Source organism: Acomys russatus, chromosome 4 (assembly GCF_903995435.1).
Source record: "Acomys russatus chromosome 4, mAcoRus1.1, whole genome shotgun sequence".
NCBI lineage: Eukaryota > Metazoa > Chordata > Mammalia > Rodentia > Muridae > Acomys > Acomys russatus.
In genome coordinates this window covers 59,234,636-59,306,724 of record NC_067140.1, presented here as the reverse complement: position 1 = coordinate 59,306,724, position 72,089 = coordinate 59,234,636, and the positions used below count along the sequence as shown (strand labels likewise).

The 72,089-nt window shown below is 43.1% G+C and overlaps 1 protein-coding gene and 1 pseudogene across 1 annotated transcript; one reads left to right on the top strand and one right to left on the bottom strand.

Annotated features, from left to right (window-relative positions):
- Nucleotides 1–19,123: 19,123 nt before the first annotated feature.
- LOC127188454 (40S ribosomal protein S2-like) lies at nucleotides 19,124–22,037 on the bottom strand (annotated as a pseudogene).
- A 2,202-nt stretch (nucleotides 22,038–24,239) lies between these two features.
- Nucleotides 24,240–62,380, top strand: LOC127188620 (cytosolic carboxypeptidase 2-like). Its single transcript, XM_051145046.1, has 16 exons — nucleotides 24,240–24,275; nucleotides 24,848–24,911; nucleotides 28,000–28,134; nucleotides 29,327–29,380; nucleotides 32,065–32,250; nucleotides 35,065–35,172; nucleotides 38,858–39,011; nucleotides 42,004–42,786; nucleotides 44,285–44,441; nucleotides 48,660–48,786; nucleotides 50,940–51,040; nucleotides 53,248–53,369; nucleotides 58,434–58,500; nucleotides 59,322–59,448; nucleotides 59,924–60,033; nucleotides 62,378–62,380. Exons 1-16 carry the CDS (start codon nucleotides 24,240–24,242, stop codon nucleotides 62,378–62,380), a joined length of 2,334 nt encoding a protein of 777 aa, XP_051001003.1.
- Nucleotides 62,381–72,089: the final 9,709 nt, after the last annotated feature.

Here is a 72,089-nt window from a genome sequence, read left to right as displayed (position 1 = left end):
ATCATCTTGCTCTCTTATGAAATCATCAGAATAGTCACACCTATGACAATCTTATTCCCCAAACAGTACATTCATAGGCAATATATAACCTTGGAGGACACAATTCTACTGATATCCTAACATTTAGAATAAAGCTCAAGGCAGCTCTTTGTTATTATAATTTTTGAAATGCTTTAATAGAGATAACACATACTCATTTATGAGGTACCTAATTATCATTCAATTCAGGCATTGAGTCTCTCTAGATGAACACAACCAATAGAATGAATATATAGTAAAATATGATTTATTAGATTAGCTTACACAATGCAGTCTTGGTAGTCCAAACATGGCTGTCTTCACACTAGAGAGGCTGGGTGGCTAAGCAGTTTTGATCTTCAGCTGAAGGATTTATGGAGATTCGGTGGTGTTTAGTCCACATTATAAGCCTGAAGACACTGGTTCTGATGTCATAAAAGGGTGGCAGCCGAGATGGCAGCTGGAGCAGCAGCAGAACAGATGGACTTACCGGTGAGACTAAAATGCAAATAGGCAAAAAAGCAAATACTTTTCACTCTGACCTCCTTCTGTCTAGGCTGCTGGCAGAAGGTGTTACACACCTTTAGGGTGAGTTTTCCTGTTTCAGTTAGCCTATTCAGGAAAATCTCTCACAGCTCTATCCAGTGGACTGTCTCATAATTGATTTCAGATCCAATCAAGTTGACAACCAAGATTAGTCATCAAGTTGTTATACGGTGCATATTGACCAGATCAATATATCAGGATCTCTATGCCTTCATACATTTCTATGATTAAGAAAGTGTCAAATTTCTATCAAATGTATCAAAAGTATCAAGTGATATTAGAAGGTATCAAGTGCTTCTCCTATATCTACTTTGAAATGTATAATAAATTGTAGCCATTGCTGCCTGTTTTTGCTGTAAAATATTAGAACTACTTTAGGTGTGTTAACTACTTTGCTGCTCTCCTCTCCCTCCCTCTCCCTGCCCCAACTCAGGTCCTAACTAGCCTCTACACTAGTCTCCATTCCATGAGAACATCATGTTTAGTTTCTAATAGTAAGTGTTACCATTAAAAATTATCACCTTAAACAGATTGATAATATAATTCAAGTCTCAAAATCCTTGGTTTTAAAACTGTCTTGTCGGTTTTTATGAAATGTTTGTAAGTTGGAGGCTTTGGAGCTAAACATAATAAGAGATGCACGAGGTGGCAGAGCCTTGGCAAAAATGTGAATCTTCCAGCTTCATTGTCCGAGCAAGAAATTAAAATAAACATTGAACGTGTATATATGCACATGTGTGCAAGTTCTCATTTAGTGCATATATAGCTGCAAATTTCTTTATTAATTACATGGAATTCTATGGAATAAACATCATGTGATCTACTTAAATATTGATCTATTTGTGGGCATTTAGATTGATTTCATTTTCTACCATATCTATAATGGCTTAGACACTTATGTATCCTTACATATATGCATGAATTTCCTTTAGCTTCTATGGAGACTTGGTTTCAAAACTGCCTGAGGATACCAAAAATCCATTAAATAAACAGCCCCCTCCCAATTCCCCATGTGGAGAATGAGTTATCCATTGGCTATACCTGAACAGAGGGTCCAGGAACTCTGTTTTAACTGCCCTTGGTTGGTTTATCAGTACATGCAGATGACCTCAGGTCTAGATCCATCAGCACTGATAGTCTCCTTGTGAAGCTCCTAACAACATCCCCTCTCCTCCTATCTGCCATTTCTTCCATGCAACTTATAGCTCTTTGCTCAGAGTCCTGCTGAAAGTACCAGGATCTTTCCCCATGCCCCACTGGTTGGAGTCTCTCAGAGGACATCTATGTTGGCCTAATAGCCACTTTAAGTGAGTATATGCCATGCGTGTCTTTCTGGGTCTGGGTTACCTCATTCAGGATGATCATTTCTAGTTCCATCCACTTGCCTGCAAATTTCAAGATTTCCATGTTTTTGATAGCTGAGTAGTATTCCATTGTCTAAAGGTACCAGCTTCTTTATCCGTTCTTTGGTTGAGGGACATCTAGGTTGTTTCCAGATTCTGGCTATTACGGATAAAACCTCTATGAACATAGTTGAGCAAATGCCCTTGTTGTATGGTGGAGCATCTTTTGGATGTATGCCCAGAAGTAGTATAGCTGGGTCTTGAGGTAAAGCTATTCACAGTTTTCTGGGAAAGAGCCAGATTAATTTCCTAAGCGGTTGTACAAGTTTGCACTCCCACCAGCAGTGGAGGAGTGTTCCCCTTTCTCCACATCCTCACCAGCATGTGCTGTCACTTGAGTTTTTTATCTTACTCATTCTGATGAGTCTACGATGGAATCTCAGAGTCATTTCCATTTGCATTTCCCTGATGACTTAAGATGTTGAGCATTGCTTTAAGTGTTTCTCAGCCATTTGATATCACTCTGTTGAGAATTCTCTATTTAGCTCTGTACCCCATTTTTAATTGGGTTATTTGATTTGGTAGGGTTTCATTTTTTGATTTCTTTATATATTTTGAATATTAGCCCTTTGTTGGACGTAGGATTGGTGGAGATCTTTTCCCAGTCTGTGGGCATCATTTTGTTCTGTTGACAGTGTGCTTTGCCTTACAGAAGCTTTTCAGTTTCATGAGTTCCAATTAATTGTTGACCTTAGAGCCTAAGCTGTTTGTTGGTTCGGGAAGTTTTCTCCTGTGCAAATGAGTTCAAGGCTCTTCCCCACCATTTCTTCTAACAGACTTAGTGTGTCTGGTTTTATGTTGAGGTCTTTAATCCACTTAGACCTTAGTTTTGTACAGGTTAATAAATATGGATCTATTTGCATTTTTCTACATGTAGCCATCCAGTTAGACCAGCACCATTTGTTGAAGATGCTATCTTTTTTCTATTGAATGGATTTAGCTTCTTTGTCAAAAATCAAGTGTCCATAGGTGTATGGTATTATTTCTGGGACTTCGATTCAATTCTATTGATCAACCATCCTATTTCTGTGCCAGTACCATGCTGTTTTTATTACTGTGCATTCTTTCTAAATAAGAAATGGAGTTCCATGTGCCTCCCTTCTTCAAACTGTTTTTTAAACATGTCCTGAAAATATATTTTCATGTTGTTAATTTCTGAATTAATTTAAGAAAAAAATTAAGCAAACAGAAAGGCTAGACTGTTTTTTAAGTAATTTATTTCTAGGAACTTTTTTATTACTCTTTTAACTAATAATGCATTGCAATGTATGCAGACTGTGACACTGTATTTCTATATTTGAAAGTTGTTTGTGCAATCAACTTTTATATGGATGTATGCTTGTTAATTTCTCTAATCATTTCTAACCTTCTTTGAGTTTACTTGTACATCCAATTTCTGAAAGAAAGCACGCTAAAAATCACAGTATGGTTGGCTTTGCATATTTTTCATAAAGGTTTAGCTTCTATTGGTAAGAAATTCCTACTGTCAATGTCCTTTCTCAGTGCTCTATAATGTGGACATGCTGTGACAGTGTGCATATCAAAAAAGAAAATGTCTCCTTGTCATTTGTCTGATGTGGTTTTTGTGTTACTGTATCCTTTTGCTTTGGTTTCTTTCTTTGTAATTTAATTGAAAGCGTCTCATTGTCTTGTTCTTCTTTACATTTGAGTCTACTATGTCAGAATTGGTTAAATTATTTAACCAATACTATGTTAACTTTTATAATCATATTATCCACAAGCACTTGGGCATTAAGTTTAAAATTTCCTTTTACTACTGTTCCTGGAGCCTGAGAAATAATAATATGCATGCACATCCTTCAGGATGTAGGAAGCATGGAACAAACCTGTCCTGTATCCAAATGATCTATGCTACCTTCACACTTAAATAATTCTGATATACAGTTATATACTCAATCACTTTCCCTTCAGCATTTTTCTAAGAACTGTTTGTGAGTGTTTGTGATTGCCTCCAAGGAAATAATCAATCAATACTTTAATTTGCATCTCTAGAAAGCAAAATTTAGCCATATAAGATATGATATATTATTTAAAGCACAAGGCCATGGCAATAAAAGCAAAGAGAAACAGGTCAGGATCTGATAGCCCATGGGTCTCGGTGCTTCCACAGTGAGTGAGTCATGAAGAATGAACAAGTGCATTGACACACATTATCAGGAAGGTTTGCATGGAGAACGTGCACATTTGAACACTGATTGCATAGGTTCACTATAAGGCAAATTTATCCTACATGGAGCTAACCCTCTTACACTACTAAAGGCTCTGTCATCTTGCCTCTTTGTAGCCACTGAGGGAGCTAGTCCTAGGCAACCCTCTATGACATTTCTAAACCCAGAAGATAAGGCTGACAAAAAGAAACAGAGATTGCATAACTTCCATGTCCCCCTTAGACTTAGAACATTCCCAGGTTAAGGTTGCATTTTTAAAGAGCACCTAAATTGCATGTCCTCAGATGTAGTCCAGTATTAGATTTCACTGAACAGATCTCGGGCGTTACTATTTTATATCTCAGGTGTAGCATTTTTATGGTAATGCCTTTTATTATCAGTTTATGGAATCAAAACACACACAGGTATTTATTATGCTTTCAAGTGAAATATTCTTTTTACTTGCTTTGCAGTCATTGGTCCTGATTTTAACATCACTGACAGGTGATCTATTGAATTATAAAAAAATTTAAATTTCTATTTGTAATTTCTTCCTGTAGTACACAAGACTTTTCCCAACATCTTTAGGTTGTGTGTCCCAGAAGCAGACTCTGAAACAGGAATGCATATGCACACAATTTATTAAGAAAATGTTCCTAGGAGAAATGAGTAAAGAAGTGGAATAAACAAATTGGGGAAAAAGAAGAAGCCAATTCAGGAAGCACTGAAGACTGCAAGAAAATGAAAGTGTATGTTCCACGCCTCACATTGGCCAAACCTTGAGGGGTAACTTATATTCTACTCACTAAGCAGAACACTGAACAGAAGCCAGGGAGTAAACTCCCAGGCGTTTCTAGCTTTCTGTGCCTGCATTTGAGCATTAAAAAAAATGACAGCTCTGTGAACAAGAGCTGCAGGCACAGGCTTTGTGTTACATCTCATCACATCTAAAAAAGGCTCACAAAAAACAGCAAAATGAATCCAAGGGGACCTGGATGGAGTGCTGCTGGTTTCCACTGTAGACATCTTCTTTGCTGTCTGTAGCAACAAGATGTCTCCCAAGTGAAAAAATATATAACACCTGGGAGAAATAACTGAATTTGTATCTTGGGCAGGAGCTGTGTGTGTGTGTGTGTGTGTGTGTGTGTGTGTGTGTGTGTGTGTGTGTGTGTGTGTGTTGTGTAAGACAATAGTGATTCTCATTAATGTCAACTTTACCTGTGTATAGCTAATTCATTTTAATCAACAGGGCTAAGAAACCAATACATGTAGGAAACAATATATTCTATTTCCAATGTTCATTTTTATTAGTTAATTGTTTTAAGTAATATATAATAGATATATAAACTCTTACATAGATAATAGAGTATAGGTGATACATAAATGATTGATTGATTGATAGATGATAGATAGATAGATAGATAGATAGACAGAAAGATGCAATACATTTTGATTACTCTTGACTCCTCACTCTTTTTTTAACTTTTTTTATTAATTTATTCAGATTACATCTCAATTGTTATGCCTTCACTTGTATCCTCCCATTCCTCCCTTCCTCCCTCTTTCACCCTATTACCCTCCCCTAGGTCTGTAACTGAAGGGGACATCCTTCCCCACTGTATGGTCACAGCCTATCAAGTCTCATCCTGGTAGCCTGTTTATCCTTTCTCTGAGTGCCACCCGGCCTCCCCACCAAGGGGAAGTGGTCAAATATGGGGCACCAGAGTTCATGTCAGTGTCAGTCCCCGCTCTCCACACAACTGTGGAGAATGTCTTGTCCATTGGCTAGATCTGAATAGGGGTTCAATGCTTACTGCATGTATTGTCCTTGGTACAGTAGTTTAAGTAGACACCCCTGGGTCCACATCCATCCATCAGGATGTTCTTCTTTTAGGTTTCTAGGACCCTCTGGGTCCTTCTGTTTCCCCATTCTTCCATACTTCTCTCACCTGGAGTTCCAATAGGAGGCCCTTGCTTCTATCCCAATTTCCTGCTGAGTGAAGACTTTCCTGGGACATGCCTTTTTGGCTAGTGTCCAATTATAAGTGAGTATACACCATGTGAGTCTTTCTGGGTCTGGGTTAACTCACTCAGTATGATCATTTCTAGTTCTATCCATTGGTCTGCAATTTTCAGGATTAACTCCTCACTCTTTTATCTCCCTTCTTTCCTTGTCAACCACTCCCTTCCTTTCTACAGATCCCTTTTCTCATATTTCTATCATGCTTGTTTTGTGTCCCAGTGAGCTTGTCCAGGGTCATTTGTGTGACCATGGTTTTTGAACTGTCCAGTGGAGCTTGGTCGACTTACCCATGGAAGAGCCTATAACAATGACTCCACCTCCCCCCAGAATGTATTAGTAGCCACTTGTTCCTCATGAAGTGACTGGGCTCTGTGAGTCCCTCCCCTGCTGACTGACTCTTGATAGGTCCAGTGCAGGCAAGCGGAGCTGCAATGAGGCCATGATTACATAGCCATGTCAGGCCTAAAAATGGGATACAGTAGTAACACTTCTCTCTATCCTCCATCTCTTACTGTCTCTCTGCCTCCTCTTCTGCAATATTATCTGAACTGAGCCTTAGAGAGTGCAGCATAAACATCCAGTTTAGAGTAAAATAGTCAGGGGTCTGTTTTATTGCAGTACCTAAGAACCAAAAGTCTGCATTCTCCACCATCCATTGGAATAGAAAGCTTCTCTAGTTACTTTTCAGAATAGTATGTGTTAGTAGGTACGCACATAAATGTGCATTGTCTAACCTGTTTAAAAGGCAGTTTGGTACCATATCAATTTGGCTAGCCAAAAGTTGTATCTCCACTAGGGCATATAGCTTGCCCATCAGGGGCTTTTGAATATGTTTATAGAACCAAGCATAAATTACCTCCTGTGAAATAGGCCTCACATCCAAGCAAAGAGCAGTTGGCTGTACCCTTAACAACCCTGTTTCCAGTCCAGCTGTGAGGCCGTCTTGCCTAGAAAGCTGATGTTACATAGTTCGTATGTGTAGCACATTTTAATTGGGCAGTTTGCTTTATTAGTATTATCCAGGGGGTGATTTTAATATTCTAGACACAATAATCCTATCTCATATATAGCTGTCAAATATTTTTTTCTCGTTCTGTAGGAAACACTTCACCTAAACTATGGCTCCAGAATCTGTTGTAAAATGTGAAGTAAAACATACCACCATCTCCAAAACGATAGGAGGCGTATAGCCTTTCATCCCAACACCAAGGCCTACCCATTGGTCTTAGTGGAAATGCTCTTCTACTTCTTGTATTCTCCAGCCCCTTTCTGTCCCCCATTCCCTTTCACCATCATATTATGACTCCTATTTACATGCAATTAATCAGATAAATAAGTGAAGATGTACCAAATGGAAAGGGAGAGATAAGCTGTCTTTGTTTATACCTAACATGATTATTCATGTAAGAACAATTCTGAAAGCAAGTCACCATAGACACAAGTATACATGAGATAAACAATAAAACCTACGTTTTTAAAAAGTACAAAAGGATGAAAGAAATGAGAAGATATTCTGTGCTAAATGTCACTGAGACTCAATGCTGTCACAATGTCAGTTCTTTCAAACTTCTTCTACAAATTTGATACATTCTCAATCAAAATATCAGCCATTAATGTATTAGTGACAACTGATTTTAACATTCATATATAAGGGATGTTACCCAGAATAATTGATACAATATTAAAGAATAATGAAGTCAGAAGGTCTATACTATGCAACTTCTGACTTAATATAAAGCTTCAGTAATAGTGACAATATGGCATTTGTGATGGAACAGACAAACCAATCAATGGAACAGAAGGTACAAAGGCAACACACTAGAGCGAAGAAAGTTTTGCAGCAGGTGGCGCTACAACAGCTAGACATGCAGAACCGTCCCTCTCACCACATCCCGTGTACATTTTACAAAACTTTGCACGGAATGAAAAAAAAAATGTAACGTTCGAAGACATAAAACTCCTAGAGGATAACGATGGAGAAGAGCTAGATGACCTTAGGTTTAGTAACATCTTTTTCTATACAATACCAAGGGCACAAGCCATGAAAAGAAGAATTAATAAGATGGACTTCATCTGAGTGTAAAATTTCTGTACCATGAAAGACACTTTCAAGAAACTAAAAGACAGGGCATTGCATGGAAGACAGTATTTGCAGAAAGAATTTCCAATAAAGTATTGTCACTTAAAACATATAAAGAATTATCAAAAATTCAACAATTATAAAACTGATTTATCTGGGCAATACCACAGAAGATAGAAATGTGGCAAAAAAAAAAAAAAAAAAAAAAAAAAGCACAAGAAAAGAATTTCTATACCAAAAGCTATCAGGGAACACAAATTAGAGCTGCAAGGAGCCACCACTACACTGCTTAAACACTAGCAAAGATGTGGACCAACAAAATATCTGTCCACTACTGATGAGAACATATCACCATTTTGAAAGACAGTTTGGTGATTGGCTACGAATTTAAAGAAAATCTTACCAGATACCAAGCAATCAGGTATCTTAATATTTAATACAAACCAAAATCTTTCACGCAAAAAAAAAAAAAATCTGCCTGTGGTGATAGATGCAAGCTTTATTTCTACTTGACAAAACATGGAAGTGTTCTTGGGTATATACACACCTTGCACACATAGACATATTACAGTATGATTCATAGCTAAAAGAAATAGTCTATGAAGCTATGAAAAACTGCAACAGAAATAAAGATGAACATTACTACCTTAGTTTTCTTTTCCTGTTATGATAAAAAAAAAATACCTTGACAAAATCAATCTAAGGGGGAAAGGGTTTGTTTCAGCTCACAGCTAAGCAGGATAATTCACCCTGGCAGGGCAGTCAAGACAGGCGGGGCTTGAAGATGCTGCTTCCATCACAACCACACTCAGGAAGCAGGGAGTGGTTGTGTTCACGCTACTTTTTTCCTTCCTTTATAGTCCAGAGCACAAGTCCATTCAAATGAGAAATATTTCTCAAATAATTCAGATTATTTGAGAAAACATCTGTAAATGGATGACCAGTTTGAAACCAGCACCACCTCCACTATGCCATGACACTTGCTTTTTCTTGTCTGAAAGCCACATAAGTTGGTTACAGAGGTTAGTACTCAAACTCAGAGTAGAAATTACTTCTTTAGCCATCTCTGAAATATAAAAACAGTGAAACTTTTCCCTTGGTGATATGATGAAGAATCTGAATCTCATTTTAATGTGTGACTAGTAACTTTTTCCTGAAAATGTAGTTACTTTCAGGTAGCAAGTTTCTTGAAAGTGTCTTTCATGGGACAGAAATTTAACACTCAAATGAAGTCCATCTTATTAATTCTTCTTTTCATGGCTTGTGCCTTTGGTGTTGCATAGAAAAAGATGTTGCTGAACCTAACGCCATCTAGCTCTTCTCCATCGTTATCCTCTAGGAGTTTTATGTCTTCAAAATTTAAATTTATATATATTTTTTCCATTCTGAGGAAGAAATATGGTCACTACCCATTTTTAGTGTGGGTCTTCCCAATTTTAACCTAATCATCATATCCCCTTATAAGCACGCTCAGCAGCTGACTATTCCGCATGCCAGCACCTTCCTGTCTCCAGGAAATACCAATGAGAATAGAGTTGACTGCGCTACCCATCATGATTAGAAGAATCCAGTTCTAAGAAAGTACATGATGTGGTCCCAGCTATATGATAGTCTGAAAAGGGAAAAGAACAGAGATGGGCAAATAGTCAGGAAAAAGTTACGAGTCACACATTAAAATGCGATTCTGACTGTTCACTATATCACCAAGTGAAATTTTTCATTGCTTTTATATTTCAGAGATATAGAAGTATAGCAGAGATACAGAGCCTAAAGATGTGCTTTCCGCTCCCTGTTTGAGTAGTAACCTCTATAACCAACTTATGTGGCTTCCAGGCAAGTGTCATGACATAGCAGAGGTTCTGCTGGATTCTAACTGGCCATCCATTCACAAATGTCTTCTCAAGTAATTTGAATCAACTAAATGTATAATTTGAAAACGATTGGCTCAAGTCTGTCTGTCTGTCTGTTTACTTTACATCCCAATTGCAGCTTTCCTTCCCCCCCCCCTCCTCCCAGTCACTCCCTCTCCTCCCCTCCCCCTCCTCTCCCATCCCCTCCCCCTCCTCTCCCATCCCCTCCCCACCCCTTCTTTTCTCCTGAGAGAAGGTGAGACCTCCCATGGGTATCAACCCTCCTTGGCATATCAAGTTTCAGTAGAACTAAGTTCATCTTCTCCCATGGAGGCTGGACAAGCCAGCCCAGTTAGGGGAAAGAAATTCAAAGACAGGCAACAGAATCAGAGCCAGCCTCTACTCTTTTAGGGGCCTCACATGAGGACCAAGCTGCATATCTATTGTACATGTGATTTGGCCCTAGGTCCATCCTTTGGATGTTCTTTGGTTGGTGGTAAAACTGCAGTTTTATGGAGTGTAGTATCCTTTCCTCAAAATAACAGGACTAACACTTCAGATATGCCTGGGTGAGCTACTGACTGCTATGTGCATCCATCCTCTACTGTCTCTATTTTATCCATGTGACAAAAATAGTCACTTTGAGAATCTTTATCATTTGTAGGGATACATTTTTATAAAATGTATATATTATTATAATGTATAATAATTTATAATTATAATGTATAATTGTAATTATATATTTTATATAATATATAATGTATAATATAATTATAATAAATTTAAGTTTATAATTTAATAATTATAAAATCCTAAACTTTGGGCAGAGCTCACAGCAAAGTTAATAAAAACCTCTTGCGATCATTTAAGATTCCACACGCCCTGTCTTCCTACTGTGTGCTCAGCCCATTTAAGTTCAAACTGCCTTTATGATAATACTCTAATCAACCTTATTTTGCCTTGGATTTCCTATGCAATCGCTCTTTACAACTTAAGCTAATGCATAACTTTAATCATGTTATGTACCTCCCCATGCTGCTGATCCAGAGTAATGTATGTATATATGTGTGGGTTCTGGTAATCATTTGCTGAAGCAGCCATGTTGTTTGCTATTCTGAGTCAGTTGGAAGTCAGTAAAATTCATTCCCTTGTTAAACTCTGTTAAAGAATAATAGTCCACATTTTTTTCATGTTCTTTTACTGTGCTGTTCAGTAACTACAGAGAAAAGCCCTTTGTTAGGGACAGGCACAGGGTCAGAGGCTCAACCCACCACAGAGCCAACCTGATCAAACTTACATCATGCTGACTACACACAGGCAGGGACCGTGCTACAGACAGGGGGCTCAGGGAGGTAGCTGAGGATTCAAATTTGGGCTCACTTACTTTTTGTCAGACTAACCCAAAAGCAAGTGTTTTGTTTTCATTTCTTTTTTTTAAAATTTTTTTATTATTAATTTATTCTTGTTACATCTCAATGGCTATCAATGGCTATCCCATCCCTTGTGTCCTCCCATTCTTCCCTCTCTCCCCTTTTCCCCTTATTCCCCTCCCCTATGACTGTTCCTGAGGGGGATTACCTCCCCCTGTATATGCTCATAGGGTATCAAGTCTCTTCTCGGTAACCTGCTGTCCTTCCTACAGCAATCATTACTGTACCAACTTGGCACAGTGTGGAAACACCTGGGAGAAGGGCTTTTGTGGGTGACTCTATTCCCTAGGTACTGAATTTTGTACTGCAGAAACTGGAAAAATCAAGCTAAATGCTGCTGTGCTTTCATTTCTTATTATGACCAGCTGCTTCGGGCTTCTGCTGCCTTGGTTTTTTCACCATGATGGACTTTATCTTGAACTGTGAGATAAAATAAACACTTGAGTTGCTTTGTATTTGGTATTTTTATCACAGCAACACAAAAGAAACTCAACAGTTATCTACCTACATTTCCACATTTACACTACAGTGTGACACCATAAACCCAAATACCAACCTTGTCCCACGGTAACATTAACAACCTCACCGATTATTTATGTTAATATATCATAACAAGGGGCTAAGCTTTATCATACAGAGTCCCATTTGGAAATTCAAATCAGTAAGTGCTGCTATTACTTAACTTCATTGAAGTCAACCTGGCATCCTGTCTGAAGGGAATGGTCATTAGTTATTTTCTTCATATTTCTGGTTGAATATTCTATATGAGAAATGCATAAATTCTTATGAAAATAAGCTCTATGTCATAGTTAGCATCAACTCTCAACTTGGCACAACCCAGAATTACTGAGGGAGTCTGATTTAAGTATAGTTTCAAGCACATTGGCCTGTGTGCATGTCTATGAGGCCTTGTCTTAATTGCTAATTGATGCAGATGGGCCTGGTCCACTGTAGGCAGCATCATTCCTAGGCAAGTTGGCCTGGGCTATATAAAAAAGGTATCTGAACAAGCCAGAGGGAGCAAGCTAGTAAGCACTGAGTTGCTTTTAATCATGATGATTATCCCAGCAACAGAATTGAAGCTAGAAACCCTAGGAGGGAAAATAATTCTTTCAATAACCAACTGCTGCAGTTTCCTTTTGTTCATTTCAAATACAGATGAACAGGAAGTGGTGGTGGAGCCTCCCAAAGTTCTTCAGGATCCTCCCCAACCAGTCACGACCACCCGGCCCACAGCTGTTAAGGCAACAGGGGTAGATTTTTGTTCTTCTTTTTACCTCTTTTACAAAATATCTATTATTACGTTAAAATTGAGTTCATACCTGAATTGTCTGTTGCATGGCTAGGTGTTGCTAGTTTGTTTCTCATGAAGAGTAATTGAAGTTTTTCTGGGATTGGCGTTGTGTATCAGTGGTAAGAGTTTTTATCTAAGGTGGATCTCTGAGATCAAGGCCAGCCTGGTTTATAGATCGATTTTGGCCTAGGAAATGCAAGGCTCTTGGCTCTAGTCTCAGCTTAAAACAAATTAACAACAAAAAATTACTGTCTTTTTTTATTGGGGGTTTGGTTTTTTGAGACAGAGTTTTTCTGTGTGGCCTTGGCTGTCCTTACACTCCTTTGTAGACCAGGCTGGCCTTGAACTCACAGAGATCCACTTGCCTCTGCCTCCCCTCGTGCTGGGATTACAGGTGTGTACCACAAAGCCTGGCCCCTTTGATGCTCTTTAGGGCACCACCTAGGCCTTACTTTTCATTTTGACCATTTGACCATTTATTTATTTATTTATTTATTTATTTATTTATTTGTGTATTTGTCAAAATTTATTTAGTTAGTTATAAATAAATATATAAAATGCCTTACTTTTCATTTTGACTTATTTAACTATTGATAACTCCTGCCTTTAGCCCCCAAGTGCTATGAGTACAGGTGTGCGCTGCCATACCCTGCTCATTATTTTAAACATGTATACAGTGCTCTGCCTGCAAGTACACCTTCAGGCCAGAAGAGGGCATCAGATTACATTATAGATGGTTGTGAGCCACTACGTGGTCACTGGGAATTGAACTCAGGACTTTTAGAAGAGCAGTCAGCACTCTTGACCACTGAGGCATCTCTACAGCCCCCATACCCAGCTCATTTAACACACTGCCTGGTTGGTACCAATCAAATACTTGTGAAGCTGACAATCCCCCTTTAAGTGCCCTCATCCTCTGTAGTTCTACAGTCCCACTCTGCTATGATATTTGCAGCAGTGACTATCTGTCAGACCTGAGTTCAAATCATCTCTCTAGCTTTCACTCTAAGACTTTAGAAACCCACTCACCTACAAATGGATCTACTATATTCTTAAGATGCCTAGGGTATTACATTTTATCTATATGTTTTTAAAACTATACACACACACACACACACACACACACACACACACACACACAAATACAAACACACAGAATTTTCACATTGGTAAAGCAAGAGTTTTTTCTGTGTTTTATGTATATTTAAGATTAAAATTTTTTAGGTTTATTTTGACATTTTCTATTTGTATTTGTAGGCACATGTCTGTGTGAGTGTCTGCCATGTGTGTGAGCCTGAGGCAGCTAGACGAGAGCATGAGATCTCATAAATCTAGAGATGCAGGTGGCTGTGAGGTGCCAACATGGGTGCTGAGAACTGAACTTTCACCCTCTGGAAGAACAGCTACTTAGCCGACACAGATTAGAATGTTTTGTTTTTGCTTTACTTTTGTTTTTTGTTTTTGTTTCTGTTTTTGTTTTGTTGGTGGTGGTGATGGTGGCTTTTTGTTGTTGTTTTTATATTTTGTTTGTTGTTTTGGTTTTTCAAGACAGGGTTTCTCTGTGTGATAGCCCTGGCTGTCCTAGGCTTACTTTGTAGACTAGGCTGGCCTTCAACGATCCACCTACCTCTGCTTCCAAGTGCTAGGATTAAAGGAGTAAACCACCACCACACTGCTGGTTTTTTTTTTTTTCTTAATATTTTATAACTATAGTAACTTTATTGTTAGTCTTAAATATTTGTTTGTTTTGAGAGAGAATTTCTCACTTTGGCAGCACTAGCTGGCCTCAAACAGAGTCTGTGCCTCTTTTGTGTTAGGATTAAAGACTACTGTACCCAGCCCAGTTATATTTGTCTTAATGCACTTTAGTTCATGCAACTTTCCACTTAAAATAATCATTAATTGCATTGTTTTTACTTAAGAAATCTGTTTCAGCTGCTTTACTTTGATTGGCTTGGGTGTTTTGGATATGTTAGTTTTTGAGACAGGGCTACCATTCTTAGTTCAGGCTGGCCCAGAAGTCACCAGCAGCCCATCCTTGACAGCAAAGTGCAATCTTGCTTTAGACTCCTAAGTGTTGGAATTACAGACATGTGCAGTATCATTCTTGAGTAGACATTTAATCATCAAATTCTGTTATTTTGAGAAAGTGAGGTTCAGGGGCCCATGGTATATTTCGGGAGAGGATATCAAGCATATGTAGATTGACTTTATTATCTTGGGGATTTGGTGGGGGTAGAAACAGGGTCATGTCGAATAGCTCTGTATGGCCTGGAACTTGCTGTGTCGTTCAGGCTGACTTTGAACTAAGTGCTAGGATTAAAGACTTGTGCCACCAAGCCAGACCCCTTGAAGGATATGATATAATTTTTATTTGTGGTGGTTTGATGGTTTTCTTTGTGGGTTTGGATTTTTTTTTTTTTTTTTTTTTTTGGTTTTGGAATTTTTTAAAATAATATTTTACCTTTTTGAGAATTTCACACATGAATACATTGTATTTATATCATTTGGAGCCCTCCTTCCCCCTTTTTTTGTGTGTGTGTTGTTTTGTTTCTGAAACAGAGTCTCACTTATTATATAGATCAGACTGTCCTAGAACTCACAGAAATCTGCTGGTCCTTGCTTACTGAGTGCTGGACTTAAAGACATTGGTTATTGTGCCTGGGTTTGATGATCATCTTGCATCTTGCCTCAGTTTCCTTAGCTGAGAACGCATGCATGCTTGTGCCACTGTGCCCAGCATTGGTGTGTGTGTGTGTGTGTGTGTGTGTGTGTGTGTGTGTGTGTGTGTGTGTGTGTTAATGCTACTAGAATTGTTAGAATTGAATCCAGGATCGTATATGTGCTAAGTACACACATACTTTTCAGGGTTTTGTTTTTGTTTTTTGTTTGTTTGTTTTGTTTTGTTTTGTCTTGTTGAAACAGGGTTTCTCTGTGTAGCCTTGGCTGTCCTGGCTTTGTAGACCAGGCTGGCCTCAAACCGACAGTAATCCACCTGCCTCTGCCTCCTGAGTACTGGGATTACAGGCCTGCACCACCATGCCTGCCACATACATTCTTTTCAACTAAGCTATAATCCTAGTCCTAATTTAGTGATTATTCTGATTTTGGAATTATGTTCTAATTTGTAAATAAACAAAATGTTAATTCTCTGATTAAAGAGCCATGCGGTTGGAGCTGGAAGGATGGCTGGGTGATTAAGAATATTGGTTGCTCTTTGAGAGGATTTCGAGTTGATTCCCAGTACCCACATAGTGGTTCACAACTGTCTGAAACTCCAGCTCCAGAGGATCTGATGCCCTCTTCTGGCTTCTAAGACACCAGGCACGCCTGCAATGAAGGACATGCATGCAGCCAAAATACTTGTGCACGTAGAAATTTAATTTTTAAAAAGGATTTTTTTTTTATGTATCTGAATGCTCTGTTTTCATGCATGTCAGAAGAAGGAATCAGATTTCATTACAGATAGTTCTGAGCCACCATGTGGTTGCTGGGAATTGAACTCAGGACCTCTAGAAGAGCAGACAGTGTTCTTAAATGTTGAGCCATCTCTCTAGCCCCAATAAAATAATTTTTAAAAATTAAAAATAAAAGAACCATGTGGTTTGGCTAGGGATGTCACTTAGCAAAGGCATGGGGACCAGAATTGGGGTCCTTCTGCGTAAATTGGGTAGGTGTGGTAACCCACCTGCAATCCCAGTGAGGAGATAGACTCTGTAGAGCAAGCTGGATAGCCAGACTAGCTAAAACAACAAGTTCTAGATTTATCGAGAAACACCCTTCCACCCCTGTTTCTGGGCCTCTGTGTACACATGAGTATCCAAGTGTACGTGTGCGTTTATGCCTACTTATATGCATTCCACACCTAATCAATAAAATGGAGAGCTATGTGGCTATTTTTTAAGTGCTCTTCACTGGTAGTACATCTCTGTAGTCCCTGTGCATTTTCTTCAATACTTCCCAGAGTATGTCCTAGAGTATATTGGTGTTTGCCTTTTGTTTCTAGGATGATGATGAGAGTGATGTGTCCAAAAAAACAACACAATCCAAAGAGCCAAATGGAAACCAGTCAACTGACATTGATAGTACACTGGCCAACTTCCTAGTGATTAGTGATGCTTTTGTTTGCTTGTCTGTTTTGAAGTACTATTTATGTAGACCTGGCTGGCCTAGAACTATGTAGTCCAAGCTAGTCTTAAACTAGAAGCTATCTTCTGCTTCTGCCTCCCAAGGCAGATTCCAGGTGTAAGCACCACGCCCAGTCGTTTCCTTCCACAGGAGATTGCCACCATAACAGCACCTCAGCCTGCAGCTCCTGTGATTGCATCTGTTCTACTTCCAACTCCACCTCAACCAGAACCAAAGGAAGCAGCAACACCTGCCCTTTCTCCTGCCTCAGCAAATGGAACAGACTCAGCCCAGACACCAGGGTGGCATTATGACACTCAGTGTTTACTGGCAGGAGGTAAGTGTGGTCCCTTTTTCAAGAAGACTTGCAAGTAGTCCTCACTGGTGTATTAAGCATTGTCCTTCCTAAACATGAAGCCAGATGCTTTAGCTCTGGTACTCACACTTCTGATCTTTTACATTGTGTGTGTGTGTGTGTGTGCGTGCATGTGTGAGTGTTTATGCTACTAGAATTGTCAGAATTGAATCCAAGACCTTATAATGTGCTAAGCACACACATACTTTTCAGCTAAGCTATTAGGAAGCTAGCAGATAGAGGGATGATCTTTTAAGCAGTAGCAGATTGTACCAGGTGAGTGGTGAAAGCCATTGTTTTTAAAGTTGTGTGAGGTAGGGGGGCGAGGGTTCAAAGTACCTTTTTTTTTTTTTTTGAGTATCAGCCTTCCTTTACCTGTGCACAAATGTGTTAGACCAACAGTTCTCTTGGTGTGGGGAGTAGTTCACAGGGAATATTTGTTGAGTGTTGCAGCACAGAAGACCTTGAAGTCAGGACTATGTAGAGGTTATACTTAAAATATGTTTTCTTGCCAGGCATGGTGGCACACGCCTTTAATCTCAGCACTTGGGAAGCAGAGGCAGGAGGATTGCTGAGAGTTGGAGGCCAGCCTGGTCTACAAAGTGAGTCTAGGACAGCCAAGGCTACACAGAAAAATCCTGTCTTGAAGAAGAAAAATAAAGGGGCAGAGGAGGTGAGCTCTGTAGTCCTTATCCTGTCTCCAAGATTGGGTGGCATTTGATTATGCACCTTCATGTCTGCTTAGTCTTACATTTTATTTTCCTCTAAGCTCCCTTTGATACATGAACTGTGTTTATCTTACAGAAGAGGAAAGTGAAGATTTATCTAGTCATGTATTGAAAAACTGCTGATGTTACGTCTGCCTGTGCTTCCTATTAGCTTCCCCTTTTGGTACCCAGAGGATAGTAAGTTGTTCAGTCACTGCCTTTCCAAGTAGTATTTCCTGTGTACATGGAAAGGGTGTGGGTGTTTTGTGAGTATCTAGTAGTTAAGAGGTTAATACAAATAATCTAATATTGAAGAGATTTTTTTTTTTTGAAAGTTGCAACTCAGTGTTTTTGTTCTTTATAGGAAGTGGATGAAGGAATCCAAGCTCCTCCCAACAGTGAGGAGGAGAGGAAAGGGCTGGCAGCCACTTTGCTCGCTCCCTTACTGCCTGAAGGGGTAAAAGAAGAGGAAGAAAGATGGAAAAGAAAAGTAATTTGTAAAGAAGCGGATCTGGTGTCAGAGGTTAAGGAAACAAGCACAGCAGCAGAGGAAGCGAGGCTGCCCATAAAGCCCCCGGAACTTACAATGTACAGCTTAGACAACCCTTCTCAAGAAGATCTGTGCAACGTTGTTCAGTCTGGAGAAAGTAAGAAGGAGGAGGAGCAAGAAACCCTCGAGCTGGGGCTGGCTCTGAAAAGGAAAAAAAGGAAGGTTTTTGAAGATTTTTTATTTTAGTTGCCTTTACCATGACAAAATGATGTAAAGATTTTTTAAAGATTTATTTATTATGTATACAGTATTCTGGCCACATGTGTGCCTGCACTCCAGAAGGGAGCACCAGATCTCATTCCAGATCTCACTGTAGATTGTTGTGAGCCACCATATGGCTGCTGGGAATTGAACTCAGTATCTTTGGAAGAACAGACGGTGCTCTTAACCTCTGAGCCATCTCTCCAGCCCCCTGATGTAAAGATCTTAAGGGAGGAAGGCCTCATTTTGCATAAGGTCTTTTTTCAACAGTAGGAAATAAGACTGTCCCACATTTTTTTGTTTTTTGTTTTTTGGGTTTTTTTTTTTTTAAAGAGAGTTGATTCACTTTATTTTTCTTGTAGAAAAACTCTTATGTGGTGGCCACAGCTGGAGCCTGGGTCTTCTGAACAGAGACTCTGGTGTGGGTTTTGGCAAGATGATCAGTGAATTGCTGATAAGGAGACTTGGGAAACACGGTTTCTTTCTAGAGGTCAGGTGTCAGTTAGCTGTAGGTCTTGGAGATGACATCAAAAATGGCTTTGGCAAAGTTGCCCAGGGTGGCAGTACAACCCCTAGCTGATGTGTAGCAGTCATCAATACTAGCCATCATCAGTATCTTCTTGGGCACAGGAACAGAGACAATGTCAGTGCCTCTGGGTGGCAGGGATGAGACACACCAAAACAGAGCCACAGCAGCCTGTCACCTTGCTCAGAACAGTGTGTGACTTGCCAGTCTTTTCCCCCAGTATCCTCTCCCCACTGGGATGGAAAGCTTGGCCAGGATGATGGTGCCTCAGATGGCAGTGGCTACCTCCTTGGAGCACTTAACACCAAGACCAACATGACCATTGTAGTCCCCAATAGTGACAAAAGCCTTGAACCTGGTCCTCTGGCCAGCCCATGTCTCCTTCTGCATGGACATTATCTTGAGAACCTTTAAGGATGCACCCAGGAAAAAGTCAATAATCTCTGATTCCTTAATGGGCAGGGAGGCTAGATAAATCTCCTCCAAGGACTTGATGATCTTCGTGTCCTTAACCAGGCAGCCCAGCTTGGTGTCGGGGATCCACTCCTTGGGGATCCACTCCTTGTCTCTGGCTTTACCTCTACAGACCCTGTGGCCTTGGCCAAGGCCCCCCTGCCAAGACTGCTGCCAAGGCCTCCTAATCCTGGGCCCCTGAGTCCTCTGGGCCCTCCTGATGCACAGGTGTCATCTGCTATTTGGTGTTTTCCCAAGGAAGTTTTTTATTGTTGTTGTTGTTGTTTTTTTTTTTTAATGTCCCTTTGTTTTCTGTTTTTGTTTTTTTGTTTTTCTTTTCTTTCTTTCTTTTTTTCTTTTTTTTTTTTTTTTTTTTTTAGACAGGGTGGGGGGTGGGGTCTCTGTGTAGCCTTGGCCATCCTGGACTCCATTTGTAAGACCAGGCTGGCCTCGAACTCACAGAGATCCGCCTGCCTCTGCCTTCCAGGGTGCTGGGATTACAGGTGTGCGCCTCTGTGCCCTGCTGCGAATCATCTTCTTCATGCTCTGTGCCATATAATACCTGTCCGCTCCATTGGCAAAGCCACTCTGAGAGCCCGGTGCTGTTGGCTGTTTGGGTTTACCTCATCAGGTGTCAAGTGTGGCCTTCTCCCTGACCTACAGCCTTGCATAATGGAGCCTTCATTTAATCCAATTCTGACAACATTTTGACAGGTGGTTGCATCTGGATATTTACGCTATCAGAAGGGAGATTTTCAGTTTCTAGAGGTCTTAAACCCCTACCTCACCAAGAATTCTTAGTTACATAGGAAGTGCTAGGCTAGGAGTCAGAGCTGACTGCCTAGCTCTGCCTGGCCCCAATAGCTTTATTAGCCCAAGGCCAGTCAGTGCCTGTCTGGGATTCATTACCTCTAAAATGAGGAAATTGAACTAGACCTCACATTTCTTCTCCTCCTAAATTCTGTGATATTTTTAGGGAGAAAATCCCCTCAACATTCCTGGCATATATATCTAATAGTCCCATATATTGTGAGACACCCCTATTGATGATAAAGAGGGATGGAGAAAGCTACAAGTAAGTATATCCTCCATTTTCTCTAATCTTTAAAAAGCTTTGCCCAGCAGTGACACTACAGTGTTCAGTGGTCGTGTTGGTGACATTTCAGAACATTTAACATAGCTTTTCAGTTAGAATTTAACTCAAGCTAAAGCAACAATAGTTTTAAGTCCTTTGCATCTTTGAACATATTTTGTCCTAAATTTTCCTTTACTCATCACAGAAATAAAAACCACCTTCCCTTTGCAAATATAATATACAGACATATTTAAAAAAAAAAAAAAAAAAAAAAAAGAATGAGAGTCCGTAGTCACTACGGACAAATTATATCCAGGTTAATCAAAATAGGTAGAATTGTTGGTGGTGGTGGTGGTGGTTTCAGTGGGTTTTTACTGTAATCCCTACTTAACTAGCTCACTGAAAAATAATAATACAGAATCAGTATTACAGACATATGATTCTCTTCATTTTTGAAACAATAAAAGACCCCAATTGCTGCCTTCTCATATGTTGAAATAAATGTTTGAAAAAGAAATTCTATGGGCTGAACCTGTTAAGAACACATACTGCTTTGGCAGAGGACCTGAGTTTGGTTCTCAGCACTCACTTTGGGGAGCTCACACCTGCCTGAAACTCTAGCCCCAGAGGAATCCAGTGATTTAATGCCCTCTTGTGGTCTTAAAGGGCTCCTGTACACACAGGCCCATACCTAAACACACACACACACACACACACACACACACACACATACACACTAAAATATAAGATCAATTTCCAAATTGCAGATTTGGATGGCTGAATTTCTCATTGTTCTCTATAAATCTGGACCTAAAGAATCCAACTAGTATAATGTAGCTAAGGGATAGTTTTCATAGAAGTAATTTCTAAGTTGAACTGCTTAGTGTTTCATTGACATCAGCGGCTAGCTATGAGTCAAATTTTGATTATGGGAGAGCCAGCCAGTTCCTGCTGTTTGAAACTACTGTGTACATTTGTCTTAGGTTGGTACTGATGTCTAGTCTACTGGTCAAGTGAACATTAGCATGAGTGTTAGCTAGGAAGGCTTTGTCCTAACTTTTTTCCTCTGGCTACTGTCATGTTTTCCAGGTTCTCTTTGTAAAGAAGTGTTGTCTGGTCAAGTTTCTTCATCGCCCATGCCACTGACTCCATTCTGGACCCTCCTCCAGGCAAATGTACCTGTGCTTCAACCTCCATTACCTCTAGAAATGCCACCATCCCCGCCGCCATCTCCAGAATGTCCTACCCCTCCGCCCTTCCCATCCTCTCCCTTTCTCCTCCCCTCCCCCCTTCTCCTCCCCTCCCTCTCCCCTTCCCATCCTCTCCCCCTCCCATCCCCTCCCCCCTTTCCATCCCCTCCCCCCTTTCCATCCCCTTCCCTCCCCCTCCCCCTCCCATCCCCTCCTCCTTTAGAAGATTCAGGAGGTAGAAATGTAGGATGAGGGAAGCGAGGAGCCTCCTGCCTCCAGGAACAGAGGAGGATGCTCCTTTGAAACCTTCAACACAGACCACAGTTTTACCCAGTGAGGTAATGATGACCTGTGCACCCAGGTGGTAACGGATCTGGAGCCAGATTAACGTGCTTTACTTTAGAAGAACATATTTTGTAGAGCCTGTAATTGCTGAATAGAACATTTGTGCTTCAGAATTCCGTTGATTCTTCCGCCTCTAGTCCTCCATCCACTAAAGCAGTGAAGAGAAAGGCTGCGGAAGTAATTAGCACTGCAGCGGTTCAGCGATCAGCGACTGTTGGTAGTTCTCCAGTTCTCTACAGCCAGGCAGCTGTAGCTACAGGTGAGCAGCATATAATGAAGGTGGCGTTTTCTTAATATCTCATTTGTTTCCAGCATTAGATGCTGTTAAGTTGAAAAAGTTAGACGGCTTTTGATTGAAAATGCTATTTATAAGCCAGGCAGTTGTGGTGCACACCTTTAATCCCAAAACTTGGGAGGCAGAGGCAGGTGGATCTCTGTGAGTTCAAGGCCAGCCTGGCCTACAGAGCGAGTTCCAGGAAAAGGGGGGAAGGAGGATATTTTAAATTTGTCAAAGGGAGAAGAAATAGTATAAACTAGTATGAGCCTGATTCTTTCACTCTGGGGCTGACCTCTTGCTTATCTGATTTTCGTCTGTTTTTCGAGACAAGGTTTCTCTGTGCATCCTTGCCTGTCCTGGAGTCACTTTGTAGACCAGGCTGGCCTCGAACTCACAGCGATCCACCTGCCTCTGCCTCCCGAGTGCTGGGATTAAAAGCTTGCTTGGTTGCTTGCTACAGCTGTAGTCCTCAAATGAAAGGAAGTTTCAGCCCAATTGAACAAAATAATTTATCTAAAACTACAGAAGCTAGAAAATAGCCTGAGGGCTCCCAGCACTGTACTCATCAGTTTCCAGCCTGAGTCTATAAATGAATTTGAGTTTGAGATGAATGAATAAATCGTTGGTGGGTGCGCTACATCGCAGAGCTTGCAGAACACGGATGAGGGCGGGGCCTGCCCTCCTTCCGCTTCTAGCTCCTGGTTGCTAGGCTCCCAGCCCCCTCCCCTGCCCCGCGCACAGAAAGTTCCAGCAGGTGAGCTGAGTGACTGGGCCTACGAAGGAGCCCAGGCTGGCAGTGGAGAAGCAGGGCATCCCAGGCGGAAAGTGGGTGAGCAGGGTCAGGAGGTTGAGGGTGTGGAGGCCAGAGGGTTGAGGAGGACAGTGGGTTGAGGAGAGCTGGGTATGGAGGGTTAGTGGGTGAGGAAGGTAGTGCGTGGAGGGTAAGCTGCTGAGGAGCTTTGAGCTGGCCTCTGTGGAAAGGGTGGGGGTAGGGGGAGCTCCCGCAGCATCCACCAGGGCTGGGGACCAGCTAGGGGACAGAGGCAGCTAGGGAGCCCCATGTTGCCCCTACCGGCTCTGGTGGAAACTTCTGCTTCGCCTTCTCTTGACCTTTCCCGTCAGCGGTCCACACCTCCAGGGCAGGGCGCTCAGAACTGAACTTTTCCAGGGCCTTCACTACCGACCCCTGACCTTTTCAACTGCTCTGAGGCGACTCTGCGCGAGGCCCCAACCAGGTTCCTTTCCGTTTTCTGTGGCATCCTGGTGCAGGCTTCCCTTCTCAGCCTAAGCTAAGCATGGGGCCAGCGAGGGTCCTGGTACGTCTAGTGGACCAGGCATGGGGACACAGAGCGCGCCTCGACTCCTCAGGTGCGTGCTGGGAACCGCCATCTGAGCCTTTCCTAAGATGCTGAGTTGGCAAGGGTTTCCCTGAAGCGAGCGGCTGTGGGGGTGAAAGGGCAGGGCCAGCAGATTTGGTGTTTTTTGTAGTGGTGTTGGTTGGTTGGGTTTCTTTTCACTTCCTATCTTCTGCGTAATCAGCTACCTTTTTGGACATTAGGCAGAGATTGCAGCTGGGTGCAGAGCTACTGACTCGCCTACGTCTTACTATGTGCCAGTAACATGTTCCCGGCATTGGAAAGAGAGCTAAAACAGAAGGTTGGTACACTCCCTTTCCATTAACTTCACAGAAACCCAATCCCTAGGTCAAAAGGTTCACTGTGGTGGCATGCTGGCCCAGCTGAGGTCTGTTTGGTGGTCCTCTTTTGGGGAGGAAGGATGGGTAATCTGACCTCTCTGTGTAGTCCAGATTGGCCTAAATTTACTCTGTCGCCAGATTAGCCTTGAACTTGCTATACTGTGGCATCTCTGCTTCCCTGGTGGCTGGGATTACTAGCCTGCACCACCAGACCTGCTGCATTTACGATTCCCAAACCCAGAACAATTTGATGGATGGCCCGTGTTTTGTGACTGTATCATGGCAGCATGATTGGCTCCTATTGTCAAAAACTCAGCGACAACTGGGCGTGGCGGCGCATGCCTGTAATCCCAGCCTTCGGTGAGGCAGAGGCAGGAAGATGTCTGTGAATGTGAGGATAGCTTGGATAGCCAAGGCTACACAGAGAAACTCGGTCTCCAGAGACGACGACAACAACAACAACAACAAACACCCCAGTGTCTTCATCTGAAGGAAGCATTGTGCTGGAGAATGAATGCCTTTTCTTTCACAGACTCTTCCTGACCCCTATGAGAATCTTATGCGCCATCACCTCCAGTACTACGGATACTTTAAAGGTAACACTGTGTTCTTTCCCAGCACCAAGTTGAGTTGTTGCATTAACTGGGATAACTGTTTGGATAATACTCAAATCATTTTTCTGGATGATGAGCTAAAAGTGCTTGCCATTGACCTGCCTCCCCTCGGTCAAAGGACAGACTCACCGCATGTACACAAGTGCAAAATCTCTCCTAGGCGCTTTAGTTTATTGGCCTGTTCTACTGGTACACCAATAACTACCATCTCTGAATTTCTGTATGACGTTAAAATTTGGGCTGGAGAGATGGCTCAGAGGTTAGGAGGACTGGCTGCTCTTCCAGAGGTCTTGAGTTCAATTCCCAGCAACCACATGGTGGCTCACAAGCATCTATAATGTGATGTGGGGCCCTCTCCTGGTGTGAAGGCGTGAATGCAGACAGAGCACTTATATGTAATAAATAAATAAATAAATAAATCTTTTTAAAATTTTTGCTTCTGTTTTAGATGTCTCACTATGTAGCCCAGGCTGGTAAGGAACCTACTATGTTGTCTTAGCATCTTGCACGACTGTGCACTTTTAGAGCCTTGATATCTAGAGAATTCTTTCCCTTCACCTTGTTCTTCAAAAGTGTCCTGACTTTTGAGTCTCTCTCTCTCTCTTTCTGGTTCCTGAATTGACTGTGGGATGTGAGTGCTCTGTTAGGCTGCATCTTTTTGAGACTGTCTGTCTGTCTGCCTGCCTGCCTCCCTGCCTCTCTCTCTCTCTCTCTCTCTCTTTCTCTCTCTCTCTCTCTCTCTCTCTCTCTCTCTCTCTCTCTCTCTCTCTCTCTCTCTCTCTCTCTCTCTCCCTCTCTCTCATTCCTGGCATTGACTGTGGGATGCGAGTGCTCTGTTAGGCTCCATCTCAAGTCCTCTTTATGTGAATTTTAATATTAGTTTGTGACATTAGAATATTAGGGAAAGAGGGTGTAGCTTAGTGGTGGAACACTTGTCTAACATGCCCCAGTTCAATCCCCAGCACCTTGAAATCATTCGATTTTGCTTATTTATTTATCTACTTGTTGATTTTTTTTTAAAACAGCCTGTGTATACCAGGTCAATCTTGATTGTACCCTAGTGACATTTGTTTGTTTCAAGCAGAGTTGAAGTTTATTAGAAAACAAAATTTTGTTTAAAAAAAAAGATCATTTTTTTAACTTTTAGTTGTGTGTGCACAAGTATAAAAGTGCCCACAGAGGCCAGAGGAGGGTGTGTGTCCCCTAGAGCTGGAGTTACACACAATGTCAGCTCTAGAAAGAGAACTCTGGTCTTCTAGAAAAAAGTGCTCGGGCCACTGAGCCATCCACTGCCCAAATTTTTAATTTAAAAAATATTGGGGCTCGCCAGGCGCAATGGTGCATGCCTGTAATCCCAGCAGTCAGCAGGCAGAGGCAGGCAGATTACTGTGAGTTTAAGGCCGGCCTGGTCTACAAAGCCAAAAACAAAACTATATATGGGCTCAAGACAGGCAGTGATGGTGCACGCCTTTAATCCAGAACTCAGGAGGCAGAGGCAGGCGGATCTCTATGAGTTCGAGGCCAGCCTGGTCTACAGAGCAAGTTCTATGACATCCAGGGCTACACAGAGAGACCTTGTCTCAAAAGACAAAAACAAAAACAAAATTAAAACTATATATATATTTATTGAGGCTCAGTCGGTAGAGTGCCTGCCTGTAATACTTGAAATCCCTGTTTTGAGCACCAGTATCTTATAAATGGCAGCTGTCAGTAATCCAACACTTGGGAGGCAGGTGATTATCCTGAGTTAAGTAGCAAGTTGGAAGCCAGCCTGGTCTACATGAGGTCCTCTTTCAAAAAATGGGGGTCTGGATGAGGAGATTGCTCAGGGATTAAAGTGTTTGCTACTCAAATGTGAAGACTGATGTTTGGATCCCCAGAAACCAACGTAAATGCTGGCCAGGCTGATGGCCCACCTGCAGTCCCAGCACTGGAAGGCAGAGATGGGCTTCCCAGAGCAAGCTGACTAGCAAGGCTGGACAAATCACACAGCTCTGTTTTTAGCTGTGAGCTCCTTTCTCCATGGGCTGTATCGCAAGTTCTGGGCTAGCCGGAGTACTGCGGTGTTTTAAAACCCCAGCTCAGCCGGGTGTGGTGGCATATGCCAATAATCCCACCACTCAGGAGGCAGAGGCAGGTGGATTACTGTGAGTTCGAGGCCAGCCTAGTCTACAAAGTGAGTCCAGAACAGCCAGGGCCATTACACAGAGAAGCCCTGTCTCGAAAAAGCCAAAAAAAAATAAAATAAAATAAAATAAATCCCCAGCTCACCAAACAAACAACAAAATCTACTGGACTTGGATTAAATATATAGATTAAATTAAAGTTTATTAGAAATAATAAACTCTTGCCATGCATGGTGGCGTGTGCCTTGGGATTCCCAGCATGGTCTACATAGTGAGTTTCAGGATACCCAGAGCCACGTCACAGAGACCCCTTGGAACTAGCATTATGGATAGTTGTGAGACAGCATGTAAGTGGGGGAAATCAACTCGGGTTCTCAGAAAGAGAAGCAAACACACTTAAAAACTTCTGGGCCATCTCTCTGGCCTGCTTTGTAATCCTGCCTTGCACATATTATGTGGGTGTTCTACCACTGTAGAGTCACAACTCTTCCATGTAGCCCAACTGGCTTCAAACTTGCAATCCTGCTGCCTTGTCCACTTGCAGTGACCACCTTAATACTGATTGTAATTCTAGTAACCTTGTTCCACACTGTTTTCTTTGTTTGGTTTGGTTTGGTTTTGGTTTTTGAGACAGGGTCTCTCTGTGTAGCCTTGGCTACACAGAGTCCTAGACTTGCTTTGTAGACCAGGCTAGCCTCGAACTCACAGCAGTTCACCTGCCTCTGCTCTGCCTCCCAAGTGCTGGGGTTAAAGGTGTGAGCCACCACACCCGTCTTGTTTCACATTATTAACAATTTCTCCTTGGTTACTCATTTGTTGAAGAGAGAACCTCAGTTTTTCAGGTTCAGTACTGATCTGAGTGGTCAGGATTTTGATATTGACCTCAGCACCTAGGGATCGTGAGCTAACCTACAAGCAGCCTGAATTAAACCACTTATTCTTAGCTCAGAAGAACAATCCACCAAATTCTGCTCCTACTCAGCATGTTTGGAGGAATAGCCCTCAGTACATGTTGAATGGCTCTTTTGGAGAAAGAGATGATTTTCTCTTGGACACCTTGGGAAAAGAGACATTACTGTGTGAGTAGCACTCAGTATGAGTTCTCCCCCCAGCCACCTACCCCCACCCAGAACCTTACTGCCTTGAAATCTCCAGGAACCTCAAAGAACGCGACCTAATGTGAGAGAAGCAAAGCAACCTGGCCTCAAACTCAGAGTGATCCCCCTGCCTCTGCCTCCTGAGTGCTGGGATTAAAGGAGTGCACCACCACCATCCAGCTTACTTCTTAGTATTACTTCTCACTAATGTGCTATAATTACTTTAATTTCCTTTATGGTGGCTGTCTTAGTTATTTCTTCCTTTTTCATTATTTGAAAGGGGGAAGGGAGAGAAAGAGAGAGAGAGAGAGGAGAGAGAGAGAGAGAGAGAGAGAGAGAGAGAGAGAGAGAGGAGAGAGAGAGAGAGAGAGAGAGAGAGAGAGAGAGAGAGAGAGAGAGAGAGAGATTTGCAATCTTTTAAGGCAAATTCTACACACACACACACACACACACACACACACACACACACTCAATGTTAGGGATCAAACTTAGGGGTAGGCAATAACTATATCTCCAACTTTTGATGTTTTGAGACAGAGTCCTGCTATATATCCCAGATTGGTTTAGAATTCCTGATATTCCTGCTTCTATCTCTTGTGTACATTACAGGGGATATATATATATTTGGGGGAGGATAGCCACTCACTATGTAGCACTATGTAGTCCTGGGTGGCCTAGAACTCACTAGGTAGACCAGGCCTTCTTCTACCTCCCAAATGCTGGGACATAAGGCATGCCCCACTATACCCAACACAAAAAATTTTTAAAAGATTTCATTATGTTTAAGGTGTGTGTGCGTGTGTGTGTTGTGTAGGTATGTACACATGAGTGCCCCTGAGACCAGGGTTGGGGATACCCTTAGAGCTGGAGATACAGCAGGCTGTGAGTTCCCCTGCCCCTTGGTGCTGGAAACTGCATCCCAGTCCACTACAAAAGCAACACGCACTCTTAATCCCCGAGCCATCCCTCCAGCCTCTGCTGCTCTTTTGAATTAATTTTGCTATCTTTTCAAATGTGTGCCGTCTCATCCATTAATTATTGGATAAATATTTATATAGAAATTTATATATGGGGATGAAAAGCAAAAAGATATGGGAGGCAGTGGGTAAAAATATATATATATATATATATATATATATACATATATAAGCAAATGGTACTTCTTTCTTTCTAGGGCCTACGTGTTTATCTTCAACTGGGCATGCTCAGATAGATGCTGTAAGCAGAGGTACTGAGCTTCAGATAAGTATAGCATGGATCTGAAATTCAGCTTGTCAATCACCACACTATAGGGTTTGTTGTTGTTTTGTTTGTTGTTATTGTTTTTTGGTTTTGTTCAAGACAGGGTTTCTCTGTGTAGCCTTGGCTGTCCTGGACTTGACTTTACAACAAGCTGGCCTCGAACTCACAGTGAACCGCCTGCCTCTGCATCCTCAAACATTGGGATTAACAAATACGTCATCGCACCTGGCTCTTTGTGTGTGTGTGTGTGTGTGTGTGTGTGTGTGTGTGTGTGTGTAATTTTTAATGTGCATGTTTCCATGTTGTATGCCGGCGTATGTATGTGTTTGTGGATGTGGATGTTTACACTTAGAGGTCAGTGCTGTGTGTATTTATTTATCCCTCTCCACCTTATTTTTTGAGACAAAGTCTCTCTTACTGAACCTGGAACTCACTGATTCAGCTACACTGCCTGGCCAGCCAGCTTCAGAGGTTCACCTGTCTCTGACCCACCCCTAACTGAGATAACAGACCTGCACCTTTATACCTACTTTAAGAAATATTTATTTATTTATTTATTTATTTATTTATTTATTTATTTATTTTATTACAGAGTATACTGCCTGCATGTACACCTGCAGGCCACAAGAGGGCACCAGATCTCATTATAGATGGTTCTGAGCCACCATGTGGTTGCTGGGAATTGAACTCAGGACCTCTGGAATAGTAGTCAGTGCTTTTAACCACTGAACCATCTCTCCAGTCCTATGCCTACTTATATGAGTTCTGGACCTCTGAATTTATGTCTTCATCCTTACACAGCAGTTGAGGCATCTCGCCAACAGTTGAGAATGCTTTCATCATCTTTTTTCTTTTCTTTCTTCTCTATTTCTGTTTCTCTTTTTTTAAGTGTGTGTGTGTGTGTGTCTGGGCTGGAGGACAACACTGGATGCCATCCTCAGAAATGCTGTCCACAAGCATATGTCACTACGCCCAATATTTTTGCCTATGTTCTAGAGATTGGATTTAGATCTCTGTGCTTCTTTCACAACAGTTAATGATATTTTTGTGCTTTCCCCCAATAATGTTGACAGGAGAATTTAAAATTTTCACTGTGTAAGGTCTTAGACCCCCCCCCACTAACTTATATTTTAAGTATTTGTTTGTTTGTTTTAATGTTTATGGGTAATCCCATGTGGTTGCTGGGGATTGAACTCAGGACCTCTGGAAAGGCAGCCAGTGCTCTTAACCACTGAGCCATCTCTCCAGCCCTTATTTTGGCTTTTTGAGTCAGGGTTTCTCTGTGTTGCTCTGACTGTCCTGGACTTGTTTTGTAGACCAGGCTGGCCTTGAACTCACAGAGTTATGCCTGCATCTACCTCTCCAGGGAAAAATGCTTGATTATGCAGCTGGTAGTGCACACCTTTAACCCCAGTACTCAGAGAAGTAGAGGCAAATAGCTGTGAGTTTGAGGCCAGCATGGTTTACAAAGCGAGTCCAGGACAGCCAAGGCTATACAGGGAAACCTTGTCTCAAACAAAACAAAACAAAGCTGGGCAGTGGTGCCACACACCTTAATCCCAACACTCTGTGAGTTCAAAGCCAGCCTGCTCTACAAAGAGAGTCCAGGACAGCCAAGGCTGTACAGGGAAACCCTGTCTCAAAAAAGAAGAAAGAAAGAAAGAAAGAAAGAAAGAAAGAAAGAAAGAAAGAAAGAAAGAAAGAACCCACAAATCAGATAAAAAAAAACTAGATTATGCAGATATTGTTTGTTTCTGTTTGTTGTTTGTTTTTGGCTCTTGTTTGTTTGTTTGTTTTGTTTTGAGACAGGATTTCTCTGTGTAGCACTGGCTATGTTGAACTCTCTTTGTAAACCAGGCTGGTCTCAAACTCAGAGATTCACCTGCCTCTGTCTCCCAAGTGCTGTTGTTTGTTTTTCTTTTCTTTCTTTTTTGTTTTTTTTATTTGAGTGTTTGTTTGTTTTTAAAGATATGTTGCCAGAGCCAGGCGTACTGTTGCCAGCTTCTTTATTTTTTTATAATTTATTTAATTTCATTTTATGTGTATTGATGTGAGGGTGTCAGATCCTTTGAAACTGGAATTATAGACAGTTGTGAGCTGCCATGTGGGTGCTGGGAATTGAACTTGGCTCCTTTGGTAGAGCAGACAATACTCTTAGCCACTGAGCCATCTTTCCAGCCCTGTTTTCACTTTTCAAGACAAGGTTTCTCTGTGTAGCCTTGGCTGTCCTGACTTGCTTTGTAGACCAGGCTGGCCTTGAACTCACGGAGATCTCCCTGTCTCTGCCTCCCGAGTGCAGGGATTGCAGGTGTGTGCCACTGTGCCTGGTGATTATGTAGAATGTTGACCTAATAGTTTATCATGTTTATTGTTATTTTAAACAGTCTACTTTCTTTAACCTTTTTATTGGTGTGGGGGAGGGCATTAGAACAGCAATGCCCTGTGTATTCCTACCTTGCCTGGAACTCTCTGTGTAGACCAGGCTGGCCTTGAATTCACAGAAATCTGCCTGCCTTTGCCTCCTGAGAGCTGGAAATAAAGCTGTAAACACTACCGCACTCAGATTGCTAATGTCTTAGCACACTGTTAAAAATGATTATCATAAAAGAGCGGTAGATCCGTCAAGGTGAAAAAGAAAGCTGCTCATATAATTCCTCTTCCTCTTGGCAGATTCACCGACACTGAGCTCCCCACTTCTTAGGAGCAGGCAGCTTATTTATGATGAACCGGATGAAGCAAACCCACATCATCCAGATCCCGAAGAGCTCTTCTCATTTTTCTCTAGCCGAGGGCCACTGCAGGCTCCAAGATGGCCAATAGAGTGTGAGGTCATCAAGGAGGATGTCCACCACATTGGTAATGTGTGTTTAGTCCTGCTGTTTTATCTTCCATCATTACAAGGCCGTAGGATTTAAAGTCATGTGTATGTGCACAAGGGCATGTGAAAATGTGTTGTGTGCACATGGAATCCCGAGATCACTCTCAGATATCATGCTCAGGGGTCGTCAGTCCGGCTTGAGTTTTAAGACATGACAGCATCTCTCGATGGGGCCTACACCTCACACATTAGGCAAGTCTGGCTGACCAGAGAGCCCCAGTGGTCCATCTCTCTCCACATCCCCAGCACCGGGGTTTACAGGCTTACTTCCAGCTCTTTAGTGTGTGTCCAGGGAATCAAAGTCAAGTCTTCACGCTTGCACAGTGAACACTTTACTGATGGAGCTGACTCTCTAGCCTCACAACTCAGTCTTCATGCTGACACAGACGGCAAGACAAGGTCCATGCCTGTACTCACCAAACAGAGACTAGAATGCTTCTGTTTCTAGGAGTGGGAAGATAGCTTTTTTGAAGCCCAAATTTCTAAATATGACTGTTTCCAGACTTTTATTTACTACTGTTCTGTTACCATGCTCCATTCTTGCTGGGCCCATGGACTCTCTTTTGTGATAGAAATGGTCCTGTCTATGAGCTCTTGATATACAGTCTTGTGGGGGATAGCAGTGTTCAAGACAGGGTTTCTGTGTCCCTGGCTGTCCTGGAATTCACTATGTACATGAGGCTGGCCTTGAACTCAGAGAGATCTGCTTGCCTCTGCCTCCTCAGTGCTGGGATTAAAGGGGTGTGCCACCACTGCAGACCGGTATACAATCTTTCTTTTTTAACAATTTATTTATTTTGAGCCAAGTGGTGTGGCACATGTCTGTAATTCCAGCACTCAGGAGCAGAGGAAGGCAGATCGCTGTGAGTTCCAGGCCAGCCTGGTCTACAAAGCGAGACCAGGACAGCCAAGGTCACACAGAGTAACCTTGTCTCCAAAAACAAAACAAAAAAACCAACCAAACAAAAAAGCCAGGCGTGATGGCGCATGCCCTTAATCCCAGAACTCAAGAGTCAGAGGCAGGCAGATCCCTGTGACTTCAAGGCCAGCCTGGTCTACAAAGCAAGTCCAGAACATCCAAGGCTAACACAGACAGACCCTGTCTCGAAAAACAAGACAAACAAACAAAAAAGACTTATTTATTTTATGTCCATGAGTACACTGTCTTCATGCACACCAGAAGAGGGCATCAGATCATATTACAGATGGCGGTGAGCCACCGTGTGGTTGCTGGGAATTGAACTCAGGACCTCTGGAAGAGCAGCCAGTGCTCCTAACCCCTGGGCCAACTCTCCAGCCCAGTACATAATCTTTCACATCAGTTTTTCCCTGAAGTTTTGAGATCGGGTCTCACTGTAGCCTCTGGCTACTGAGCAAAAAGGCCTGAGTTTCGTCTTCAGCACCAGAGATATAAAACACAAAAACCCACCTCTGCCATTCCCCTAAAAAGTTTTAGCAAGCTTAAAATAAAGTTAAAAACAGTAAAAAAAAAAAAAAAAAAAAAATGTTCTGGCACTATGACTATGGACTTCATTACTTATTTCAAGCCTGTCAAAATTCAGCTGAACCAAGCATTTTATACTACAAACAACAACCTGGAAAACAGATGTGGTTCTGCTCACTGGCTGCCCTTCCAGAGGACCTGCGCTTAATTCCAGCACCACGTGGTGGTTGGCAACCATCTGTAACTCCGGTTCTAGGAAATCTGATGTCATATTCTTGCCCTCATAGGCCACCAAGCATGCATGTGCCATACATGCACACACATATGTGAGTAGAGCCCCTGCCCCGCCCCAAACCAAAACAAACAAAAAGACAAAATTTCTGATTCTTAAATTTATTGCTGACAAAAAGGCTTTATTTTCTCTGAAACAAAGGGTGTACGTTTCTGTAATCAAACTGTTTCTGGGGCTGGAAAGATGGCTCCATGCTTAAGAGCTTGTTCTAGTTAAGGTTTTTATTGCTGTGATGAAACACCGTGACCAAAAGCAACTTGAGGAGGAGAGGGTTTATTTGGCTTTCACTTCCAGGTCATAGGCTCAGGGAATTCAGGACAGGAACTCAAACAGAGCAGGAACCTGGAGGCAGGAACCAATGCAGAGGCCATGGAGGGGTACCACTTGTGTGCTTGCTCCCCATGGCTTGCTCAGCCTGCTTTCTTACAGAACTCTGGACCACCAGCCCAGGAATGATACCACCCACATTGGAGTGGGCCCTCCCTTCCAATCACTAATTGAGAAAAATAATCTCTACAGGCTTTCCCAAAGCTCTATCTCTTTTCTTTTCTTTCTTTCTTCCCTCATCCCCCCCCCCTTTTTTTTTTTTTTTTGCTTTTTTCGAGACAAGGTTTCTCTGTGCAGCCTTGGCTGTAGATTTGTAGACCAGGCTGGCTCAGAACTCACGGTGATCTGCCTGCCTCTGCCTCTGCCTCCCAAGTGCTGGGATTACAAGCATGTGCCACCTTGCCCGACACACACACACACACACACACACACACACACACACACATATTTTTAAAATAAATTTCTGATTTTACCGTATATGTATCAAGCGCTGGGGTCAAACCCAGGACTGTGTATGCTAGGCACGTGCCACCATCTGATGGGCTGCTTGCTCAGTTTTTGCCATAGTTGTTAGGAAAAGAAACATGACTGAATTTATAAGAGGGCTGGAAACTTGGGATGAGAATTAGGTTGGATTGAACGTTAGTCATTTGAATAATTGTAACTTTATGTTAATTTTGACAGTGCCCTATACATCGTTTTTGTATTTTTAAAAATATCTTCTTTCAGAGTGGGTTCCACCTCAACCAGAATATTTCTATCAACCTACCGGAAATGAGAAGGTACCTGAGATTGTAGGAGAAGAGCAAGGCGCAGTCGTGTACCAATTAGATTCAGGTACTGTCATCGCACTGACCAGAGGGTGATAATGATAGGAAAATTACAGTAAACCTAGTGTGCACAGCAAAAGGGATTTTAATTTTTAAACATGGATTCCTGCGTCTGTGTGTTTATGGGCACACATGCCACGGTGCAAGTCTGGAGGTCAGAGGTCAGCATAAGTCCGTTCTCTCCCAACTTTATGTGGGTTCCAAGGATGAAAAGTCATCACGGTCATTTAGCAAGCTCCTTTACCCACTGAGACATCCTGCCAGCCCCAAAATGACTTTATATCTTTTCTTTTTTTTTTTAATTGCTACAATTATGTGTGACTGAAGAGGGAGTGTTGTGGAGGAAAAGGTACGCCACAACATTCAGAGAGGCCAGAGGACAAGTTCTGAGAGACATTTCTGTCCTTCCACCATGTGGGATCCGGCCTTACACTCAGGTGGTCAGGCTTTGGTAGCAAGTTCTCTTACTTATTGGATACCTTAATGACAATTATCTGTCTTCACCCTGTGTGGAAGCCTTGATAGTCATGACTGATCAGCTGTACATTTTCAATAGTTTGTTTTTAAGTACTTTTAAATGTTATTCTATGTGTTTGGATGTTTTTCCTGCACAAATGTCTATGCACCACATGTGTGCAGTGACCATGGAGGTCACAAGAAGACATATCAGATCCCCTGAAACTGTAAGATACCACATAGGTGCTAAGAAATGAACCCAGGTCCTCTGGAAGATCAGCCAGAGTTCTTAACCATCTTTTCAGCTCTTCAACAATCCTTTTTTATTTTTATTTACATATGTATGTTGTTGAGACAGGGTTTCTCTGTATAGCCCTAGTTGTCCAGGCTGGCCTCGAACTCACAGAGATCTGCCTGCCTCTGCCTGCCAAGTATTGGGATTAAAGTCATGCACCACCACGCCTACCTGGCTTCAGTAGTTCTTTTTTAAAATAGGACTTTTTTTTTGAGACAGGGTTCCTCTGTGTTGCTTTAGCTGTCTGGAACTCAGAGGTCCATTTGTCTCTGCCTCCCAAGTACTGGGATAAACGGTGTGCATCACCACAGCCCAGCTAAACAATTTTTAATGACTTATTTTATGAGATGGGTATTTTGTCTGCGTGTATATCTGCATGAGAGTATCATATTCCACAGAACTGGAGCTACAGTTGTAAGCTGCCATGTGGGCACTAGTAATTGAACTAGGGTCCTCTGGAAGAACAGCCAGTGCTCTTAACCAGTGAGCCATCTCCCCAGCCCAATAGTTCTTTTTGCTTGTTTGTTTTTGTTTTTGTTTTTTTGTTTTGAAACAGGGTTCCTCTGTCTAACAGCTCTAGCTGCCCTGACTCCCTTTGTAGACCAGGCTGGCCTCAAACTCACAGAGATCTACCTGTCTCTGCCTCCCAAGTACTGTGATTAAAGGCATGTGCCACCACTGCCGTGCTCCAATAGTTCTTTTTTAAATGATGATACATTTTTCTTTTTTCATTCTTTCTTTCATTTATTTATTCATTCATTTTATGTATATGAATGGTCTATCTGCATGTACACCTGCTTGCCAAAAGAGGACATCAGATCCCAGTGTAGATGGTTGTGAGGAACCACGTGGATGCTGGGAATTGAAATCAGGACCTTTTGAAGAGCAGACAATGCTCTTAACCACTGAGCCATCTCTCCAATCCTATTTACTGATTTTTGAGACAGGGTCTTTCCATGTTACCCTGAAGCTCACTATTGTAGACCAAGCTAGCTTTAAACTCCGTGGCATCCACCTGCCTCTACTACCAAGTGATGGGATTATAGATGTGTGCCACCACGCCCAACACACTTCTCTTTTTAGACAAATGTTACTGTGTTACAGAAGTTAGGCCACCTTAAATGTTATTTCAAAACAGTAAAGAAACTAATCGAAATGACTATATTAATGGCCTCTGTTTGCTGACCAGTACTTTGCAGCTCCATGAAAAAGCTGCTCCGTGGGCTCCCAGCTTTCAGTTAGAATGGGCTTAGGTAGCCTTGATTTTATTTCTGCTCCTACTTCCTCTGTGTTTATTTTCTTCTCCTGATCGCATCTTCATATGGATAGTTTCTCCTTTGTTATGGTTTATTCTCCAGATGTTTGTTATCTAAGCTTTATGGTGGCATGATAGCATCTGAAAGGAAAGCAAAAGTCATAACGTGGTGGCTCACACCTTTTATGCCAACACATGGGAGGCAGAGGCAGGCAGGTGGATCTCTGTGAGTTCGAGCCCAGCCTGGCCTACAAAGAAGGTCCAGTACAGCCAGAGCTGTTACACAGAGAAACTCTGTCTTGGAAAAAAAAAAAAAAGTTACATTCACTTATTTGGCATTGGGGCGGGGGTTGGGGGAGTGGGGGGGTGTAGCACAGCATGTGCTTAGAAGTTAGGCAAGAACTTGTAAAAGCTCATACTCAGCTTTCACAATGTGATCCTTAGGACCACAACTCAGATCATCAGGCTTGGTGGCAACTATCTTCTGAGCCAGCTTGATGGCATACCTAAATTTTCTTAAGGTGCACTTCTTGTTATAGCTTTGGTATCTCTCTGTAGCCCTGGCTGTCCTGGACTCTCTTTATGGGCCAGGCTGTAAACCAGGCTAGCCTCAAACTCAGAGATCCACCCCCCTCAGCCTCCCAAAGGGTTGGCATTAAAAGCGTGCACCACAGCATCCATCCCAGCATTCTTTTTAAAAGATTTTTCTTTTAATTGTGTCTACCTGTGCATAGGTATGTGTATATATGTACGTGAGTGGAGTGCTCTGGTATCAAAAGAGTCTGTTGGACCCCCTGGAACTAGAGTTGCAGGTGCTTAGGAGCCTCCTAACGTGGGCGCCGGGAGCCCAGCTCCATTTTCTACAAGAGCAGGCCCCTATATATTTGTTTAAGAATAAAATGCTCACCATAGCCTTTATTTTCCCTAATTGCTAACATTTTGATCTGCCTCTAGGTAAATTCACCTGTGCCCATTTTCTCAAACTTCTATCTTCACTTCATTATGGAAGATTATGCCAAAACATTATATATGCAATATACTTTATTTTCCATTATCTTTTTAAATATTGAGAGGTTCTAGTTGACTATTTTGTAGAACAAGATTGCAGATGTTTTCAGAGCTTCTTTAGAAAGCAGCCAAAACACCACTGTTTCTGATTTCTTTCCATTTCTGACATTTAAGGCGTCAGGCTTGGTTGTTTTGGTTTTCACGTTTTGACAGAGTCTTGCTATGTGGCCTGGAACTTGGGGCAGTCTGCTTACCTTAGCCTCCCCCAGAGATCCAGGAAGCTGGGGCTAGGACGCCATGTTTTTATTTGCTTGTTTGCTTTCTAATAAACATCCTTTATAATCAGGATTTGGACGGAAATGAGCAATAACTGCTATGCCAAGGATCTGAGGCAGAAGGCAGTACTCCAAGCCATGTAAAGCCTTCAGAGTGACACACTGTGGGAGGTTAAGGGCCTCCTGGAGACGTAGCTTAACTGTCAGAACACCAGGCTGGCAGAGTCAGGCCCAGGGTTCAACGCCCATTACTATATGTAAAAACATCTAACAGCTATAAAGTTAAGGGTCCAAGTAAAGACAATAAACAACCCATTGAATATTTGTAGGGTTGCCAGGGCTCAGTAAAGACTGAGTGAATTCTGGGTGGAGTGTAGCCTAACGGTATCTTTCTCATCTGCAGCGCCCACAGAAGGTACCTATTTCACCAATTCCAGAATAGGAGGCAAACGAGGGATTATCAAGGAACGTGCCGTTACATTGCAAGGGCCGGAAGATGATACTCTGTTGTTTGAGTCCAGGTTTGAGAGTGGGAATCTGCAGAAAGCTGTCAGAGTGTGAGTAACCAGGAGCTTCTCATAGGGTCGTGGCTGCGGTAGCTGGGAGGCATGCTTAGGGGTGACTTCAGGAGTTTGGAATGTTTGCAAAGGGGAGGTGGTGGAACACTTATTAAGGACATGACAAAGAATGGAATAATTATCACTAGTTTCCCCCCAGAATAAAACATTTAAATCATTTCTTCTTCTTAACAAAAGAAAAACAAGCTCACTTAAAAGTTAGTATCAATAAGCCAGGCAGTGGTGGCACACAGCCTTTGATCCCAGCGCATAGGAGGCAGAAGCAGGTGGATCTCTGTGAGTTCGAGGCCAGCCAGGACAACAGAGTGAATTCCAGGACAGCCTGGACTACACAGAGAAACCCTATCTCAAAAAAACAAAAGTGAAAAGTACAAAAGTTGGATCAGTGGGTCAGCAAGATGACTCAGTGGGTAAAGTCACTTGCCTGTAACTGAGTTCAGTCCCTAACCCCACATAAAGGTGGATGCAAAGAACCACCTCTACAAAGTTGGCCTGTGTCCTCCATACAAATACTGTGGCACATACATGCTTGTACACACAACAAATAATGGTACATTGTATTTTAATATTTTTATAGTAAAATATATATATATAGGCACCATGCCAGACATGGTGGTGCTTGCCTTTAATCCCAGTGCTCAGGAGGCAGAGGCTCTGTGAGTTCGAGGCCAGCCTGGTCTACAAAGTGAGTCCAGGACAGTTATGGCTTGTAACACAGAGAAATCATGTCTTGAGAAACCAACCAAACAAACAAACAAACAAAAAAATAAAACAAATAACCACAGAAAGAAAAATAACCAATCAAAAACCAAAAAAGGACTATTAGGAGTTTGGTATATATGCCCACACACATATGTGTAATATAAACAAATTACATATACAAGTATGTATACATATAAACATATGAATACATATGCCTCTTTATGACTATTTGTGAAGGCTGAGCATGGTGGCATGTGCTTGTTTGTGTTTCTACATACTCCTCTGGCTGAGGGAGAAGGATTGTTAGAGCCTAGGAGTTGAGAACCAGCCTGGGTAATGGTACAAGTCTTCATCTTTAAATAACTGGGGTGTATATAATATTATGTGTATCCCATACCTTATTTACCCTGTCCCTGAGGGCCAATCATGATAGTTTTTATTTAATTATATTAAAGAATTATGTTTGTAAATATCTGTGGTCTTACAGGATGAATTCTAAAAAGAAAATTATTAGGTCAAAGGGTTTGGATGCTTCAAAGCTTGCTGGTTATCAGCACATTGCCCTCCATTGTGACGCCAGCTCCCTCCCTTCAGCATGTGGTCCTAACACTGACCAGACAAAGGAAGAAGGTGCATCACTTACAAATTGAACTCAGGAACTGGCCATAGTGGTGCTTGCTTTTTATCCCAGAACTTGGGAGGCAGAAGCAGGTGGGTCTCTTGAGTTAGAGGCTAGCCTGGTCTACAGAGGGAGTCTAGGACAGCCAGGGCTATGTAGAGAGACTCTGTCCCAAAGCAAACAAACAAAAACCAACTGAACCCAGGGGCTGCAGCAATGGCTCAGCAATTATGATCACTTATTGCTCTTGCAGAAAACCCAGGTTCAGTTCCCAGCACCCATATGATGACTCACCAACATCCATAACTCCAGTTAAGGGTGTCTGAGCCCCCTCTTCTGACCTTCACAGGAACCAGGTACACCCATGATGCATATACATACACTCAGGCAAAGCATTCATACACAAAAATAAATGTAAAGAAAAATTTAAATTGAACCCAGTGCCTGATATACTCTAAGCACATGTCCTATTGCTGAGCTAGACCTACCCACTTCTTAGTTCAATATGCATTTTATTAATTATGGGCCTTCTTAGTTCAATATGCATTTTATTAATTATGGGCATGGGTGAATATCTTTTTTTTTTTTTTTTTTTTTTTTTTTTTTTTTGGTCTTCCCATGTACATTTCCTTTTGTGAGTTTGTTTTTCATGTCTATTTATTTGTTTGGGGGGACAGGATTTACCATATCTCTGATATTGGTCTTAACTTTACAGACCTTTTGCTTTAGGCTCCAATGCTAGGGTTATAGATGTGCTGCACTGTGCCTAACTCTTCCTTTAAAAACAAAACCCTCTCTCTGGGAGAGGAAAGGAACACATGTGGCATGTCGCACACGCATGCACGTTTGTGTGTGTGTTTGTGCAGGTCAGAAAACAACTTATAGGATTCGGTTCTCTCCTCCTACGTGAGTGCTGGGGATTGAACTCATGCCATCAGGCTTGGTGGCAAGGACTCTTACCCACTGAGCCATCTCGCCAGCCCCAATATATTGTTCCCTTCAAGCGAAATGAATGTTTTCCAGAGATGTCTTCTCATCTTCAGATTGATGGCCAGAGCTGAAAACAGCATTAAGGTTTAAGGGGTTTCCCAGTGTGATCCCCACTGTGAGATGGATAGCTAGCAAGCAGCCACGAGAGGGCACTGTTGAGTGTGTTCCAGAGAAACAACAGTGACTAGAACCAGTTGGTGATGTTTTAGAAAGACACCAAGAAATTAGCAGAACCTCCGAGCATCTCATGCACCATTGAATTTGTTCGTTTGGCTTTTTGAAACAAGGTTTCCCCTAAATTCTAAAACTCTAGGTAACTCAGGCCAGCCTCAAACTCACTGGGTAGTTCAGGCCGGCTTGGAAATTATCATCCTCCTGCCTCAGCCTCCCAAGCGCTGTGGTTAAAGGCATGTCCCACCAAACCCAGCTCACAGTGAGCTTTGGGGCTCTTCCTTCTCTATCCCAAACAAATCTTCCTCCCACAAGTCTCAGTGGTTTATTTTGTGGCTTGGAGACGCGGGTAAACCAAGAAAGAAACATCAGCTACAGCCACCAGCTTTGAGCAGTGTTTTTCCAAGAAGGAAACAACACTTTCCCACCCGTGCCTTGAGATGGAGGGAATGAGGTTGCAGTAATGGTGTTCTTTCTCTTTTGCTACAGAGGTGTCTATGAGTATGAGCTCACCTTGCGAACGGACCTCTACACAGACAAGCACACCCAGTGGTTTTATTTTCGAGTTCGGAACACCAGAAGAGATGTCACCTATCGCTTCACAATTGTCAATTTGCTGAAGCCCAGGAGCCTTTACGAGGCAGGGATGAAACCTCTCATGTACTCGCAGTTGGATGCCACCACCTACAACATTGGCTGGAGGAGAGAAGGGCAGGAAATCAGGTACTACAAGAGCAACATGGACGATGGGCTGCAGCCCCTGTACTGTCTCACCTGGACCATTCAGTTTCCTCATGACCAGGACACTTGCTTCTTTGCTCACTTCTACCCATACACTTACACAGACTTAAAATGCTATCTCCTGTCCGTAGTAAACAACCCCATCCAGTCTCAGTTCTGCAAGCTCCAGGCTTTGTGCAGGAGCCTGGCAGGGAACCCCGTCTACTTGCTTACCATCACCAATCCGTCCAGGACCCCTCAGGAAGCAGCTGCAAAGAAGGCCGTGGTGCTGAGCGCCAGAGTCCACCCTGGAGAAAGTAACAGCTCCTGGATCATGACGGGCTTTCTGGACTTCATCCTCAGTGACAACCCAGATGCCCAGCTCCTCAGGGACATCTTCGTCTTCAAGGCGATCCCCATGTTAAACCCAGACGGCGTGATTGTAGGGAACTGCCGGTGTTCGTTGGCTGGAAGGGACTTGAACAGGAATTACAATACTGTTCTGAAGGATTCCTTCCCTTGCATTTGGCACACCAAGAACATGGTCAAAAGGTGAGACCTCTTTGTTGATAATTCTGTGGACGCTGTGAGCGTTAGTGCCAGACACTACTGCCTTATGAGTAGTCTTTGTCGTGGGTTAATTTTCAGACCTTTAAATCACACCAGATCTCTAAAAGAAAAATGGGCATGCGTCAGTAATATCAACCATTTCCCTTGCCCTGAGCTATATTTGCAATTCATCTTTTTGCTTTTGTTTTGTTTTTCGAGACAGGATTTCTCCGTTTTAGCTCTGGCTGTCCTGGACTCACTCTGTAGACCAGGCTGGCCTCGAACTCACAGAGATCCACCTGCCTCTGCCTCCTGAGTGCTGATTAAAGGTGTGTGCCACCACCGCCCAGCTCTCACCTTTGACAGAATCACTCACTAAGCCTAGAGCTTCCTGTTTTGGCGGCACTAGCTGGCTATCAAGCCCCTGGGATTGGTGTATCTACCCAACCATCCTCTCCATGTTAAGGTTTTAGACACTCACCACCAGGGTGAGCTTTTACATGGTACTGGGGATCTGAACTCAGGTCCTGGTATTTGCATAATGAGCACTTTACCCACAAAGTCATCTCGCCTGCCCAGTTATCACTATGTAGCCTAGACTGGCCTCAGACTACAGAGATCTGCCTTGCTCCGCTGGATTAACAGTTTGTGCCACCATGCTGGGCTCAGTTGTCGCATTTTTAAGTCAAATGATTGGATGGAAAAAATAATGGAAGTTTTATTCACATGAAACTATAATCATAATGAAGCTACATTCGCACTTAAGCATGAAACAACAGATACTTTGATCGGTGCTTTACACTTTGACCCATTTACTCTCCCAATTAGCCCTAGGAGATTACATATGGTCAATATCCATTGTTGTGTGCAACAAGGAAACTGAGTCCCAAAACTGTTAAATAACTTGAACAGGGTCTCTGAGCACAAGCTCTCTGAATCAGAATCTGAGTGCCCTACTGTCACTATATGCTACTTCTGATGAAGAGAAAGTAATCAGTTAGTCTGACCTTTTCAAGCCTGTGTGAAAACAGCTTGAAGCTCTCGGCTAATAGCACCCATCTTAAAAGAGCTTCCGTTCTGCTGGAAGTGAACCATGGCAGATAAGATATGGATGAAAGTCTCTCTATTTTTAAAGATTTATTTTTTTTATGTATAAGAGTACACTGTCCTCATGTACACCAGAAGAGGACATTGAATCATATTATGGATGGTTGTGAGCCACCATGTGGTTGCTGGGATTTGAACTCAGGACCTCTGAAAGAACAGCAAGTGCTGTTAACCTCCGAGCCATTTCTCTAGCCCCTTCCCTTACCGCCCCCCTGCAATGAAAGTTTCTAAGCACACCTGTGCATACAGGTATGAGAAGGGTTAGGATGACATGTTTGGACAACACGTAAGGGCTGTTTTTACTATTGACTGATTCAGTAACCATATATTGTTAAGGGATTTAATCTCCTATGAGTTTGGATGGCCACTGCATCCTTTTCTTGTCCCTCAACAGACTTCTGGAAGAAAGAGAGGTTCTCATGTATTGTGATTTCCATGGGCACAGCCACAAGAACAATATGTTCCTCTACGGCTGTAACAGCAACAACTGGAAGCACTGGCTTCATGAACGGGTCTTTCCTTTAATGTTAAGCAAAAATGCACCAGATAAGGTAAGCATGTGCATGTGCCATAAATTTCTGATCTTATACTGAGGGACAAAGGAACACAGTGCTTCCTAAATGAAGTGTTTGTCTCCTTGTGTTTAATGTTATCTTTGGTGAACTCCAGAAACCTAGGTGTCAAGAATTAAAGTGTGCTTTTAAGAGTTGCTGGATCAGGAACTGGAGAGATGGTTCAGCTGTTAAGAGCACTTGTTGCTCTTTCTTGCAGAGAATCCAAGTTCAAGTCCAAGCACCCACATGGTGGCCCACAACCATCTGTAACTCCCATCCCAGGGGATTTAATGCCCTCTTCTGTTCACTGAAAGCACAAAACACACACATACTGCACATACATACATTCAAGCAAAACATTTATACACATAAAAATTTAAATGTAAAACATTTTTATACACTATTCTACCAACATGTATGCCTTCCTGCCACAGGAGGTCACCAGATCTCATTACAGATGGTCGTGAGCCACCATGTGGTTGGTGGGAATTGAACTTGGGACTTTTAAAAGAGCAGCTGGTGCTCTTAACCTCTAAGCCATCTTTCGGTCCAGTAAAACAATTTTTTAATTATTAAAAAAATTGGGGGGGGGGGCTGGAGAGATGGCTCAGTAGTTAGGAGCACTGGCTGCTCTTCCAGAGGTCCTGGGTTCAATTCCTGACATCCACATAGCAGTTCACAGCTGTCTGTAACTCCAGTTCTAGAGGATCCAACATCCTCTCACAGACATATGTGCAGGCAAAACACCAATGCAAATAAATGAATTTTGATGGATCAGCCAGGCATGGTGGTGCTTGACTTTAATGCCAGCACTCTGGAGGCAGAATCTGTCAGATCTCTGTGATTTCAAGGCCAGCCTACTCTACATAGAAAGTTCCAGGCCAGCGAGGGCTACAAAGTAAGGTATGCTAGGACACGGGTGCACCTTGAGTACATTAAGTTAAGTGAAAGAAGTCAGATGCAATACTGTATGATTCCATTGCTCGCAATGGTCACAACTGACACTTTCTTCCTTACCATGCTGGGGATCAATGAGGACCTTGTTTTGATTTTTTTTTTTTTTAAGACAAGGTTTCTCTGTGTAGCCCTGACTGTCCTAACCATGACCTTGTTTGTGCTAGCCTTTGAACTATATGGCAATTCTACATTGGGCAATATGAGAGTGCCCCAGCACGAGTGTGAAAGTCAGAGGGCAAGCCTCAGGAGTTGGTTCTCTCCTCCTACCATGTGGGCTTCAGGGATAAAAATCAGGTCGTCAGACTTAGTGATAAGACCTCTCCCACTGAGCCATCTTGCCAGCCCATAGCAAATCTACAAAGCCAGGAAGTGGTCCAATGATTGGCCATGGTGTGTGTGTGTGTGTGTGTGTGTGTGTGTGTGTGTGTGTGTGTGTGTGTGTGTTGGGGTGGGGTAGGTAAGAGGAGACCACTGATGACTTTCTTTTTTCTTTGGGGTTCAGCTGGGGATCAGCCTGGGACTTGTACTTTGGGCAGGTTCGTTAGCCTCAACTTCCTCCCTAGCCCTTCAGTTCCTTCCTGTGGCTATGGATCTGTTCTGAACTTAGACTGAGGCGACAACTGAACAAGTGTATCAATATAGCAGGCCACTGAGTTGTGTGCTGCATGTTTTAACTTTAGGGTTATGCTTTCGTTTCTTTGTTTGTTTGTTTGTTTGTTTGTTTGTTTGTTTGTTTAAGACATGGTCTTGATTTATAGCCTGGCTGCTCCCAAATTCTCTATTTAGACCAGCAGCAATCCATCTGTCTGTGACTCTCAAGTACCAGGATGACAGTGATGCAGCACTGTGCCTGATGGGACTACGTGCATTGTTTATGCAACTGTGTAATTTAAATAAATTAATTTTTTTCAGTGTAAATTATCTTAATGAAAATGTTTTTGGGGTGCTGAACCCAGGGTCTCATGCATAGTCAGCATGTACCCCCACCACCGAGCTCAGCCTGGGCTCAAGACTTGTCTTTAACTCTGCTTTTCAAAACAGGGTTTTTGTATACTAGGCTGTCCTCAAACTTAGAAGTCCATCTGCCTCTGCCCCCTGAGTGCTGGGATTAAAAGCTTGAGCCACCTCCACACGGCAAGATAAATTTCTTAAAAATTGCTCTGACTATTTCACCTGGGTAAAAGTTGAAATCCTAATAATAGCTAATCCTAGCATTTTGGAGAACGAGACAGGAGATATGATGAAGCTAGCCTAGGCTAAAAACTTTAAAAGCTAGTGAAAGCAACTTAAAGCTTAATAGTTAACTAACAAGCTGGTTGTAGTGGCACACACCTTTAAACTCAACGCTCTAGGAGACAGAGGCAGATAGATATTTGTGAATTCAAGGCCAGCCTCGTCTATAAGGTGAGTCCCAAGACAGCCAATGCTACACACCAAAAAAAAAAAAGAAAAAGAAAAAGAAAAAAAAAAACCCCAAACAAACAAAAACAAAAACATTAACTAATAGCTTTGTGACCACTAGGCAAATAAAATGTACATTAGTTTAAAAGTTGCTTTTTCCTGTTATAAATAGATTCACAAATATAACTGCCATTAGAGATTGGATTGGACTTAGAAAAATGATAGTTCAGATTTTATCACTCAAGGCTAGAGATGTAGCTCAGTTGAGAGAGTGCTTGCCTAGCCTGCATGAGCACAACACATGATAGACATGGCAATACATACCTGTAGTCCTAGCACTTGGAAGGTGGTGACAAAAGGATCATATATGGCTACATAGTGAATTTGAGGCCAGCCTAGGGTACGTGAACCCCATGACAAAAAAAAAAAAAAAAAAAAAAAAAAAAAAGAAAAGAAAAGAAAACCAATGTGAGAAATGTTTTTACGTGTACTATTCTTATCTATTACAAAAACAAGCATTTTTCTCTCCTCTTTTCTCTTTAGATGATATAAAATTTATAATTCAGTATTGTGGATCTCTGTGAGTTCAAGGTCAGCCTGGTCTACAAAAAGAGTTCCAGGACAGCCAGAGCTTATTACACAGAGAAACCCTGTCTTGAAAGAAAGAAAGAAAAACAAAACAAAAAAGCCAGCTAAATGTAAGCCAGGAAGTGGTGGCGCACACCTTTAATCCCAGCACTCGGGAGGCAGAGGCAGGTGGATCTCTGTGAGTTCGAGGCCAGCCTAATCTACAAAGCAAGTCCAGGACAGCCAAGGGTACACGGAGAAACCCTGTCACGAAAAACAACAAACAAACAACTACGGCAACAAATTAAAAACAGCTAAAGGCAGAACTGTGGAGCAAGAATTAGAACCCTACCCCCTCTGGCTCCTTTAGTCTTTCAGACAGGAATGCTCTAAGGCACCTTCCTAGAACCCCTGGATCTCATAGAGCTAGATAGTGAGATTCCTTCCTGTTGTAAAATGTCCCCAACAGGAGAGGACGATGTCAAGTTATGTTACAGGCTGCAGGTCATGAAGAGCTGAGCTGGGCAAGGCAGGCAAAGGAGGACATTGAAAGTCTAGTGAAAATCCTAATATGATGGAGGGACAGAGCCCTAGACAGAGACTGTAGGGGTGAGAGACGTATAAATCAAAACCCACATTTAGATCCCGGGCAGTGGTGACCTATGTCTTTAAACCCAGCGTTCAGGAAGCTGAGGCAAGTGATGTCCGTGAGTTTGAGACAAGCCTGGTGTGCAGAGCGAGTTCCAGGACAGCGAGGGTTACACAGAGAAAACTTGGTCTTGGCGGGAGGGGAAGGCTTGGAGGAAAGCCTAGAGCTGAGAGTTTATATTTTCTGACAGAAAGTAAGTCACGGAGCCCACGTGGCCCACATAGTGTATCCCAGCATTCAGAAGGTGGAGGCAGGAAGGTTGAAAAACCCCTTGGGATACATGTCAAGAAAAGAAAGAAGAGCCTTAGAAATGCTGGCCAGTACCTGATGGCACAGTGCGCCAGTGTTCCCAGATTCCTGGGGATCATTATCTGGCAAGGTGCTCTGGAATAGGGGACAAGTAAAAGGTAGACAGTAGAATTATCTGTTTCTTTGCATGGGAGGCCTGTTATCTTCCCAACCAAGGCGACCACAGAGCTCCTCACCCACCATTACCTTTGAATCAGCGTCGTATGGGATACACGTTAGGGAACAACGTGTAGGAAGCTCCTGAAGCACCGTTCTGTCTCCTATCTATGACTCTTAGACACCTTGTATTTGCCACTTTAGGCAATTAACGGAGAATGCGGGTCTCTTCTTAGTTCTCTTTCAACAGCTGTAACTTTAAGGTCCAGAAGTGCAAAGAAGGAACAGGAAGAGTCGTGATGTGGCGCATGGGCATCATAAACAGCTACACCATAGAGTCCACCTTTGGCGGGTCCACCCTGGGTAAGAGGAGAGCCTGGCAAGGGAGAGCCAGGCTCAGCGTCTGGGGGTGTGACAGGCTTGGGAGAGCTGGAGGAGGAGCCACTGTGGAGGGAGGAATTCCTCGCTGGCCTTGGGGTCCCCTAAACACAAACGCGTGGGATACAGTGCACATCATAGTGTTTCCGCATGGGCATCATAAACAGCTACACCATAGAGTCCACCTTTGGCGGGTCCACCCTGGGTAAGAGGTGAGCCTGGCAAGGGAGAGCCAGGCTCAGCGTCTGGGGGTGTGACGGGCTTGGGAGAGCTGGAGGAGGAGCCACTGTGGAGGTCTTCCTCGCTGACCTTAGGGTACCCTAAACACAAACGTGTGGGATACGGTGCTTCAGCAATCGATCTGCACATCGTAGTGTTTCCTCAGACCTGGAGCTGGGAAGATTCAGTCTTGACTTCCAGCTGCTTTTATTCCATCTGTGCCCCTGGGTCACTTGTTTAACTTCTGTGAAACTCACAATCCCTCAAAGTGACAATAACAGTACCTGAATATGAATACTGCTTTACCAGGCAGGACCTGCCACAAACTTAAACCAGAATAGCCTTAAAAGAACTTGAAAAGGCGTGGTGGCGCACCCCCTTTAATCCCAGCCCTTGGGAGGCAGAGGCAGGTGGGTCACTGTGAGTTCGAGGCCAGCCTGGTTTACAGAGAGAGTTCTAGGGAAGCCAAGGCTACACAGAGAAACCCTGTCTTGAAAAAAAAAAAGAACTTGATAACCCATTACAATAGTGAACTTTTTTATTGTCAAAGATTCTCCTGGAGCTGAGCGGTGTACCACCTGTAATCCCAGCATTTGGGAGGCAGAGGCAGGCAGATTGAAACAAGTTGAAGGCCAGCTGGTCTACAAAGTGAGTCCAGGACAGTCAAGGCTACACAGAGAAACCCTGTCTCAAAAAAAAAAAAAAATCTTCTGAACAAAAGTAAAGCTAGGAAGGCTATTCTAGAACAAGAGGTGATATTGTGAATTTGTTTTTAATTTTATTCATGTATGTCTGTGTCTATGTGAGTACTGTGTGTGTGTGCGTGTGTGTGTGTGTGTGTGTGTGTGTGTGTGTGTGTGTGTGTGTGTGTGTGTACCTGTGTGTGCAGTTGCCTGCAGGGGTCAGAAGAAGGTATTAAAGCCCCTGGAGCTGGAGTTACAGGCAGTTGTGAGTGACCCAGTGTGGGTCCGGGAGCCAAACTTAGGTCCTGTATAAGCACTGTTAATGCTGAGCCATCTCTCCAGCCCTATTTCTTTTCTTTTCTGTTTTGTTTTGGTTTTCTTTGGGGGGGTTGTTTGTTTGTTTGTTTTTGTTGTTTTTGTTTTTGTTTTGTTTTGATTTTTGAGACAGGGTTTCTTTGTGTAGCCTTGGCTGTCCTGGAACTCACTCTGTAGACCAGGCTGGCCTCAAACCCACAGTGCTGGTATTAAAGGCATGTGCCACCACCACCCAGCCGGTAGTTTTCTAAAAAGCTACTCATGAATTAGATTTGCATTTAGCCTGTAAGATTTAGAAGGCTGAAAAGATGGCTCAATTGTCAAGAACACTTACTCTTGGAGAGGATCTATCTGGGTTTGATTCCCAGCACCCAAGTACTCACAGCCATGTGTGATTCCAGTTCCAGGGGATCTGACCTCCAAAGTCTTCAGGCATGCAAGTGGTACAGACATACAAAAAAAAAGGCATTCATATTAATAAAATAAGTATAAATAGTTTAAAAGAAAAAGATGCAGGGCTGGAGAGATAATAGCTACTAAGAATGCTTGTTGCTCCCCCAGAGGACCTGGGCTCAGTCCTAGCACTGAAGCCAGGCAGTTCCTAACTGTCTGTAATTCCAGCTCCAGAGGATCCAATGCCTCTGGTCTCCCTGGGCACTTGTGCTTATACTCACAAAAACCTGAGTACACATAATTTTATGTATGCAGTGCCTACAGAATCCAGAAGAGGGCACTGAGTTCCCCTGGAACTGGAGATATGGATGGTTGTGAGCCACCATGTGGGTACAGAGTCCCTAACCTGGGTCCTCTGCAAGAACAGCGAATGCTCTTAACTGCTAAGCCATCTCTCCATCCCCAGTGGGGGTAGGTATATAATAAGAAATGGTTGTTTGTTTGTTTTTATTTTTTGTTTTTTGCCAGGCAGTAAAAGAGACACCCACTTTACCATTGAGGACCTGAAGTCCCTAGGTTATCATGTGTGTGACACTATTCTGGATTTCTGTGATCCTGACCAAACCAAGGTAAAAATGGAGTTTCAAGAAATGTGGTACCAGGCTGTAGCGATGGCTCAGAGGTTAAGAGCTCAGAGGTTCCAGAGGTCCTGAGTTCAATTCCCAGCCACCACGTCGTGGCTCATAACCATCTATAATTAGATCTGGTGCCCTCTTCTGGCATGCAGGTGTGTGTGTGTGTGTGCAGGCAGAACATTATACACATAATAAACAAATAAATCTTAGGAAAGAAAGAAAGAAAGAAAGAAAGAAAGAAAGAAAGAAAGAAAGAAAGAAAGAAAAGAAAAGAAAAAAGAGCTGTGGTACCACTGCTCTACTGGGTTTCACATGGGTCCAGAGTCCACCCAGATGATCTTTGTCTTCCTCTTACTATTCTTTTAACCTGATTGTTGTTTTGTTTCATTTTTTTCTCATGCACATTTTTAATTGAAAAATAAAATCATTCATATTACATCTCAATTGTTATCTCATCCCATGAATCCTCCCATTCCTCCCTCCCCTCCTGCTTTCACCCCATTCCCCTTCCCTATGACTGTGACTGAAGGGGACTGCCTCCCCTTAAATATGATGCTAGGGTATCAAGTTTCTTCTTGGTAGTCTGCTATCCTTCCTCCGAGTGCCATCAATCTATGGCACCAACCAAGGACAATATGTGCAGTCATCATCAAACCTCTACCCAGACCTAGCCAAGGGACAGAATATTCTCCACAGTTAAGTGGAGACTGGGGACTGACTTGTTTCGTTTTTTTAATCACCAGAGAAAATAGAACCTGCAGTCTGTAAACTGTCAACAAATGGTAACATGTCATGATCCAGCTAGCAGGAGGAGGCCATCCTCCGGCACCCCTCTCTCTGACTTACAGGCTTACCCGTGACAGCACTGGCTCCTGCGCATCTCACTTCACTAACCAACCCCGCCCTCTCCACTGGCAGCTTGCCTAAGTAAAACTAGGCCTCATCACTTGCTTTCTCCTTCTCCTGTCCCCGGCTTTTTAAATCTTATTCTTCCCCTACACAATAAGTATTCTCAAGCCTGCCTGTGCCCTAAAGCACGAAGGCTTCCTTAGCCTTGTCTTCTAGTGCTTATTTCTGATTCGCTCAGTCAGTCTGAGAGAGGATGAGTAACTCATATCTCATGTTCCTGTTGAGTGTTGGCTTGATATGCGCTACCTTGGGTGCAAAACTTGGTAAATAAAAGGACTGTTGGATCAGCACTTCCCTTCCCCCTGTGGTGCTGGACATGGAACACAAAGCCTCCTTAATCATCTGACTTACATCTTTTTTTAAAAATTGTTTTATTATTTTATTCTTGTTACATCTCAATGTTTATCCCATCCCTTGTATCCTCCCATTCTTCCCTTCCTCTCATTTTCCCATTATTCCCCTCCTCTACAACTGTGACTGAGGGGGACCTCCTCCCCCTGTATATGCTCATAGGGTAGCAAGTCTCTTCTTGGCAGCCTGCTGTCCTTCCTCTTTATCCAAGCCATCCTTGCCATAGGCCAAAGTCAGAACAACACCAACACCATTGTAGCTATTCCTTCTGTCCTAGTCAGCATTTTATTGCTGTGAAGAGACACCACGAGTGTGACAATCCCTCAGTCACAGTCACAGGGGAGGGGAGTAAGGGGAAAATGAAGGGATGGAGGAATGGGAGGATACAAGGGATGGGATAACAATTTAGATATAATACGAATAAATTAATAAAAAATATTTTTTAAAAAAGGAGAACATTTAACTGGGGCTGGCTTACCGTTTCAAAGGTTTAGTCCATGATTGTCAAGGTGGGAAGCACGGTAGCACGCGGGCAGACATGGTGCTGGAGAAGGAGCTGAGAGTTCTACACCTGGATCAGTTGGCAGCAGGAAGTGAACGCCACACTTCCTCCTACAAAGCCACACCTCCTAATAGTGCCACTCCCTATGAGCCTATGGGCCATTTTCTTTCAAACCACTGCACCTTGTTTGCGACTCAAAAAAATAAATAAAACAACTGCAGGGTGAGCTATAGCCAGAGAAAAGTGGCAAAGGCAGTGCCCACTGATCTTGTGCTTTAAAACGGTCTTACTTGTGTGGCCAATGTTCCTTACCTGTTACTGTGTCCTCAGTAGAAGGGCTCATAGCTAGCTTACCCCACCAGTAAATTAAATGCCTTTCAGCATACACACAAGACCATTTCATGACTAGATTATAAAACTATTTTTCCCTCCGCTGTAGTACACCCAGTGTCTGCAGGAGCTTAAGGAGCTCTTTCAACAAGAACTCCACAAAACATTCAATAGCCTTGGAGGTTTTGAAGGAAACTGGAGTGACATTCCTTTGTCTGACATTGAATCCAGGTAATAAACTTCTTTTCAAAGAAAATCTGGGACTGGTAATACATCCTTGATCCCAGGATTTGGGAGACAGAGGCAGGCAGATTGGGGGTTTAAGGAAAGGCATGGGACCCTGTCCTCTTGTCTATCCATCTGTCTGTCTGTCTGTCTGTCTATCTATTGAGACAAGGCCCTAGTTGGCCTGAGTCTCACAGAGATCTGTCTACTTCTGCTGGATGAAAGGCATGTCCATGCAGATTAAAAGCATGTCCATGTCCTGAGACCTGGGCCAGGTGTGGTAGCGCACGCCATTAATGCCATCACTCTGGAGGGAGATGTAGGCAGATCTCTGTAGGTACAAGGCCAACCTGATCTACATAGTGAGTTCCAGGAAAGCCAGAGCTACATAGAGAGACCCTATGTCTTAGTTACTTTTCTATTGCTGTAACAAAACACCATGACCAAGGTAAACTTAGAAAGTGTTTATTTCAGAGGGCTAGAGTCCAGGATGGCTGAGCAAAGGCATGGTGGCAGGAACAGCTGAGAGCACACATCTCTTTTTTGTTGTTTTTGCTTTATCTTGTTTTGTTTAAGACAAGGTCTCGCTATATAGTTCTGGCTGTCCTGGAGCTTACTATATAGTAAGGCAGGCTAGCCTTGAATTCATAGAGATCCCCATGTTTCTGCTTCTGAGTGCTGGAATTAAAGGCGTGCACCACTACCCCTGGCTCGAGAGCTCATATCTGGATCCACAAGTAGGAGGCAGAAAGAGACACTGTGAATGGCTTATGTCCTTTGAAACCTCAATTCCTCTTCCAGTGACACATCTCCTCCAACAAGGCCATGCCTCCTAATCCTTTCCAAACAGTTCCACTAACTGAGGCCCAGTATATGAGCCTGTGAGGGCCATTCTCATTCAAACCAACACACCGTATCTCAAAAGCAAAACGAAAGCGGCTCTTGTAATAACACAAACGAAAAGTGGTAGTAATTTAGGACAAAATATTCACAGTGGTTGAAGGAGGTGTCAAACTGACTGGCTCTAGGCTGGTTTTCAGTCTTACAGTCTTAATCACATGCTCAGCAAAGAGGCAGACTAGCAAAAAGAGGTGAGGAAGACGGAGCTTCCCAAGCCCAACCTAGCAACTAGGCAGGCCTCTCAGGTAGTTAGATCCTGTTGTGGTCAAAGCTATTGGATGTCTTGATGGTGAAGCCATTGGCCTCTCGGTATTTCTCAGGCTTCTCAGATCCCAGTTGGACCCACTGCTGCATCCTAAAATGAGACAGGAAACCCACAAAGGCCCTGTAGGGAACCAGAACAATGGAGAAGACGAGGAAGTAGTCTTCCTATTCTACCACAGAGCTCTTGTCTGAGGTTCTGGGTCTCACCGAGGTGACTGTCCAAGAGACCTATACTCACCTACAGGCAGCAAAGACACAAACCTAATAGCCTAGCCACAGCCACAATTATGCCTGGATGTATTTTGTTTTTTTAAAGCTCTTACTATTTCATTTAATTTTTAAAATATTTTTTCCTTTATATGTATGAATTTTTTGCCTGCATCTTGTATATATATATAGCACAATGTGTTCTTAGTGTCCATGGAGGCTAGAAGAGGGTGTCAGACCCCCGGAACTGGATTTACCCACAGTTGTGGGCCTCCACGTGGGAGCTGGGAACCAGAACAGGGGTCCCCCAGCGCAGCCAATGCTCTTAAGCTTTGCACCATCTCACCCATGCAGCATATAATGCATTTTATTTAAATCCAACCACCATTTTCTCCCCTCCGCCTCCTTCCTTATTCCCACTAATATTTTTCCCTTCCAACTTCATGTTTGCTCTTTTTCATGGGTGTGCAGGAATAACACCCTTACTCTACCTTACTGGCCAAGGTGCCTCTGGCTGCCAGAGTAATTCTTCAAAGGTTATGGGGCTGGGCTTGGAGTCTTCTGTCTTTGCAGGACAGTTGGAAGGGTTTGGCTATTCCACCCACTCTTAGTTCTTTGAGAATTGCACCTAAGCAGTTCTGCTGACCCAGTCCCACAGATGGTTCTGTAAAAAAAAAAAAAAAAGAAAGAAAGAAAGAAAGAAAGAAAAGAAAAGAAAAAGAAAAAGAAAAGTAAGCCACAGCATACGACCAGGCAGGGTGTCCTAATAACTCATTATCCCCTCCACTCTCCTTCGGCCCACTGCCCTAGCCCCTCTCTGTTTGCAGCCTGAAAAACTAAATGTCCTGTGTGTGTCAGCTCACATTTCCTGTGTGATATATAGAACCCAGGAGAACCGATGGCAGAGATAGCCAGACTCTGCACCGTAGCTGACTCAGCAGGAACACTGCTGTATTTAGCTAAGAAACAGAAGAAACAGTTTGCCACCACTTCTACAAGAAAGTCCGATGTCACAAGCCTCCCTGGGGCTTACCTCTCCATTCTCACAATTGCACACAAAAGCAAGCTAGGAATGGTGAGTTTGCTCTGTGCATGCACACATGGTTGATACTTTCTGGGACATGCTACAGCTAATGCCTTGATACCCTATTTGCTAAAGTAGTCTGTTATTTCCAAAGGGACTAAAGGGACTAGAGCGCCTATTGACCGGAGGCCTCAAAGGAGAAGCCTTTGAAAAGAGCATATTGGAAATTAGGTCACAGGAGACAGAGCTGTCTTTCTGTTCTTCTGTGGTGGGAAACTCCTCATGGCCTACTGAGGGGAGGGAGCAAAAGGAGTGAAGGTCTGGCAATTGGTTTAAAATGTGTTTTCTTCCCCTGTGAAATTTGTACCCAATATATTTTTTATACTTTTAAATTTTAAATTTATTAAATTTATTATTATTATTATTATTATTATTATTATTATTAGAGGGTGTATGTGTGTGCGTGCGTGTGTGTGAGAGTGTATGTGTGTGTGTGTATAACAGGATAGTTTTCAGGGGCACGTTGTCTCTTTCCACTATTGTTTCTGGGAACTGAACTCAGGTCATCAGGCACTTTTACTATTAAACCATCCATCCCTCTGACCCTACAGACACCTTTGTTTTGTTTTGTTTTGTTTTGTTTTGTTTTGTTTTTTGTTTGTTTGTTTGTTTTCTTGTTTTTCGAGACAGGGTTTCTCTGTGTGCTTAGCTGTCCTGGACTCACTTTGTAGACTAGGCTGGCCTCAAACTCACAGAGATCCATCTGCCTCTGCCTCCTCTAGTGGTGAGATTACAGGCGTGCTCCACTGCCATGCTATGAAGACTCTTTTTGGAGCCTCTGTTACATAGTGTAATGCTTACATCTAGTACACCATGTATTCCAGGAAGAGTAAGCAAATGTGATATGATGAGAAGTTTGACTAAATTCCTACTCATTGTAGTCCTTGCATGAAAGAGAGGGAGAGAGTTCGTGGAGGAAGATTTTAGATTAGCCTCTATGTACATGCAGAACTTGGAGCATGCTGGCGCATGCCTTTAATCCCAGCACTTGGGAGGCAGAGGCAGGCAGATCTCTGTGAGTTCGAGGCCAGCCTGGTCTACAAAGTGAGTCCAGGGCATCCAGGACTGTAAGAGAAAAATGAAAAGTAATCCAGGGCCAGTGATGATGTAGCTCACTGGCACACAACCTGCTTGGCACCTGGATTCTATCTCTAAGCATCCTTCCTTGAAACAAACAAACGATCCCTTAAGATTTATTTATTTTTATTTTAATGTAGCTATGTATTTTGCCTTCATGTATACATGTGTGTCACATTCATGCAGTGACAACAGAGGTTAAAGAGAGCATAGGATTCTCTGGAACGGGAATGGCAGAAAGTCATGAATTACCATGTGGGCATTGGGAACTGAACTGGGATCCTCTGAAAGAGCAGCCAGTACACACACACACACACACACACACACACACACACACACACACACACACACTTCTCTCTCTCTCTCTCTCTCTCTCTCTCTCTCTCTCTCTCTCTCTCTCTCTCTCTCTCTCTCTCTCTCTCCCCTCTCTCTCTCTTCCCCTCACCCCCATGTGTGTTTGTTTTGTCTTTATGAGACAGAGTTTCACAATGTAGACTTGACTGGCCTGGAATTCAGTATGTAAACAAGGCTGGCCTCAAATCCAGAGAAATCCACTTGCCTCTGCCTCTGGAGTGCCAGGATTTAAAGATACATGCCGCCACATCCAGCTTGCTCTTTCTTTACTGAGACAGGTTTCCACTATAGCCCAGGTTGGACTCTTATATTTTTGCTTGTGAGCCTAGCCTTTAACGGCTGAGCCATCTCTCAAGCCCCCCGGGTTGGGCTCACACCCAGCAGCCTTCCTACTTCAGTGTCCCAGGTGCTGGCATTACAGTTGTGCACCAGGACACCTGGCTAAAAGTTCTTGAAGTAATTTTTATGCTGTTTAGCCTGCTCGTTATTTATCACACTTATTTATCTGTACACTCAGCATGTTTTCCCAGAGTAACTGGTAGAATCTTGGCTTTTGGGAGTTAGTATCAGCTCACAAGAAACAAAGAAAGAAAAGCCTCTGCTCTCAGGAAAGTCACAGTCTCTAGGGCTGCACCCTGCGTGTTCCATGGTCTCTCTCACCCTCAGCCAGCGCATCTTTGCCTGTCTGCCAGTCTTATCTTTGCTCTGCTGATTGTGAACTCTGTGGTACAGAGCTTCTGCCTCCTTTGTGTGTGTGTGTGTGTGTGTGTGTGTGTGTGTGTGTGTGTCTGGTTGGTTGGTTTTTCGAGACAAGGTTTTTCTGTGTATCCCTGGCTGTCCTGGACTCACCTTTGTAAATCAGATTGGCCTTGAGCTCACAGAGATCCACCTGCCTCTGCCTCCAGAGTGCTGGGAAGAATGGAGTGTGCCACCACACCTGACAAAGATCTTGTTTTGTTTTATTATTCGTTTTTCGAGACGGGGTTTCTCTGTGTAGCCCTAGCTGTCCTGGACTCACTTTATAGATCAGACTGGCCTCAAATTCATAGAGATCTGCCTGCCTCTGCCTCCAGAGTGCTGGGATTAAAGGTCTGCGCCACCCCACCAGGCACCTCTGTCTCCTTTAATAACGGTTTTTGTCTTCTTCTTTTTTTTTTTTTTTTTTTTTTTCCTTTTGGTACTAGCACAAGTGGCTCCGACAGCTCCCTCTCAGATGGTCTTCCTGTTCGTCTACTGAGTGTAGCGGATGAGGTAAGATCACACTGATCCTTGTATACACCCAAAACTTTTTAAAATTTTTTGAAACTTAAAAAAAAAAGTCAGGTGTGGTGGTATACACCTTTAATCCCAGCACTCAGGGGCAGAGGTAGGTGGATCTCTGTGAGTTTGAGGCCAGCCTGGTCTACAGAGTGAGTCCAGGACAGCCAAGGCTAACACAGAGAAATCCTGTCTTAAAACAACAACAAAACCCAATTTTTACACAACCTAACACTATGATAATAGAGGAAATGTTCCAACTGTCCTAGAATCTTCAAAAAATACAGCATTAGTCTTGGGGGTGCAGCAAGCACTTGCCTAGTATGAGTGAATTTCTGGTTTCAATCACCAGTAAGTCAAAGAAAAGAAAATAGAAAATCACGATCATGTCCCCACTGGTCACCCTATCCTGGAGTCCTTCACTCTGTCTTTTATATGCTTCTTGCTTAATCACTGGAGCGTCTTTGTGATAACACCAGGCTGAATATATTAGCCACATGTCAGCAATCAGAGCAATCTGGACCTGACCTTGTTATTATAAGTCACCTGGCCTGTGGTATAAATCATGTGCCTTTGGGTGTTGACCCAGGCGCCCCTCCGGTAGCAATGTGTATCCGTGGGAGTCAGGCATGTTAAATAGGGAACAGCCCCTAGAAAGAGGTTTGGCGGAACTGTTGCCTCATTCTCCAAACCAGTAAATAAAGAGCACATGCCAGGCCACCGTGCGCTGACTGCTCCGTGAAGACTGCCTTGCGCGCGGAGGAGTGGAACTCTGCAACGCCCCCTGACCAGTGTCTCTCTAATTTCTGCAACAGTTGAATCATAAGACAGCATTGAAGAAGCTGAAAAAGAAGAGACTTCAGACTAGGAAAGAGCGAAATGAGCAGTGCCAGAAGAATTTCTTGATGCAGGAGCTAAACTTAACAGAAGACGCCCCAGTGAGTGATCTCTGCTGCTAGCTCCCACAGTTTGTCCCACTGACAAAGCAGGAGGTGGGGCTGGAGATTATCCCAAACTAGAGGGCATGGTGGGAAGAAAGGTGCTTTCTGTTTTGTCATCAGAGCCCTTCCTTGGGTCCTCTGATGTGTCTGAGCAGATTTCAGCCTCACCCCATGCACGGGTCCTCTCCTCTACACCACTTGGGCACAGCAGGTCCAGGTTATGACTAAAACTGAATTCCCACAAGTACGAGGTGGAGTTGGGGTATGTTAGCTGGAGCTCAGCTAGAGTGGCCAAGCGGTTGAGATGGAGGCTTCACCCTTGTTTGTAGAGTGGGTAATATGGTGTGGTAGTATGGCAGTGCCCTAGACTCCATGTTTTCCATAGCGAGAATGCTCTCAGGAGTATTTCGCTGTTGGGTGAATCGGGTAGATAAGGAATGGATCAACTGAAAAACTTTTCACTCCTTGTAGGGAAGAGCAAGATTTCGCATCTACTCTGCAAAAGCAGCCTACTTTTTTGAAAAATCCAGAGAATTCTAGTTCTTCAATAATGAGAAATGAAAAGTCAAGGATCGATGACTTTTTTGCTTGACGCTTACAAATACAGAGTCTCTGATTTATCCAATTAGCACATCAGTCTCACTAGGTGAAGGATGCAGTCGTAGCCATTATGTTACCTGGGGGTGACGACGATGCTGACATTGCTGTGGATTAAAAGCTAAAAACTTATATCAAGTACTGATGATTTGTGACTTTATATGAGGCCACAAGAGGCTGATGCCTTCTTTGCCTAGACGTGCATCACATACGCATCCACACAGGAGCAGGCTCTGTCTTGTGCTTCCCGTACAGCAGGCCCTTCACTGGACACCGGGAGGGCGGCAGTAAGCAGGATGCCGTCTTTTCCTCAGAGACCTCAGGTGCTGCCCAGGAAGACACATGGCGAGGAGGCACCCAGGCAGCATTCAGTGCTTAGAGTCTCTGGGCTGGAATCCTGATGACCATGGCATATATTGGCACATGCCTGTAATCCCAGCACTTGGGAAGTGGAAGCAAGGGAACCAACACATCGTAGATGACACCTAGTACCATGTGGGGCGAGGGGGGATAGTCGGTTTCAGAGCTCAGGGAAAGGAGCCATGCCTCATGTGCAAGGCTCTGAGCTCAGTTCTCAGCGCTGCTTTAAAATTGTCTTTTGAACCAGGCATAGTGACATAGGCCTTTCATACCAGCTCGTGAGAGACTAAGACAGAAGGACCACAATTTCAAGGCAAGTCTCAGAGACTTAGAAAGATCCTTCTCAAAATATGGGGGGGGGGGCGCGGGGAAAGGTCCTATAAAGATGGCTCAGCAGTTAAGAGTGCTTGGTGTTCTTGTGAGGACCTGAGTTCAGTTCCTAGAACCCACATCAGGTGGCTCACAACTGTCTGTAACTCCAGCTCCGGGGGATCTAATGCCTCTTCTGGCCCCCGAAGGCACCTGTATACACATACCATGCAGTTATACATATATATACACATATATATGCTTATACAGATAGATAGATATATGCAAACACATGCACACACACACACACACACACACACACACACACACACACACAAAGATTTTGATTCAAGAAGTAGACTGGGTAGAAAATGAGCCTTGCTCCTATAGAGTGCTGCTCTGTGGTTAACAACAATACAAGTACAGCAAGTTCCAACTGCACTCTCCTGAGTGCACTACAGAGTACAACCATCTCAAACCAACACTGAGGACTATTTAATGTCTAATATGACTTTAATGTCTAATGTGTCAAGAGCACAAGCTTTGAAGTCTGTTCAAATTCCAGCCCCACTCCAGCCCCTAAAACTGAAACTTCTGCTAAACATGACTCCATAATTAGAAAATTCCATACAATGAAACTGGTTTCATCAAAAAAAAAAAAAACATATTAACAAGCATTATATAAAAGTCAGTGAGACAGTCAGTGAATAAAGGTTTTTGCTGCTCAAACTTGCAACCTAAATTTTATTTCCAGAGTCCATAGCAGAAGGAAAGAAACAACTCCCAAGGGTTGTCCTCTGACCTCCACATATGTGTCATACATGGATTTGCCCACTTATACACACACACATACATACACACACTGTAATAACAGACAATGACTTTTGTATTATAAAATTACCTTCAGGTGACTGGAGAGCTGGCTGAGTGGGTGAAGTGCTTGCTCTGGAAGCAGGAGCACCTGAGCATGGATCCCTAGTGTGCACATAAAGCTAGGCTTGCAATACACACCATGATCTCAGTGGAGGAGGCAAAGACAGGAGGCTCCCAGGGCCGTGTTGGTCAGCCAGTCTGGTGAATTGCTGGGCTCCAAATTTAGAAGGAAACTCTACACCCGATGTCACTCTGGCCAACACGTACTAACATACACGTACACTACACACACAACACATAAACAAAATGCCTTCAGACTGTATATGTAGGCGCACATATGAAACATTAATAAATTTTATGAAGAATCAGGATCCCATCTCTAAGACGCCTTGTTACGTATATGCATTCCAAAATCAGAGAAAAAAAAAACTGAAACCTAAAACACTGTGCTCCTAAGCATTTCTGAGGACTCCGTATTGTATGAGTTACTCACTCAGCCAGGAGCCCAGTTTCTGCTCTGAAACACTGAGATGCTAACACCTGCAGGCGACGGTGGCCGTAGCACTAGACAGGAGAGTAAGCAGCGCCCCACCTGTAGTGGGCACTGAATAAACAGCAATGCTCTTCCTCACAGTTGTCACTTGTGCATGCTTTGCCTTCCTTCTTATGTTGTACTATCCTCATGAGCCAATCTGCATGAGCAAAAAAGCCAGAGGACTAATGTGTAGTCAGTATACCCGCAGTGCTCACGAGGAGAGCTTAGCGAGGATGCACCCATTTATTTTGAACAGTGAAGTGGAAGAGACAAAAGCAGCTCCCTGGATCCACCATTGACCATCCTGGCTCTACCTAAGAATAAAGAAATAACTCAGTACTCACCTCATTTGTACATACACATACCAGTAGCTAGTCTTGGTTACTTTTCTTGTTTTTGTTTTGCTTTGTGTGGGGGTTGTTTTGTTTTGTTTGAGACAGGTTCTCAACATATAGCCTGAAACTCATTATACAGACCCGGCTGGCCTCAAAGACTTCTGACCATCTTCCTGCCTCTGCCCCCCAAGTGCTAAAGTTATAGGTGTGCACTGCCACACCCCGCTTGGTTAATTTTCATGTGGGCTGTGTGGTTTGGTGAGTAGTGCTGTTGTCCACAGTGTTGCTTTCTCAGATCTGTTCTGCCCAGGTGAACATCTGAGGTAGTTTGTACCCTCAGCCTCAAACCACCTGGCCACTCTGGGGCCCAGCCCTCAAGAGAAGACAGGGCGAGAGAAGGCGCACACAGAGCTAAAATCTGGATATCAAGAATTTAATTTCAACAAATATCTATTAGGCTGCCATCATTTTGCAGATCCATGGTGGTGGTGGTGGATATGTAACGTTAAATGCATGGAATGTTGTGGCTGGTATATACCCCTCATAGCCAGCATTAACAGTAGGGGCTTATCCATTTTATGTTGCTATAACAGAGTGCCTGAGTCTAGGCAATTTGTAAAGGAAAGGTATTTTGTTTGGCTCATGTTTCTGGAGTCCAAGATGGCCCCATGTAGTGAGTGCCTTGTGCTGCATCTTAACATCCCAGAAGAATAAGAGGATCTGTGCAGAAGAATCAGACTACAAAGAGTAGCCTCATTTTTATTTATTTATCTATTTTTTTGAGACAGGGTCTCTCTACATAGCCTTGGCTGACATGGAGCTCACTATGTAGTCCAAGCTGGCCTAGAGAGGTGCCTGCCTCTGCTTCCCAAGTGCTGGGATTAAAGGTGTGTGTCACCATGCCTTGGCATAGTAGCCTCACTATATAACATTTTTCCAGTAATTAATGCAGACCCACAAAATAGCCCAGCTCTGTAAGAGTTAAAATTTCTGAGCTTTTAAGGTCACGAGCCTCCCAACACCACCACAGTGAGATTCAGAGGAGATGGGCCAATGTTCAAACCAAAGTGGCAAGATTTTACTCTTCTAAAACAATAGAATTAATTATAACGTGTCCTTCCATCAACATCTCTCACACCCATTTGCACCTAGTCACAGCAACAGCTGGTAAGCTTCCCTTTCAAACAGCCCTGGGTTAGCTATGTGTGGTGGGGCACACCTGTAGTTCTAGCCACTTGGGAGGCTAAGACAGCTCTACTAATGAGATCCTATCTCAAAAAAAAAAAAAAAAAAAAAAAGAGAAAAGCAGCTTAGGCCTTAGGCTTTGGGTCTGCCAAGAGGATATTCCTCACATGTGTCCAAGTGGAACAAAGTTAGGAAACCTCTGCATTAGCTGAGGTAAATTGGACATCCAGTGAACAGTCCTCCCCACGTGAAGTCTCTGATGTTCTACAAGTCTTTTTTGCATAGGTCACTTGTTGGGTAGATGCTCATCTACCCACGATGTGAGTCTTCTGGAGGACCTGTAAGTGACAGACTCCTAAAGATAAGATCCTCAAGGAGGAGTGACAGGACACATGGATTACCATGGAGTTGGACAAACTGAAGAGCCAGGCTAAGGGAAGTTTAAATGACACTGAAGGCTGAGGCAGAAGGATCATAAGCTCGGGGCCAGCCAGCGGATGTGCGGCCATCCAGGACTCCATCAAGACCTTCTTTCAAAAATAATAATTATGGAACCTGGCCTTGGTGGCACACGCCTTTAGTCTCAGCACCCAGGAGACAGCAGACATAGGCGGAGCTCTGTGAGGTCAAGGCCAACCTGATCTACATAGTAAGTTCCAGGATAGCCAGGACTATGTAGAGAGACCCTGTCTCAAAAAAAAACAAAAAAAACAAAACAAAAAACAAAACAAAACAAAACACAAAAAACCAAACAAAACATGAGAGGGAGACATGGAAAGACAGAGAAGGATGCAGAAAGGAGCCTGGATGGAGCTGGAGACTACGTAGAGAGATGCAGTGGACGGAGCTGGAGACTACGTAGAGAGATGCAGTGGCGGAGGAGGTGGGTTAAGTTAGAAGCCAGCTGAGAGACTGCCCCAGCAAAAGGCCAAGTCTTAACCTAAAGAAAAATATTATGGAGTAGAGAGATAGCTCAGCAGTTAAGAACATTTATTGCTCTTCCAGAGGACCTGAGTTCTGTTCAGCACCCACATGGAGGCTCACAGCCATCCATCCCATTCCAGGAGATCTGACACCCTTTGGTACACATAAAAACACACAGTAAAAAGCCTTTGTTTTGTTTTTGTTTTATTATAGATAAAATATTTTTTACAGAGAAGATAAAATGTGGGACTTTTTTTTTTTTTAAGATTCTTGGGTTTTTTGTTTTGTTTTGTTTTGTTTGAGACAAGGTTTCTCTGTGTAGCCCTGGCTGTCCTGGACTGGCTTTGTAGACCAGGCTGGCGTCAAACTCACAGAGAACTGCCTGCCCCTGCTTCTCTGTGTGCTGGGATTACAGGTATGCACCACTACACCTGGCAAGATAAAAAAAAAAAAAAAAAAAGCTTATTTTTTTAGTAAATAATAAAGAGCTGAGTGGTGGCGGCTCATGCCTTTAATCCCAGCACTTGGGAGGCAGAGGCAGACAGATTCTCTATTGGAGGCCAGCCTGGTCTACAGAGTGATCCAGGACAACCAAGGCTACACAGAGAAACGCTGTCTTGAAAAAAACAAAAATAAATAAACTAATAGTGAGAGTGAGAATGAGAATGAGAATGATTGTTATTATTGTTATTATTATTATTTATTAAATAAAAATAAAGTTGTAGCAGGCTAGTGAATGAGGAGCCTGTCCTCATTCCTCACTCACCATCCACTGCTCCAAGAATATAGGTAACAAAACCATAGTACATATAAAACACACTGGTGAGCCTATAATGTGAAAGTGACTCTGTTAACGCCAACGAGCTGCATGAATGCCAGGCAGACCATTACCATTACTCCATCTTCTTGAATTTTTCTGCGGAGTCTTTTTCTCACAGGAACACAGTTTGCCTTCCACAGCATGTCAGATATCAGAGTTGGAAATGTGGGGCTGCCAGCCATTTGGACACAGGAGGGTTCTCTTTCTTTATGTAATGTTGGTAGACGGTTATAGAGACAGTCCGCCTCCTTCCCAGATCAATCACAGTGTTGCCCATACACCTCTACTTGGCTAAGAAACTAGATTGAATGCTTGACTCATCCCTGCCCTGCCACACTGTTGACCATTCGGTGTTTGGGGAGGAAATGCGAGTATTTTAACCCCTATCTAGTAAGACCAACCTCAAGCCTAACGATGACTCAGAAACTGCAATGGAAAGTGAATTCAACTCTTTTATCTTGTTTGTGCAGAGTAAGAAGCCAGGCTTTACAGCATCAGGCTCTCCAAAGAGATGCACAAATTGCGGCCTAGGGCCAGCTCCAGGTGTGAAGCCAAACTGGGCTAGGACTAGATGCCCTGCCGCAAGGAAGACCCGTGCCGCCGTGGCGGTGTACCCGTCCTTGCACATATACACATACCCATAGGTGTGCTTTCACCGTGACATGCAGACTCTTCCTCAAGGGCTTTGGGTAGTTTTACTGGTTTGGTTTGGTTTTGTTTGCAATGCTGGGACCAAACCTAGGGCACTGAGCATACCAGGCAAGTGCTTTACCATTGAGCTGTGTCTCCAGCTCTCTCAAAAAAGTCGTGGATTATACACATTTTATAAGGGGGAAATCTGTGAATGGAGTGGAAACTCTGTTCATGGTGTAGTGTATTATACCCGCATCGCACACTGGCCCACACTCTGTACTTCCGCTGTGCACATACTCTCAGATGCACACCTCATGAATTCAGTAACTTTTCCCTAAGATGAGGTTATATTTTTGTGTATAGAAAAGCCTTTATTGAAAGCTGAAGCAGATACTCATGAAAAGACAGCACAGTATGCCTTATTATAACCTATAGATGTTCTCTCTAAAGTTATATGCAAATCGTTTGTTTTTTTGTTTTTTTGGGTTTTTTTTTTTTTGTTTTTTTTAATCAGACTGGTTTAAGCATGTTTTGGGCATATGCCATATAAAAAGGTTGTGCCAAAGTTTCCAAATGGCAAATAACCAGTCAGACTGTGGTATATTAGGTTTTCTCAAAATGAGTTATTCCTACATAGAAAAAGCCATTACACGTATCACTCAGAATTTAATGTTACATATATTAAGTTCAACAAGGTTGTGTAAATTTTTAACTCAATGATTAAAATTCTTTCTCTTTAGTTAGTTTCCCTTGATTGTTTTACTGCATAATTTTATGTGAGGAGATGTTATACATTAGCTATCTATTTTCTGTGATCTCTCATGAGCACCAAGCATGGTCTTCCAGCTACACCTCAGTGAGAATTGAGAGTCATTTTAAGGAACAGTCACTCAGACGGGCGTGGTGGCCCATACCTATAATCCCAGGATGTGGCAGGCCAAAACCACGAGTTCAAGGCCGGACTGTTCTCCATCCCAAACTCTAGGCCAGCCAGGGTTACAAAGTAAGGCTTCGTACATAAAAGTGGGGGTGCAGGGGGTTACTCCAAGGTAGGTGTGGTGGCTCGTGTGAAACTCCAACATTTAAGACAAGAGAATTGCTGTGAGTCACTGAGTGAGACTCAGTTTCAACAAGAAAAATGGGAAAACAGACAGGGATCACATCTGCTCATGTAAGCCAACACCTATTTTTATTTTTATTTTATCTTGTCACCTTAGATTGAAACTTTCCTAGCATAGTTTTCATTTGTGTGTGTATGTGCTCCTGTGTATGTGGCTACATGTTCATGTGTTCGTGTGTGTGTGTGTGTGTATGTGTGTGTATTTTTATACATGTTCTACATGTTCCTATATGTGTTTGTATGTGCATGTATATTTTGTGAGTGCATGTTGTGTATGTGCCTGTACACATTCATGCAATTGCATGCCTGTGTGTATACATGTTCACATATGTGTGCATGTGGAGAACCTAACTCCAGTCCTCCTCCACCTCCTCCTGCTTCTCCTTTTTCAAGACAAGGTCACTCTGTTTAGTCCTGGACTCACTTTTGTACACCAGGCTGACCTCGAACTCACAGATATCTGCCTGCTTCTAGTTCTAGTTTCCCAACTGCTGGAATTACAGGGTGTGCCACTGAGCCAGGCTGTTCAGTCCTTCTTAAAAAGCCTTCCTCTGGGGGATGCATGACCAGTGGAAGTAACATTACCATCCGGTGGCAGCATAACCTTTCTGGAGTTTTTGGTTTTTTGTTTGTTTTTTTAGTGTGCGTGTTTATAAGCACATGCCTGCACAGTGCACATGTGGAGATAAAGGACATGTGAGAGTTGGTCTTCTCCTTCTACCACGTGAATCCTAGAAATCAAATACAGGTCACTAAGCTTGGCAATAGGTGCCCTTAAACTATTGGAGAGGTGAGGTGACCACAGCTCATGTGTGCCTTCTGGGTTTTTTGTTTTGTTTTGTTTTTGTTTTTGTTTTTGTTTGTTTGTTTGTTTGTTTTTGAGACAGAGTGTCATGTACAGGCTGCACTAGTTGAGGATGAACTTCGAGTCCTGATCCTCCTTCCTCCACCTCCCAGGCACTGTATCCGGCCTGACCGCAGCTCTTGAAAATGCTATAAACAAATGTGCATGACAATGACAGAAAACAGCATTACCCGAGTTTTTGTTGGAGCAGCAACTCTGCTGGTAGAATAGAAACCGTATAGATACAGAAGCTATTTAAGAACAAGAATTCCATGTGACTTTCCCCCTCCATTTGGCATCTGTCCTACTTTGCTCTCTCTTGCTTCCATGACCAAAAGCAACTTGGGGAGAATGGGATTTATTTGGTTTATAAATTCCTTCCAGCTGGGTGTGGTGGCTCACGCCTTTAATCCCAGCACTCGGGAGGCAGAGGCAGGCAGATCGTTGTGAGTTCAAGGCTAGCCTGGTCTACAAAGTGAGTCCAGGACAGCCAGGGCTACACAGAGAAACTGTGTCTCAGAAAAAATAAATTCCTTCCAAAGTCCATAGTGGAAGCAAGTGAGGGCAGGAACACAGCAGAACCTTAGATCAGGAGCTGACAACCCAAGACCATCTGCCCTTGAGTGGCACTAACCAGAGTGGGCTGGGGCCTCCCACATCAGTCATTAATCAAGAAAATGCCCCCACAGACTTGTCTACGGACCAGTATATAGAGGCATTTTTTTCTCAATTGAGGTTCTGTCTTCTCAAGTGACTCTAACGTGTGTCAAGTTGGTTAAAACCTAACCAGCACAGCCTTCAAAGTATAGTAATGTAAGCTGAACATGGTACATGCCTGTAACCATAGCACTCTAGAAGCTGAGGCAGGAGGATCATAAGTTCAAGGCCAACCTAGACTACATATCAAACTCTATATAAGGGTGTGTGTGCAAGAATTCTGGACACCTACCAGTTTATCTGACAACTCAGAAACTTCCATGATCACCAGCTGTAGATATATTGTCACAAAATTTTGTCAAAGACATCAATCATAGTTCATTTTCTGATGCTGTAACTGACTACAGGAGATGGGGTAGCTGATGAGTTAAGGAAACTCATTTTGAGGGCATGGGTGTTGAGAGAAGATCTTATGAAGTTTAGGCTAGCCTTAAGTTCACTTTTGTGTATCGATGATAACCTTGGCTTTCTGGTCCTCCTGGCTCCACCTTGAGAGTTGTGGGTTTACAGACTAGAGCCACCATACCTGGCAGAAAATGCATTTCTCATGATTATAGAGAGTCTACAAAATCCCAAGGAAAAGCAACTACATTCAGTGAAGAGCTCTTTGCTGGAGGCAATACGGAGGCCCCAAGGCAATAAAAACATCGGTATCATGGAACAGAAGAGGTGTGCCAGGGAGTGTTGGATTTCCTTAAAGGGCTTTCCTTTGCTTACCAATTCATTAATCCACAAACCCTCCCACCCTCCTGACCCAATCACCCACAAAGTCACACCTGCAGAGACAGCTGCCACCACCGCAACGGAACCAAGTTTCCAACACGAGACTTGGTGAGAAAAGCCACACACAATGCTCTTCTCTGCAGAAATAGAAATGCTGACTTTGGGCTCTCCAAGCCATTGTCACAGGAATGCTGCCTTCATTATCTAGCAGAGATGTTTCCAGTCAGAGACTTGGCACCTTCTTCCCCAAATGCCTTGTTCTTAAAGATTTATTTATTTTGTGTATATGAGTGTTCTATCTGCATGTATACCTGCACACCAGAAGAAGGCATCAGATCCCAGTATAGATGGCTGTAAGCCACCGTGTAGTTGCTGGGAATTGAACTCAGGACCTCTGGAAGGGCAGGCAAGTGCTCTTAACTGCTGAGCCATCTCTCCAGTACCCCTCCTGCTTCGCCCCCACCCCCATGCCTTTTAAGTTACAAGGCCTGCCTGCCAGGTGTGGTGGCACACGCCTTTAATACCAGCACTCAGAAGACAGAGGCAGGTGGATCGCTGTGAGTTCAAGGCCAGCCTGGTCTACAATGTCCAGGACAGCCAAGTAAATAAATAAATAAATAAATAAATAAATAAATAAATAAATAAATAAATTTTAAACGGTACAAAGCCTACTTTGTCCTTTGAAAATAGAAGACAGAGCCGAGTGTGGTGGTGAGGGCCTGTAATCCATCCTAGCACCTGGGATGTAGAGGCAGGACGATCAAGAGTTGAAATCCAATCTTTGCTACATAGGGAGTTCAGGGTCTCACAGGCTGCATGAGATCTTATTTCAAAATTTTTTTTCAAGAGTATAAGCTCAGCTTAGTTGCACTAAATTCGACCACTGGTGTTTCATTTCTTTCTGTTTGGTTGGTTTGGTTTGGTTTGGGTTTTTTTGTTTTTGTTTTTTTGAGACAGGGTTTCCTTATGTGGCCCTTGCTGTCCTGTAGACCAGGCTGGCCTTGAATCACAGAGATCCACCCGCCTCTGCCTCCCCAAGTGCTGGGATTAAAGGCATGCACCACCGCACCAGGCTCTTCTGTCCATTTCTTTTTTTTTTTTTTCCCTAAAGATTTATTTATTATGTACACAGTGTTCTGCCTCCATGTTCACCTGAACGCCAGAAGAGGGCATTAGATCACATTATAGATGGTTGTGAGCCACTATGTGGTTGCTGGGAACTGAACTCAGGGCCTCTGGAAGAACAGCCTCTGAGCCATCTCTCCAGGCCCCTACTGTCCGGTTTCTTAGTGGAGCATTCCTGCAGAGGCACGCTCATTTTTGTTAATGCTCGCCACAATCCAACATCATTATACTTGTTTCTTCACCTCGAAGCTGCCTAGGCAAATATAAAGAAGCCTGGGATCTATTTTCCATGGTAAGTGAGTTCCACCTAAGCTCTGTGCAGTTGTCATGTGATCTATACAAATAAACTTTCAAAACAAACAAACAAACAAAAAAACCTAAACTTTCATATGAAATCATGCCAGAGAGGCATGTATACTGACAAACCTACAATGGCAAATCTTGGTACACCTCCACATCTGGATGAATGATCATTTTAATAGTGGCCATAAGAAGATTGACAGCCCAGATGTGGTGTTTATGCTTGTCATGCTGGATGAGAAGACAGACATAAAGGAACCATGACCCAGAGGCCAACCTTAGCTACGGACAGAGTTCCAGGCCAGCCTTGGTTACATAGCAAGACCCTGTCAGGGAGAGACAGGGTGGGGCTGGGGGTGCTAGTGAAAGTAAAAGATCTGCCTAGGAATTAAGAAAAAGGGTTGAGAGACAGCTCAGTTGTTTGAGTACTTGCCTTACAAGCATGAGGGCCCGAGAATGATCATCAGAAAACATGTTTTAAAAAAGATACACCTATGGGGCTGGAGAGAGTAATGTCTGCTCTCCCAAAGGAAGAATTCAATTCCCAGCACCTACATGGCAGCTTACAGTTGTCTGAAATCTCAGTTTCAGGGTATCTCACACAGACATACATGCAGGCAAAAGAGTAATACACATAAAATCAAATACATCATTTAAAAAAACATGCCTATGCATGCAGGTGCCCACAGCAGCCCAAAGGTACCCTGGAGCTGGAGTTACACATGGTTGTCAGTCACCTGTGCCATGAACCCAACCTGGGTCGTCTGGAAGTGGAGCCAGTGCTGTTAAAATGGACCCATCTCTCCAACTCCCCCAACCCAAGTTTTATGATGAAAATTATGTGTCGACCTACCTTCTGGTTATGTGTTCAGAGTATATATGAGACACTGATGAACTTCCTGTTCAGACTTGGGTTCCACCCCCAGGACATTTTTTTAATTTATAATTTATTCAGATTACATGCCAATTATTAACCCTTCACTTGTATCTTCCCGTTCCTGCTCTCCCTCCTCACAAGACATTTCATTACATATGCACAAAAATTCTAAGATCTTAAGAAGTACAAAATAGAAAATGCTTCTGGTCCTGAGCATTTTGGACAAAAGATGTTGAACCTGGGACACTCCCTGAAAAATTCTAGTTCCTTTTTGATCTGTTGTCTTAGTCAATGTTATATTGCTATGAAGAGAGACCATGACCATGGCAGGTCTTTTTTCCTTTTTTTTTTTTTTTTCTCCTTTT

Excerpts from the sequence above, each read along its gene's own strand:
- LOC127188620 (XM_051145046.1), top strand. The coding sequence starts at position 24,240 with ATGTTCCCGGCATTGGAAAGAGAGCTAAAACAGAAG. Across the intron at positions 35,173-38,857 it reads CGTGTACCAATTAGATTCAG|CGCCCACAGAAGGTACCTAT; the intron begins GTACTGTCATCG and ends TCTCATCTGCAG. Across the intron at positions 39,012-42,003 it reads CTGCAGAAAGCTGTCAGAGT|AGGTGTCTATGAGTATGAGC; the intron begins GTGAGTAACCAG and ends CTTTTGCTACAG.